Source organism: Mustela nivalis (assembly GCF_964662115.1).
Source record: "Mustela nivalis genome assembly, chromosome: 1".
NCBI classification, from domain to species: domain Eukaryota; kingdom Metazoa; phylum Chordata; class Mammalia; order Carnivora; family Mustelidae; genus Mustela; species Mustela nivalis.
The window spans coordinates 206,355,951-206,424,631 of record NC_139020.1 but is presented as its reverse complement, the minus strand read 5'-3'; the positions used below and the strand labels follow the sequence as shown (position 1 = coordinate 206,424,631).

The 68,681-nt window shown below is 52.5% G+C and overlaps 2 protein-coding genes and 3 long non-coding RNA genes across 20 annotated transcripts in view; 2 read left to right on the top strand and 3 right to left on the bottom strand.

Moving 5' to 3' along the window:
- LOC309853402 overlaps nt 1–5,354 on the top strand; it is a 5,931-nt gene extending 577 nt beyond the window's left edge. The window contains exons 2-3 of the long non-coding RNA XR_014305657.1: nt 3,671–3,752; nt 4,824–5,354. This is a non-coding gene — a long non-coding RNA (uncharacterized lncRNA). The remainder of the gene's footprint in view (nt 1–3,670; nt 3,753–4,823) is intronic.
- A 24,643-nt stretch (nt 5,355–29,997) lies between these two features.
- Nucleotides 29,998–35,325, bottom strand: LOC309853394. Its single transcript, XR_014305650.1, has 2 exons — nt 35,237–35,325; nt 29,998–33,655 (listed from the first exon to the last, which is right to left on the bottom strand). It is a non-coding gene; the product is annotated as an uncharacterized lncRNA (long non-coding RNA).
- On the top strand, nt 32,095–50,905 carry ADGRE5 (adhesion G protein-coupled receptor E5). Of its 12 annotated transcripts, none has more exons than XM_082708561.1 (21): nt 32,574–32,683; nt 35,658–35,862; nt 39,043–39,093; nt 39,298–39,417; nt 39,944–40,099; nt 43,334–43,465; nt 44,029–44,175; nt 44,664–44,810; nt 44,898–44,944; nt 45,077–45,154; nt 46,063–46,240; nt 46,322–46,435; nt 46,661–46,884; nt 47,444–47,620; nt 48,665–48,865; nt 49,136–49,362; nt 49,459–49,525; nt 49,646–49,737; nt 49,826–49,994; nt 50,083–50,181; nt 50,266–50,905. In XM_082708561.1, exons 2-21 carry the CDS (start codon nt 35,820–35,822, stop codon nt 50,293–50,295), a joined length of 2,499 nt encoding a protein of 832 aa, XP_082564687.1. In that variant the 5' UTR covers nt 32,574–32,683; nt 35,658–35,819; the 3' UTR covers nt 50,296–50,905. The 12 variants fall into 12 exon arrangements, with proteins under 12 accessions (XP_082564688.1, XP_082564687.1, XP_082564689.1 ...); XM_082708563.1 differs by having other exon boundaries at nt 32,580–32,683; nt 47,441–47,620; XM_082708560.1 differs by lacking the exon at nt 32,574–32,683 and adding an exon at nt 35,090–35,183 and having other exon boundaries at nt 47,441–47,620.
- An 89-nt stretch (nt 50,906–50,994) lies between these two features.
- On the bottom strand, nt 50,995–59,231 carry DDX39A (DExD-box helicase 39A). Of its 5 annotated transcripts, none has more exons than XM_082709905.1 (11): nt 59,088–59,231; nt 54,991–55,199; nt 54,729–54,856; nt 53,800–53,892; nt 53,245–53,428; nt 52,432–52,550; nt 51,973–52,104; nt 51,766–51,875; nt 51,517–51,661; nt 51,228–51,375; nt 50,995–51,143 (listed from the first exon to the last, which is right to left on the bottom strand). In XM_082709905.1, the coding sequence occupies exons 2-11, from the start codon at nt 55,196–55,198 to the stop codon at nt 51,127–51,129; spliced, it is 1,284 nt and encodes a 427-aa protein (XP_082566031.1). In that variant the 5' UTR covers nt 55,199; nt 59,088–59,231; the 3' UTR covers nt 50,995–51,126. The 5 variants fall into 5 exon arrangements, with proteins under 5 accessions (XP_082566031.1, XP_082566032.1, XP_082566029.1 ...); XM_082709906.1 differs by having other exon boundaries at nt 54,991–55,202; nt 59,088–59,210; XM_082709903.1 differs by lacking the exon at nt 59,088–59,231 and adding an exon at nt 57,545–57,671 and having other exon boundaries at nt 54,991–55,202.
- A 5,574-nt stretch (nt 59,232–64,805) lies between these two features.
- LOC309853357 overlaps nt 64,806–68,681 on the bottom strand; it is a 6,103-nt gene continuing 2,227 nt past the window's right edge. The window contains exon 3 of the long non-coding RNA XR_014305617.1: nt 64,806–68,681. This exon is cut by the window's right edge and continues 515 nt beyond it. This is a non-coding gene — a long non-coding RNA (uncharacterized lncRNA).

Below are 68,681 nucleotides of genomic sequence, written 5' to 3'. Positions count from 1 at the left end.
ATAGCAGACACCCCGGCTCCGTCCCGCCTGCCGGGCAGCCCGGCCCCTTCCCGCCAGCCCAGCCCCCGGGAGGAGACCCGGGCCGGGCGGAGCCTGCTCCGCAGCCCCTCGCCTGGCGCTGGTGCCCCTCCCCGAGGCCCCCACTTCTCAGCCACGGAGACTGGCCCTCGTCCCCGGAGGCTGGAGGGGGGCCATGGGCCAGCGAGCCAGCCGCTCAGGGGTCTGCCTTGGGATGAACCTGCCGGTGCCCCCCATTCCCCACTCTGAAACTCCTAAAGAACAGCAGCAGAGGTCTTTCCTCGTTGCCAGGGGCGAATAAATCTTTGCCTTAGAACCACCTCTTTGGGGCCATTCAGGCTTGGATTCGTTTGTTCATTCATTCATTCACCAAATATCTAGGGAGCCTTTAATCCCCCGCCCTCCTGGAGTGAACATCCTAGACTAGCGCAGAACAACAAAAATAGAAGAAGCCACAAATGAAGGCACACAGGTCGTTTAAAATTTCTTGGTATCCACACTTTAAAAAGTAGAAAATAAGTAGATGCAATTAATTGTAATCCTATATTTTATGTAACCCACTATGGCCAAAATATTCCCCATTCGACATGCACTTCAATATAAAAAATGATTAATGAGATATTTTACATCCTTTTCTCTGTGCTGAGTCTTTGAAATCTGGGATGTTTTCATTTGGAGCATATCTGAATTTGGTCATTTTAATTTTTTTTTAAATATTTTATTTATTTGACAGAGAGAGGGATCACAAGTAGGCAGAGAGAGAAGGGGAAGCAGGCTCTCCGCTCAGCAGAGAGCCTGATGCAGGGCTCGATCCCAGGACCCTGGGATCACAACTTGAGCCGAAGGCAGAGGCTTTAACCCACTGAGCCACCCAGGGGCCCATGAATTTGGTCATTTTTAAACACTCAAAAGTTACACTGTAGCCAGTGGTGACCATATGGGCTGTCATAGGCCAGGAGGATGGCAGGGGACAGGTGAGAGGGATGGAGGGGCACAGGGACACAGTGAGGCCTTCGGGTTTCTCTCTAGTGAGACGGGGTCATCTGGAAAGTTTTGAGCAGGGCAGAAGCATGATCTGACTGTTAAATAAAAAAAAAAAAAATCCTTGGGACACCTGGGTGGCTCAGTTGGTTAAGCAGCTGCCTTCGGCTCAGGTCATGATCCCGGCGTCCTGGGATCGAGTCCCACATCGGGCTCCTTGCTCAGCGGGGAGCCTGCTTCTCCCTCTGCCTCTGCCTGCCATTCTGTCTGCCTGTGCTCTCTCTCTCTGATAAATAAATAAAATCTTAAAAAAAAAATCCTTTTGGCTGTTGTGTTAAAATAAGTGGCAAGAAGTCAGGGACTTACCTTGAAATGCACTAAAATATGGTCCATCCAGACCGGGGAGGATTATTTATCGCTAAAAAGGAAGGGGCGGGGGCTCCTGGGTGGCTCAGTGGGTTAAGCCGCTGCCTTCAGCTCAGGTCATGATCTCAGGGTTCTGGGATCAAGCCCCGCATCGGGCTCTCTGCTCTGCAGGGAGCCTGCTTCCTCCTCTCTCTCTCTGCCTGCCTCTCTGCCTGCTTGTGATCTCTGTCAAATGAATAAATAAAATCTTAAAAAAAAAAAAAAAAAAAAAGGAAGGGGCCATCAAACCGTGAAAAAAACGGGAGGAACCTTAAAGGTGCACTGCTAAGTGAAAGAAGTCAATCTGAAAAGGCTCTGGGTACTGTATGATTCCCACCAGATGACATTCTGGAAAAGGCAACACTATGGAGACCGGAAGATCAGTGGTTAGTGGGGGCTGGGAGGGATGAACAGGTGGAGCAGGAAGGATATTTAGGGCAGTGAAAAATACCCCAAATGAGATGATAATGGTGGATACACGGCATTCTTTATTGGTCCAAACCCACAGAATGTACAACGTGGAGAGAGAAGGAATGTCCGTTCGCTGTGGACTGGGAGTGGCTACGACGCATCAGGGCGGGGCCATCAGTTGTCAACAATGCACCCTCTGGTGGTGTTGGTGATCTGCCGGAGGGGGGAGGGCGTGGCTTCGTGGGGACAGAGGGTGTAGGGGAAATCTCTGTAGCTTCCCCACAAGTTTGCTGTGAACCTCAATCCGCTCGAAAAAAAAATTAATTCTTATTTCGCAAAAAAACTGTAATGAGGTGGGTGGGTAGATGGTGGAAGGCAGATGATAACAAATCAAGGCAAGCGTCACCTGCAGACTCAAGGTGGTGGGCGTGCACGTGGTTGCTCACCGGACAGTCCTTTCCACTTTTCTCTGCGTTGGACAACAGTGATGCTAAATTGTGGAAGAACAGACTGCGTTCATGTCCTGGGACAGCGATGACAGATGATGCCACAGTTCTGGCGGCCTGCAGTCTGAAAGGTGCCCTCGGGGCTGCATCCCCTAGAAGCCTGCAGGGACGGATCCTCCCAGGCCTTTTCCAGCTCCTGGGGGCTCTGGTGCTCCCTGGCTTCTGGCCCCATCACCCCAGTCTCTGCCTCGTCTTCATGTGGGCTTCTTCCCTTCTCTCTTCTCTCTGTCTCTGATGAGAACACTCGTCAGTGGATTTATAATCCAAGTTGTTCTTATATGCTCCCTATCTTCATTACTTCTGCAAAGACCCTAGTTCCAAGTAAGACCAAATTCACACGTTCCAAGGATTAGTACTTGGACATATCCATTTTGAGGCACAATTCGACCCACAATATAGGCCATGTTTCATGCATCAGCTGTGGGACTCTAGCACGTGGCACAGCCTCTCTGAGCCCCTCTCATGGCACACAGTAGGTGCTCAAGAAACAGAAACTATTGTTTCCATCATCCCCAGGGCCTCTCCTGGCAAACTGTCCACTTGTAAGCAGCCTCCAGAGACCCAGAGGACACGCTGGAGCATCGGGCACACGGTCTGATGCCATCTGGGGGAGAGGGCAGTGTCCTGGTTGATGGCCCAGGCTCTGGCCTCAGAAGAACGAGGGTTTAAATCCTGGTCTTGCCACCTGAAAAACACAGTGACCTTGGGCAGGTGCCTTTGAACCTCTGAGCTTCAATTTCCTCATTTGTAACAGGATGGTGGTGTCTCATTCATTTATTCGGCAAATGTTTACTGAGTACCTACTATATGCCAGGAGTGTGAAGGTTGGGGACACAGTGGTAAACAAGAAGGGGTGAGGTCTGTCCTCAGTGGGGAGATAAGAAATCTGCTACAATGAGAAATGTGTTACTTAGATAATTTAAATGAGCTGATGAGTTGGTGTAAACAGATTAGTAGAGAGGGCTTCTTGGAGGAGGTGACATTAACTGGAGTCTAAATGACAAGAAGGAGGGGTGTCTGGGTGGTTCAGTCATTCGAGCATCTGCCTTCAGCTCAGGTCATGATCTCGGGGTCCTGGAATCAAGTCCTGTGTCACTCCCTGCTTGGTAGGGATTCTGCTTGTCCCTCTCCCTCTCCCACTCCCCCTGTTTATGCTCTTTCTCTCAAAATGATGAATAAAATCTTTAAAAATAAATAAGTAAATGGCAAGAAGGAGCTGGCCATGTGAGAACCATCAGGAAGGACATTCCAGACAGAGGGAGAGCAGTCCTGCCTCCAAGGGGAGGGGGATGGGCTCATTCACTTTTTCATTCAACAAACATGTGTTCGGCACTGTGCGCCTTCCACAGACCCAGCCGTGAGTGAAGAACAAAGAGATGACAGGTCCCGGCCCACAGTGAAATGTTCAGTGAATGTCAGCAATTATTGATGGTGAGTAAATCTGGGGATCTCTCCCAATTCCTTCCTTCTTAGCAGCTTCCCTGAGGGACACCCCTGCCCAGGACCTTCCCTCCATAGTGAAGTTGGCTTTCTTGTTTTCACTCTGGTTGTGAGATGACACATACCAAGGGGGGAAATCAAGGCCAGTACAAAGAGAGAGAAACGCCTGAATTTTCACCTCTTCGAAGAAAGTATAGTTAGCTTGAAGGACATCTTTCTGGATGTTTTTCTGGGCATTCAGGCGTGCGCGTGCACACACAGGCCCTACAAATTCCTCTATATGCACATGTGCTTGCCATCATGCAGCTGCAATACACACGCCACACCCATAAATACATAGATAGATGCAAACACACATGTGTTCACATCCACAGATACTCATTTACACGTGCACATGTGCGTGCAAGCACACGTACAAACTCGTGTGTACAGAGGATCGGGATTAGGATGAAGTGAGTGAGGCTGGTTTTTGAAGTCAGGGCCAGATACTGGCTGTATTTAAAAATTTGGCATTTTGTGCCCATGGATTTTTCCATTATTTTGATCTTTTAAAAACACTGCATTCAAATATTTATCTTGATGACTGAGTTTTTTGACACCCCCCGAGGTTTTGCTCCGGAGGTGACTGACCCGCTTGCCTCTCCCTCATCCCAGCCCTCATCCCAACCCACAGGCACACATGTGCCTATCTGTATGCACACGCGAGCACACTTAGGAGTGTGTGAAATGCACGCACATGTGTGGGCACACACACGTGCACATAAGTTCACACATACACGTCAAAACCCACTAACACGGGGCGCCTGGGTGGCTCAGTGGATTAAGCCGCTGCCTTCCGCTCAGGTCATGATCTCAATGTCCTGGGATCGAGTCCTGCATTGGGCTCTCTGCTCAGCGGGGAGCCTGCTTCCCCTTCTCTCTCTGCCTAACTCTCTGCCTACTTGTGATCTCTCTCTGTCAAATAAACAAATAAAATCTTAAAAAAAAAAAAACCACTAACAGGTGTGAAGTCAAATAACACTTTTCCCACGCTCCCAAACCCTTTTCCTTGTCACTACCCAGCAGTCCAGCAATATCCACCAAAGCCTTGAAGAGAAGAAATATTGTGCTTATGAGAACAACCTGCCTTTCAAAATGGAACAGAAGAGAATAGAAAATGTCAAAACTCAGTGCACAGAGACAGGATAAATATTACTCCATGAAATCTTTACTTCAGTTCTGAACCTAAGGAAGACTACATTACAATGAGAAAAATTAATGCCCTGATTCATGGTAAAAATGCTTTTGAAAGTACGTGGCTCTATGTGATGTTTGAAACTTGCGTTCTTTTTGTTTTTCGTTCTTTTTTTCAAGTCCCATGTTAATTACGGCATATCTAAAAATTGAACTTAGCTGGGTCCCTGAATATCCGTTTGGAAGAAATTCAACAAAGTCACTTGCTATTTGAAAGCCTCTGTGCAGGCTTTATACGGAGTAAATATAAATTCGTAAAATGTTTGAACAACCGATATTTTCATGTGTATCTGAAACATAGCACCTACATTTAAAGATGTCTTATGCAAACCTTAAGTATCATATCATATATTAAAGATTCATCATATATTAAATATATGGCCATTATTTCGTTCTGAGATTCTTCTTTTCTGTCCATATATCACAGGTCACTCAGTGTCAATGAATCTATGTTGGCTCACTTTGGTGTTCTGCTCTGTATTTAGCTGACCCCCTGGGCAAGGATACCTTCACTGTTTCCCAGCTTTCTATAAGGGTTTTTGTCTATTGTGATAGTAGAAAGCCCCTACTATGTGCTTGGAGAGGTGCTAAATGAGCATTTCACACACGGTATCTCACGGAGTCCTCGTGATATGCCCAATGTGCAGGTGAGAAAATGGAGATTCTGTGACATTAATTCATGTATCTGAGGGCACATAGCTTACAGATGGTGGAGCCAGGACTGGAACCCCAGCCATATGATTATGGGGCTCTTAACCACCCTGCATTACGCTTTATAGATCTGTACATATTCCCAGAGATGGAGTTGTTGGGTCAGAGAGTTCACACAGTTAAATGTTTAATACAAAGATCTGGAACCGGCCTCTATGAAGGTTGTATCAGTTTGCACTCCCACGAGAGCTCACAGGTGTGTATCCCCAAAATTTCACACACGCTGTTAAGCTCGATAAGTAAAAACGAGTCTTTTTTTTTAAGATTCTATTTGTTTATTTGAGAGATAGTGAGAGAGAGCATGAACAGATGGGTGGGGAGAGGGAGAAGTAGGGAGCCTGATGTGGGACTCAATCCTAGGACCCTGGGATCATGACCTGAGCTGAAGGCAGACACTTAACTGGCTGAGCCACCCAGGTGCCCCTAAAAATGGATCTTTGGGTGATAAATGGTCGTATTGCGCATCCTTGCAAGAAGTTTGGTGACTGGGGCACCTAGGTGGCTCAGTGGGTTAAAGCCTATGCCTTCGGCCCAGGTCATGATCCCAGGGTCCTGGGATCGAGCCCCACGTCCAGCTCTCTGCTTGGCCGGGAGCCTGCTTCCTCCTCTCTCTCTGTCTGCCTCTCTGCCTACTTGTGATCTCTATCTGTCAAATGAATAAATAAAAAATCTAAAAAAAAAAAAAAAGAAGTTCAGTGACTTTCTATAAATCCATTGTGAGCCTTCTATTTACGCTCTGCCAATCTCACATGTGGGATATTTGTCTTTTTCTTATTGGTTCATAAGTGCTCTTTGTATATTAAGGTTCTTAACACTTTATCTGCCCTATATATGGCCAAGAATCTAATCTTCCTTGACCTAGGATCACTTTGAAGGGCCAGACAAGTCTGCTTTCTTGCCCACCTGGCCTCAATGAATGTTTGTGTTCTGATGTGTCTTTGTTGCAGACTGCGTATTATTGGTATTTCCAGAAGTGAAAACGGAGATCCCAAAGTTTTTTTTTTTTTTTTAATTTTATTTATTTATTTGACAGACAAAGATCACAAGTAGGCAGAGAGGCAGCAGGTTGGGGGTGGGGGGTGGGGGAAACAGGCTCCCTGCTGAGCAGAGAGCCCAATGTGGGGCTCCATCCCAGGACCCTGAGATCATGACCTGAGCCAAAGGCAGAAGCCCAACCCACTGAGCCACCCAGGCGCCCTGACTCTGAAGTTTTATAACTTCAGTCTTATCCAAATCTTATCCAAGTCTTATCCAACTCTTCATTTGAACAACACCTCAGCTTTCTGGGGCATGGAAGTTGAGGCCTAGGAGTCAGGAGGGTTTTGGTCCCAGTTCTGCAGCCCACTACAATGACTGACAGCTTCTCTCTCCTCCAGGGTCCGAGGTGTTGCAAATCCAGTCACCCCAATGGCCCACCCAACCACGCCCACCTCCTCTAGTAGAGGAGAAGCAGCAGATGGAGAGGAATGGGTGGTACTTCAAGCATCGTCAGGGAAACTGTATGAGGGGTCCCTGGCCTCAAAGGCTGGCAAGCCCTGGTTCCCCCAGCACTTACTTGGCTAAAGAAAGAAAAACCCTGGCTACTTGGGGCTACTTTTGTCACCGTCTTTTTAATATACTCTTCTATATGGTTTCTTTGCGCCTCAGTTTTATCATCTGCAAAATGGGGATAATTTTAATGATAATGTGAGTTAGCCTCTGTAAAGGGACTGGCACATAGTAGGTGCTCAATAAACAACATCAGTGCTTCAGCGTCACTGCTGTATTGTTATTGAGCATCAGGTGTGGGATGGAAAGGCAGAGCCCCTGTGGGCACCTAGAGCCAGCCCTGGGGCAGGTGGGGCCCAGTAAGCCATCTTTACCTCGTGCCATCTGGGCGGACTCTCAGGGGAGAAACAGGCCCCACCAATGCCCCTCGTCATCTCGGAGTCCCTACTCCAGCCCCTCCAAGACCCAGAAAAGCCCCCTGGGAAAGTGGCACCGTGGGGACCTGGGGACTGAGCTGCCCAGCACAATTACCGTTTTCATCCTCATTAAACCACATTTTCATTCTAATTAGAGTTTCACTGCCTCCCAGAGAGAAGGGCCGATTACTTTTCAGCATCATTACCAGCCTCCTCTCCCACCCTCCGTCCCTCCCTTCCCTGCCCAGGTGCCTGTTCCACACCGGCCAGCCTCTCTCTCTCTCTCTCTCACTCTCTCTTCTCCCCCTCTCCCTCCCTTCTGATGTCTCTTTGTGGACTAGAGAGAAGCACTGACGGATGGATGTTTACTTATTAGTCTCCTGCTTTGTGCGCAGCTTGGTGTTAGGGACCTTCACCTACAACATTGTCACTTTACCTTTGCCCTGCTCTAATTGACTCTTTCTCTTCAACAGATTCCCCCTCGGCAAACATGCCCTGTGATTTATTTGTCCTGTGTATCATCTATCACTGATTTCCCAGAATGCCAGCACCCACCCGTATCCCGGTGGCACTCCTGGGTCTGCTGACCCCTTCATCCAACTGCCAGCCCCAGAAGTCGGACCATTCCCAGGGCCGGCAGAAAGTTCTGGAAAGCAACCGCCCCCCCTGCTGGAGCAGCCCTTGCCCAGTGACCAATGGGAAGTGCTGGATAAATAAGGCTCCCCCACCCCCTGGTGGGAAAGCTCTGAGGGGTGTGTTCAACCTGCTGTCTCAGCGGCCCTAGCAGGACTGAGCCCCACTTGCTAGCAGTGGACACTCTCTTGTGAAAACACCCTCACTGACTGCTCTCCCTTCCCTTCCCAGTTCTTCTCTCCCCTACCCATGCTCTCTGGACTCCCCTCTCACCAGACTCCTCTGCATCCAGGATCTCTGCCCTCTCTACCCACCCCCCAAGGTTCAAGGAAGTCCAGGAGAGTTCCTTCCCCACACAGCACCCAAAGGATGGGTCCCGAATACTTCCGCAGCTCTCTTTAGAACAGAAGCACCATTTCATCCAGGCTGCAGCCTCACTGGGCAGCTCTGACCCACATTTGAAACAAACTCTTGGGGTGCTCTCTTTCAGAGTGGAGGTAAACTTCCTGGCACTTTTGAGGGGGGCCCTTGGCAGTGTCTATGAAAACGGGCAGTGTTCCCACCCGCCGCCAGCAGTTCGCCTTCTGGGAACAAGAGCTCTCGAGCGTGGAGGTGGGAGCTAGGATGTTTTTGGCAGGCTGGTTTGCGACCATGCAAAGCGAGAAACAGCCCATGTGTCCATTGACAAAGGATGAGGAAATCAGCTACGGTGCTGTGGGACACCACATGACTTCAGAAAAAAAGAAGACAGATGCCTGTCTTGGGTTTTTAGGGCTGACAAAAACAAAGTACCATAAACTGGTAACTGAAAACAAAAGGAACGGATTCTCCCATATTCTGGAGGCCAGAAGTCCGCTATCATGCATGGGCAGGGCTGGCTTCTCCTGGAGGCTCAGAGGGAGGGTCCCTCCTGGCCTCCAGTGGCCTCCCACAGCCGGTGGCATTCTTTGGTGTGTGACTGCCTCTCTCTGATCTCTGCCTCTATCTTCCCGTGGCCTTCTCTAGGTTCTTGTCCCCTCTTCCAATAAGGACATCAGTCGTACTAGATCCAGGGCCCACCCTAACCCAGGATGACCTAACTTCAACTTAACTAAGTATACCTACAAAGACCCTAGTTCCAAGTAAGGTCACATTCCCAGGGACTGGGGCTTAGGACCTGCACATATTTTTCGAGGAGACACAACTCAGCCCCCACCCCCCCACACCCTGGCAACACCACCCTGGGACTAATCCTAAGTGTGGTCTGATTCCTTTTCTGCGATCAGACTTGGCCTGAATGGGGAGGCACCCCCTCCCGCCCCAACCCAACACCTCCATGCTTTAGCGCAATCATGGCGGTGTCTTCTCTCCCTGTTTTAGCTTATAATGTGTTCAGCACTGCCCTAATCATTTTAGGGGTATTATTTTATTCAATTTTTGCAAGAATCTTACGAAGTCCACATTGCGTTAGCCCCATCTTACAGATGGGGAGACTGATGCCTAGGTACATGGAATCCCTATTTCCAGGCCACTTGGCTGATAAGCAGCGGAGCTGGCCGCAGTGGCCTATTTCACAGCTGTGGCTACTGGTTAGGACTTGCGCGGTGGCAGTGTGGGCCTGCCATGAAACACACACACACACACAGTGGGTGCCCGGCGGGGATCGGAGCTGAACCTGTGGCCTTTCGGGGAACTGCAGGCTCCATCTCTGGGCACATGGGGTGAGGGTCTCCTCCAGCCCAGCTGCTGTTCTGCAGCCACAGGCCCCCACAGGGCCCGAGTCTCCGCCTCTGGGGTTTGGGCCCGGGAGACTAAGGCTGTCTGCTGGTGCCATCGACGGGCCCTGCTCTCGGAGTATGGTGGACCCCAACAGCCAATGGCAGGGGCCCTCACCCACCTCAAGGCCCACCTCCGGCTCCAGCTGCCACATACCAGGGACCCAAGTCAGCCTCTGGGTCCTTCAGAGCCTGGAGATCTACAGGCAGCTCCCTCACCCCTCAGGGGTTATTAATTAATGCTAATTAATATCTGTGTTCACAGAGCCAGCCAGGCCCCTGGGCCTGGAGCATCCGAGAACGGAAAATATGAGAAAGCTGGCGTCCTGCCAAGAAAGATGGATTATTCAGACTGGCCTGGGCTGGCGGGTGGAGAAGGGCTCCTAGCCACTAGAAAGGGCCACAGAGACACAAGCAAGGACCAAGCAGTTCTGGGGAGCTTCTAAAGACGTTGCCCCTTGAGGGACACTTGGGTGGCCCAGTCGGTAGAGCGTTCAACTCTTGGTTTCGGCTCAGGTCAGGACCTCAGGGTCGTGAGATGGAGCCTGTGTGAGGCTCTGCCCTCGGCATGGTATCTGCTTCAGCTTCTCTCTCCCTCTCCCTCTGCTTCTCCCTACCCCGCTCCCTGGCTTGTTCTCCTGTGCTCTCTCTCTCTCTCTCTCAAATAAATAAGTACGTAAATAAATAAAATCTTTAAAAAAAAAAAAAGTGGTTGTCATTTGAAAGAACAAAGAGACGAGCCTTGGAGACCCATGAGCTCTGGGTCCCACCCCCGAGCCTCAGTTTCCATAAACGGGAAGAGACTTCCTTTTCTTGAAGGTGACAGGGAGGGGACCCATCCAGCGTTTCTGCGTGTAAAACGCTTTGCACATAAAACTTCCTTTCCTTTGAACTCGCGCAGCCAGGTGCCTTAGTTCCCCTTCTCGGGCACATGAGGAGGGGGGCAGGGCACCTCGCTGCTGCTGCTACCTCTGGGTGGGCACCCAGGGCAGGGCACCCCAGGCCCAATCTCAGGGAACACACGGAGAGATCATTTCCAGACGGCCTGATTAAGAACGCCATTGCTAGCATGGCGACGAGACAGTTCTGGCCCCTGATTAAAAACAGAAGTTTCCCCCACGTTTGCGGAGACGGAGCAGAAGGGAAAACAAAGACGCGCACACTCGCGCCAGATAAATACAGACGCAAACACATGCGCGGCAGATAAACACACACTGGCACACCAAATATACACACAGCCGGCTGTGGAAGTCGGGATGGGCTGGCACAGCCCAGAGACCCCCCCAGGAGCAGCCAGCCCCAGGAAAGGGGAAGGAACCCCGCCCAACCCGCACAGATGTTGCCAAGCCCCAACTGCATCTGGGCTCTGACCACTGCCCCGCACATGGACACATGGCCGGGAGCCAGAAGCGCAGGAATGAGCGGTCCCGGGAGCAGCTCACGACAGAAGGGACTTGGTGGGAAAAGGCCCCTGCTCCTTCTCCCGGCAGGTGCACAGCCCACGCAGTCTCCCAGGGGCCCTGAGCCCCCTTGGTTCTCCCCTTCCCCAAGTTCCCTGCCAGGGTCTCCTGCTGTAGTCAGCTTGGGCTGCTGTCGTAATGGACACAGACTGGGTGGCCCATGAACAACACACATGTGCTTCTCTCAGTTCGGGAGGCTGGGAAGTGCAAGACGATGGCGGTGTTGTGGTGAGAGCCCTCTGCTGCACTCATGTAGCTGCCTTCTCGCTGCGACCTCACAGGACAGAAAGAGGGCAAAGGAGCTCTGTGGGGTCTCTTTTATAAGGGCACTAATTCTACTCATGGGAACACCACGCTCACAACCTAATCACCTCCCCAAGGTACCACCTCCTAAAAACACCACATTGGGAGTTGCGTTTCACCATATGCACTTGGTGGCAAATGCACAAATACCTATTTTATCTCCCAAATAAACCATATGCCCTCCCCCAACCCCGATCTTTGTGTCAGGCTACGCTTCGGTGGGGAGCCAAACCAAGACAGCGCAGAGAAGCACACATGCACCAGCAGGTACACAGCAGTGGCGCTTTGCCCCTCATCGGACGCGTGACAAGTTCTGCAGACATTTCTAGTTGTCACAGTTGAGGAGGGGCAATGCTACCAGCTCCTGGCGGAAAATCCCTGCAGTGCCCTGAACAGCCCCCGGCCCCCAGGCAAAAAATGATCTGGCCTGCAATGCCAAGTACTGAGGTTGAGAAACCCTGGGCCATGGGAGCCCAGTGGATCCTACACCTTGGCACATCCATGACCCCCACGTGGAAAGAGCCACATGCACACACATGAGCCAAAGGCAGACACGCACAGGCAGCCTCAGACCAGAGAGAGGCACTGTGGGTCAGGCCCTCACACTGGAGGAACAGCGGTAACATTCCAGCCTGGTATGTCTCCCACCAGGATGTGGAGACCACCCAGAGGGGACCTGTCCTTCTGGAGGCAGCCTGGAAGCCAGGTTCTGCTCCAAGGGCTTTTCCATGAGACTAACTCATTCAGTCCTCACAGCAGTCCAAGGTGGGAGGGGGGGGGGTTCGATGACAATTATGCACATTTTACAGATGAGGAAACTGAGACCCAGAGAGGGGAAGTGTGTGTCCAGTGACCCAGCTGGAAATCTGGGTGCCCCCTGCAGTGTGTGTAGACAGAGAAAGCAGGCTGGAAGGGGACACCCCCCCCACCCCCCCACACCCCCCACGCCCCACCCCCCCGCCTCACCATCACGTGGGGGCTGAGGTGAGGAGGGTCAGGGAAGACTTTTGCTTTCCAAAGGGATTCTCATATCACTTTGGGTAACTAAGAAATCCATTTTTCAATGTTTTTTTTAAACCAGCTGACCCTGGAGTTGGACATACCTGGGACTCCAAGCCCTGCCTCACCATTTCCCAGCTCTGTGAACCTGGGCGAGCCATGTAGCCTCCCAGAGCCTCAGTTTCCCCATGTGCAAAATGGGGGTCCGCCCACTCACTATTCCACAAGTGTGCTTCAAGGGCCTCCTGAGGACCAAGCACTCTGCCCACCTCTGGCCTTTAAAGGATTAAGGCGGGACGGACGCAGAGTAAGCGTTCCACCCGCACCCCCTTCTCCCACATGGGGCTGCTTAATTAGTTTTGCGGGGGACAGGAGCATGCGCGGGGCGAACCTTCAGCTCCCCCCTCCCCCACCTCTCAGCACATCATCCCCGCGCCTCTCAGGCCCCAGGAGTTGGGCCCCCGGAGCAGCGTCCCAGGGTTTCGAGTCCGAATTCGGGGTCAGAGCCAGGCGAGTGGGCTAAATCGGGAGGTGCCTCCCCCACCCCCAGACGCTGGGATTTTCCCACCTCTGCTTCCCGCCGCTGCAGCGCGGGGAGCGAGCGCCACCTGTGGGCCACCAGCGGGAGATGCGTGCGACTCTGGGAAAGTGGGTCGCCTCTTGGGTTTCTCCACTGGACTCACAGGGTACCCATGGCAGCCGAGAGGTACTGGAAACAGCCACCACCCTTTGAAATTCTCCTCTACATCCCGCTTTTCCCAGGGGCTGTTCCAACACTTAATCTTGTCTCCCATTCAACCCCCTACCACCAGCAATAAACATTTATTGAGCACCTACTACTGTGTACGGGGCTTCAGGGAAACAGAAGGAACAGAAAGCTCTGTGCCCTTCTGGAGCTTACCAGGGGGGGATGGGAAACCGAAGAGGAAGGGGACAATAACTTATGAGATCATTGCTGGTTAAGTGTTTTAAAGGAGGAACTAAACAGAGGGATGTAACCAGTGGTCGTGGAGGGGGAGCCCGCTCTGCATAAAGTGAGTGGGAAGATTCTCGGGGGTCACAATGTTTGCACTGAGCCCTGAGAGGGATCTGGTCCCCGCCATGCCAACAAAGGGGCAAGGCTGTCCAGTGGAGGACATGGCAAGTGCAAAGACCCTGGGGCAGAAAGGAGTTTGGAGTGCTGGACAAGAAAGGATGACAGGGTGGCCAGAGCTGAGAGATGACGGAGAGGTGGGGTAGGATGTCAAGGCCCCTTTTGGAGACAAATTTGACCATGCCCTACCGAGCACGGAATAAATGTCACTCTGAGCCGCAAGCAGTCCACCACCATCCAGCCCCACACGGATACCCTCCTGCCACTCCCGCCCCATCTACAATGCCAGTCCAGGACCAGGTGCCAGTCCACGTGCCACACCTCACTCTCCTGGGTCTTAGCCTCTGACAATCTTCATTCCAATTGCATCACCAAGGGGGCACTGCAGGGGATATGGGGTGTGGGGAGTAGCTTAGAGCTTGGGGGCATCAGAGTGGGCCTCAAACGTCTCCTTGGGGATGCCAGGAGCTAGACTGTTGGGATAGAGGCAAAGCGTGGACCTGCAAGTCTCAGCTGCCCCATGCCAGGCACTTTGTGGACACTGGGGATGGGGGTTGGCTCTTCTGACAAAGCCTCCACCTCATCCCCTGGCTGCCTCAATGGGAGAGCTAGGAACCACAGAGCCAGCCTGGCTCCTGGGACCCAGGCCTCTCGGCTGAGGTGAGTACCCCCACTAGAGGGCCTCCACTGTCCTCTCTGAGCTCCCAGGACTCCCCTCCCAACCTCCCTGTGGCCAGCCTATGTCCCTGGCATCCTCAACCCCTTTTGAGGCTGGAGTTTTGGTCTCAGCTTCCCTCAGCCAGAGAGTCAAGTCTCAAGGGCTGTCCCCAGCCCCACACCCCAGATTCCAGCCCAGCCCAACCCCCCTACCTTTGTGCCCTCCTGTTGCCTGACAACCCCAAAAAGGGGGAAAGCACAGGGGGAAAGCTCGGGTTCCATGCATGCTGTTCTCCGGGTCCCTGACTTGGGAGCCACGAGGGAAGCGATGGGTCTCAGCCCCATGAGGGGAACAGGCTCCATCTCCAGTCCTCCAGTCCCCGCTGGCTTCAGCTTTGGGGGCTGCCTTGCTCTTGGGGGAGGGGGCGGAGCCTCCTGGAGCTTCTAATTATGGTTTCAGAGGCACAGACTTAATTACTGCCTTTCGAAGGGTTAATTACCCCTAATCGGTTGGGAATCAGGCAATTCTCGAGCCTTCTGAGAACCAAAATATTTCCCCTCCCAGAAGCTGCCAGCCCCCCATCCTCCCACCACTGCTGTCTCCAACCCCAACTTTGGATTGTCTCCATTTCTGTGTATGGAGGTATGTGGTGAGCTGGGCAGAGCTGGGAAAACCCAAAACCAGCAGTCTGCCCTCAGAGAACCCACTTGCTGGGCCTGACATAGACAAGAGCTGAATTCAGAGAAGGGGAAGGTCCAGGGCCGGGCAAAACTGGGAAGACTTCCTAGAGGAGGAGGCTGAGGGCTGGTCTTAAGGGCCCCCAGGGACCCCTGTGAGCCTGCAGGGCTCCTGAGATTCTGTCTTACATGGGGAGCTACAATTCCTGGAGAGGCCGGAGTTGATGGCTCCAGCTCTGGGTGGCCTGTTTGGACCCTCAGTTTTCTCCTCTGTTAAATGAGGGCAAAGGCACAGTGAACGAGGCATGAAGAGTGAACAGAATTACACGCATCAAAAATGGCTGCCCTCCTGGAGAAAACCCTGGTGGGTACTGAGGTAACAGCCATCAGAGGGAGCTCACCCAGCCCCACTAGCCACCCCGTTCCTCCCCATGCCCTCTGCCAGGCCCTTTGTCCTTGCAGTTCCCTCAGCATGGCTGACTTTCCTCCTGATGGTGCTGTCTGGGAAACCCTGGTCCTAAATAGTCATCTCCTCCAGGGAGCCCTCCCTGACTATGCTGCTTCCCCAGGAATCACTCCCTTTCCTAGAAATTCTCCAGCCTATCATGCTTTTATCCCTCTGAAACATGGCGTTGTTTATACCTTGGCTGGGTGTCCTGGAGCTCGGTTTCCTCATCTGTAAAATGGGCATGATATCTATAGTCCCCTCGAGTCTTGGCCGCTGACTGGTGACCCTAGAGGCCAGGATGCACTGGGACTCTCTGCAGGTCACAGGACAGACTCAGGGGATTCTGAGCAAAGTGAAGGACCAGTGAGCTGGAGCAGGGCAGTTAGGTGAGGCTCCTGGGACCAGGCAGTCAGAAGAGGTTAGAGAGAAGGCAGGCCTGGGAACAGTGGTCAGGCTGTTATCCCCATTTCACAGAGGTGAAGTCACTTATCAAGGGCAAACAGCCTTCTGGCGGGACAGCCAGGATTCACAGCCGCATTTGGCAGAGTTCCGCACACACGGGATGGCAGAGGGGTGGCTTGGGGAGGCAAAGGAGAGGAGTGGTGCAGGAGGGCTGTTTGGAGAAAAGGTGAAGCGTTAGTTTTGACTCCGCTGTGTTTTGGAGGTGGGGTTCAGGCCAAGGTGGGGATAAGGATTAAATCAGAGACAGAAGGGGGGGGTGCCTGGGTGGCTCAGTGGGTTAAGCTGCTGCCTTCAGCTCAGGTCATGATCTCAGGGTCCTGGGATCGAGTCCTGCATCGGCCTCTGTGCTCAGCAGGGAGCCTGCTTCCTCCTCTCTCTCTGCCTGCCTGTCTGCCTACTTGTGATCTCTCTCTGTCAAATAAATAAATAAAATCTTAAAAAAAAAATCAGAGACAGAAGGAAAAAGAGGGAGGGGAGGAGGGAGGAAGACAGGGAGGGAGGGAGGAATGGGAGAGAGATTGGGAGGGAGAGGAAGGGAAAGGGGTGGAAAAAGAGAAAAGGAAGGAAGGATGCATTGATTGCTCAGGACTATTTCAGTCGCCAGTGAAAACCCAAACCCAAACTAGCTTAAGAAATATCTAAGGAATGTTGGCTGCAGGAATAGCTGAATCCAGGCTCTCAGACAAAGTAATCTCCCCCTCTTAACTAAGCTTGCCCCTGGAGAGCTTTACGCTCATGCAGTGACTTCTAGTGGGATTAAAATGGCCTCAGCAACCCCTGGTTTATCTTTTGGCAGCCAAAAAATTAAAAAAAAAAAAATGAGAAAGACACTTTTCCAAAAGCGCTTGCAAAATCCGATGGCAGCCTCTCACTGGACAGACTGGGGTCGCATGTCATTCAGAAAGCAATCACTGTGGCCAGAAAGGATGGAAGGTGCTCATTGGCCAGGCCTGGGTCATGTGATCGCTCTTGGTGCTGGGGGTGGGTGCAGCCCCAATTAGCCTTAAGTGGGAGAAAGTGGAAGAGAAGGAGAGGGCTCATTCCACACAAGTTTACTGATCCCCTACTGTGTTCCTGGCATTGGCCTGGTGCTGGGGATACAGCAGTGAACAAGGCAGAAGAACCCCTGCCCTCATGGGGTTCACAGCCCAGGAAAATACGTGAATGGCAGTGATATCGGAAGGCGATGTGTGCTATGAGGAAAGTTCAAGCAGATAAAAGGGAGGAAGGGAGCTGAGACTTTAAATAGCAGGTGTTATCTTAGCAAAGACTTGAGACAGAAGGAGTGAAAATATCTGGGAAAGGGTATTCCAGGCTGAGGGAACCAGGACCACCCGTTGGGAGACGTACGGGTGAGGCAAGGGGCTGGGAAGACAGACCACTCCTGGGCTTCTCTCCCCCGGAGCCAGGGAGCCCCCAGGCCCACCCCAATCCAGGACATGCTTGGGCAGGGCCCCTAGGAATGTTTGCTTTCTGCCCTCTCCAAGCTGGTGGGAACAGGGGTGGCTGGGGTCACAGGAAGGCACAACGTAGCCTGAGATTTTGGAGAGGCGGGAAGCTGGGTCATGGAGAGGTTGACTCTAGGAGGGGAAGGCCTAGGAGACAGGAACTGCCCCCTCCAAAAAGGCCCAGGGGTCTGTTGGCCCCGCGGATACCTTGCTCTGTTTGGGCATCAACGCTCCTGTGTAAGCCCCGAGCCAGTGGACGGGGCCAGGGTGGAGTGGCAGGCCCTATGGTCAGGCTTTGTCAGGACTGCCCAGAACTGCCGATGGAAGTGCCGATAAGGGCCCCAGAGGTTGGATTTCCGCCCTGAGAGGGTTGGGCAACATCCTGTTTGGGCAGGCTCCTATAGGTTTCTCTCCTGTAACCCGCGCCCGGCCTGGTGGGAGAGGTCCAGGCAGGGGAACAGGAGCCAACTGTTAATTCTGTGAGAAACAGAAATCACCGGGCTTCGAGACACTTGCAAGAAGAACAAGTCCAACAACCTGGGCCCCGCTTCATGTCTTACACAAAAGCAACTCTGACAACTAAATGTAAACCTCTAGTTGCAACTCTGGCAACTAAACGTAAAACCGAAAACGATAAAATGGGAGGAGAAATCTTGGGGACTGTGGCTCAGGCGAAGATTCCTCAGGCGTGTCACCAAAAGCATGGTCCGTGCAACAGAACGTTGGTGAACTGGACTTCATCAAACTGAAAATGTGTGCCCTCCAGAAGACATACGGGGAATGAAAAGACAAGCCACAGCCTAAGGGGGGAAATCCGTGCAGACTGTACATCTGATGAAGGGCTTGTGTCTGGAGTATATAAAGAGATCTTGCACCCAGTACGAAGATTCAGCATTCGTTCCTGTTCAAAACTAATCAAGTAGAACTAGAAGAGAACTATACTCTGATATGTTACTTACAAAAAAAGAAAGGAGGAAGAAAGGAAGAAAAGAAAAGAAAAGAAAAATAAGGAAAAGAGGGGCACCTGGGTGGCTCAGTGGGTTAAGCCTCTGCCTTCGGCTCAGGTCATGATCCCAGGGTCCTGGGATCGAGCCCCACATCGGGCTCTCTGCTCCGCGGGGAGCCTGCTTCCTTCTCTCTCTCACTCTCTGCCTGCCTCTCTGCCTACTTGTGATCTCTGTCTGTCAAATAAATAAATAAAATCTTTAAAAAAAAAAAAAAGAAAAGAAAAGAAAAAGGAAAGAAAAGAAAGACCCACAGCAAATGTGAAATGCAGTTGTGAAACAGTAGATCTCCCCCAGAGATCAAGAAAAGAAAAAGATAGCTGTTGTCACTGCTTCTTCTCAACATTGCACTAGAGGCTTCCAGCCAGGGCAACAAAAAAAGAAAAGACAAGAGAACATGTAAGGATCAAAACGTAATAAATAAAACCTTCACCCTTTGTGAGTGAAGAAATAACGTAATTGGCAGATGACCGATGACCAAATGGGATTAAGTGAATTTAGCAAGATCCTGGATACAAGGTCAATATACAAAAAGGAATTCTATTTCTCTGTACCAGCAACAAGCAGTTGAAAAATAAGTTTCTGAAAACCCAACAAGAAAAACCAGAGGCCCAATTTGAAAACGGGCAAAGGATTTGAACAGTGCCTTCAGCAAAGAGGATCTCCGGCTAGCACACAAGGATAGACAAAGGTCCTGGACATCACCCACCGGGAAAGAAATGTGGAGTAAAACCACAAGGAGATGCACCGCACACATCTTTTGGAGCAGCTAAAATAAGAGAGGCTGATGATACCTGGTGTTGGGGAGGATGTGGAAGATGAAACTAACAGCCACTCCGGACAGCTTTAGGAAACTATCTGACAGTTTCCTAAAAAGTTAAAAAGACACCGACCATATAATCGAGAAATGAAAGTGTATGTGTACCCAAGCATTCCCAACTGAATTATTCACGGTGGCTAAAAGGTGATGACAACTCAAATGTCAATTAACAGATGAATGGATAAGCAAAATAGGGTCCTGCCACAGAGTCAGGCTCCCTGCTCAGCGAGGAGTCTGCTTCTCCCTCTCTCTCTGTCCCTTCCTCTGACCAGCTCGTGGTCTCTGTCTCTCAAATCAATAAAATCTTTTTAAAAAACAAAACAAAACAAAACAAAACAAAAAAAACATACGGCTTTAAAAAAGGTCAGACACGAAATACTACAAATTGTATGATTCCATTAATGTGAAATTTCTAGAAGAGGCAAAGCTATAGGGAGACAAAGCAGATCAGTGGTTGCCTGGGGCGGGGAGGAGAGGGGAGAGGAACTACAATGGGGACAGGGAACTTTGGGGTTATGGAACTGTCTCAGTTGCTGGATTTTGGTCATGGCTGCACAACGCAGCAAATTTACTAGAACTCATTTAACTGTATGCATACAGTGGGCAAATTACATGCTAAGTAAATTAAACCTTGATAAAGCGATTAAAAAGTTGCTCCAAGGTTGCCTGGGTGGCTCAGTGGGTTAAAGCCTCTGCCTTCAGCTCAGGTCATGATCCCAGGGTCCTGGGATCGAGCCCCATGTCCTCCGGCTTTCTGCTCAGCGGGGAGCCTGCTTTCTCTTCTCTTTCTCTCTGCCTGCCTCTCTGCTTACTTGTGATCTGTCAAATAAATAAATAAATAAATCTTTAAAAAAAAAAAAAAGTTGCTCCAAACATCTGCAGATGGGATTGTCACCGTTCAGTTGATTAAACCCACAGGTGCCTTGGGTTCTAGGCCCTACTCTGCACCCTGGGGACGCGGGTAGGGAACATACCAGACAATAAGCCCTCGGACGGTGGTGTGGTGTGAAAAATAAAGGAGGCATGGAGAGAGTACAGTTTAAAGTTGGGGATCAGGGATGGCTTTCAGGGAAGTGGTGTCTGAATAAAGACCTGAAGGAAGTGAGGGGAGAACCATGTGGCGGTCTAGGGGAGGAGGGCAGCAAGCAGGGACAACTGTGAGTGCTCCCCTGCAGCGGGGGAGCTTGCCAGGAACAATGAGGAAGCCCGTGGCCTGGAGGGAATAGTGAGGAGGAGAGCCAGCGGGAGGAGGGAGGCCAGGGAGGGGACGGGGCAGAGCGTGCAGAACCTTGTGGGTCACAGGGAGGGCTTTGGCTTTTGCTCGAAGTGAAGTGGGAGCCATGGAGGGTTCCTGAGTTGAGAAGGGATGGATCGGACTCAGGTGTTCAAGGGCGCCCTCTGGTCACTGTTAGAGGAACAGCCTTGTGGGCGGGGGGGAGTGTGGGAGCTAGAAGACCAGGACAGAAGTGATCCAAGACTGTACTGATCCAAGTGGGATACAGTGGGGCCCTCGAGGCAGTGAAAAGCTGGTGGATTCTGGCTGGATTCTGAAAGTAGAGCCTCAAGGTTTGCTGGTGCAGGAGACAGAGAGAGACAGAGACAGAGATGGAAAGAGACGTGGACTATTCCAAGTATATTGTGCAGAGTGTCTGGGCCCTTAAGGAAAGAAACAGAGGCTCCGAGAGGTAGAAGGAGGTGCCCCGGCCACTCGTGAGCCCCTCATGGCACCTGAGGCATGGCCCTAATTTGAGAGTTCAGGGCGTGCGGGTACCACATGGGGCCGAGGCTGCTCCAAGCCAGGCACCTCCTCCTGCTGCCTCCCAAGTCTGATTCCAGTACCCCTCTGGCTGTTCTCTTCCTTTTAGTCTTGGTTTCCAGAACTTCTCCTCCCTGGGGAATCCAGTGCATGTGCTTCTGATTCCTTTGTCCTGAACTCATATGGCATGAGCACCCCCGAAAGCCTTATGTGGAAGAGTCTAGAGGCAGGGGCTGTGGGGGGAGGATGGGGGGGGCAGCACATTCCTCCTGGGGGGCCAAGGCTGCATCTGGCAGCGTCTCCAGGGTGTCCGGCACCAAAGATGCCTCCTCCCAGGCCAAGCCAGACCGGCAGCCGCCCAGCACAGACTTTCTTTGGGGCCTGGCCGGCACCCGCCCACAACCCCGGCTCCAGCTGCCTTGACCCCCCCAGACCTCCCACACATTTCCTCCTAGGAGCCATGACCGTGGGATTCAGTTTTTCCCACCCTTTCCCTCTATACCCAGCCTGCCTCTCCCATGGGCCTCCTCCCTGGTGGCCACAGCAGGCCCTGCTCCCCAGGCAGCTCCCCTGGCAGGGCCTGGGTGTGGCCAGAGAGCCATAGGGGAGGCTTCTGACTGCCCCCGACTCCCGCCCCAGCACCTCTCCCATTCTGGGGCTTCTGTGCTCCTCCTCCTCCTCCCCAGCATCTGGACTGTTTCTGGTCCCCTCCTGCCTCTCTATGTCAAAGGAGTCAGAAGGGTCTCCCTATGCTTAGAAGCTAAAACGTATCAAGACCTTGGTAGGCCTTGGTAGTCCTGCCCACTCACCTCCCAAGGAGGAGTAAGTGCTTCTGTTCCCATTTTACAGGCAGGAAGACTGGAGCACAGAGAGGGGGTGTTGGTTCCTCAGGACCACACAGGACCACACTGCCAGAAAGTGGCAGAGCCAGGACCGGACCCCTGACCACTCTTTTCTTCCGCCTCTCATGAGAGTGCCAGACGCGGTCCTGGCCTTCTGGAGCCCTCCATCCAGAGAAGAGAGACAGGAAATAGTAACTGAGCTAGAACACACCACCCAGTGACAAGGGTGATGAAGATTCAAAGAGGATGGCTGGCGGCTGGGGGACTTGAGCCTGGGGTCGCCAAGACCACCGTTGGGGTGAATGATTCCCTAGGATTCACAGAAATCAGAAAAGCTGTGATACTTATGGTCACAATTTATTACAGGGAAAGAATACAGTTAAAATCAGCAAACGGGTGGCGGGGGCGCCTGGGTGGCTTGGTGGGTTAATCATCTGACTTCTTTTTTTTAAGATATTTTTTTAAATTTATTCATTTGACGGAGAGATAGTGAGAGAAGGAAGCAGGGGGAGTGGGGGAAGGACAAGCAGGCTTCCTGCTGCCGGGCTTGAGCCCAGGGCTCTGGGATCATGACCTGAACCAAAGGCAGCCTCCCAGGCGCCCCAGCATCTGACTCTTTTTTTTTTTTTAAATGTTAAAGATTTCATTTATTTATTCATGAGAGACAGAGAAAGAGAGAGGCAGAGGGAGAAACAGGCTCCCTACCAAGCAGGGAGCCCGATGTGGGACTCAATCCCAGGACCCTGGGATCATGACCTGAGCCAAAGGCAGATGCTTACACATCTGAGCCACCCAGGTACCCCAGCACCTGACTCTTGATTTCAGCTCAGGTCATAATCTCAGGGTCATAAGATCGAGCCCCATGTCACGTTCCATGCTGGGTATGGAGTCTAGTTAAGATTTTTCTCTCTCCCCGGGTGCCTGGGTGGCTCAGTGGGTTAAAGCCTCTACCTTCGGCTCATGTCATGATCCCAGGGTCCTGGGATGGGGCTCTCTGCTCAGCAGGGAGCCTGCTTCCCTTCCTCTCTCTGCCTGCCTGTGATCTCTGTCTGTCAAATAAATAAATAAAATCTTAAAAAAAAAAAAAAAAGATTTTCTCTCTCCCTCTGCCCTTCCCCCATTCTAAATAAATAAATAAAATATTTTTAAAAATAAAATAAAATAGGGGCACCTGGGTGGTCCAGTTAGTTAAGCATCTGCCTTCAACTCAGATGATGATCCCAGAGTCCTAGGATCGAGCCCCACATCAGACACCCTGTTCAATGGAGAGCCTACTTCTACCTCTCCCTCTGCTGCTCCCCCTGCTTGTGCTCTCTGTCAAATAAATAAAGAAAATCTTTTTAAAAAATCAAATCAGATCAGATCAGATCAAGTCAAATCAAATCAAACAGCAAATGACCAAGGTGCATGGGGCAGGATCGAGGAGAGACCAGGCACAAGCTTCCAGGTGTCCCCTCCCCATGGAGCCATGCAGACAGCCTCCAATTCTCCCAGCAGCAGTGTGTGACACAGAGCATTATTGCCAACCAGGGAAACTCACCTTGGTGACCAGGGATTTTCTGGGAATTGGCCACACAGGCAGGCTGACTACTCCTGTGGCTGACCTCGGGCTCTGTCCCTCTAGAGGTCAAGCCGGTACTGCATGGTGACCCAAGGCCCTCACCATAAATCATATTGTGAACACAGACTATCTGACATGGCTAAGGTCATAGGTACACAGACACTCCTAACAGGCAGGACACTCCAGGAATTTAAAGATGACCTTCCAGAAGCAGGCTAAGGGCTGGTCCTGCAGACAGAATGTGCAGGATTTGAAAACTCCAAACTTGCACAGTTAACTCTGTACTGAGCAGGGCTAAATGCTTTGGTGAACCAGGAATGCATCTTTAAGGATTTCATGTTGAAACTCAAGCAGAAGGAAGTGGGTCCCGACCTGATTAAGCCTTCAGATGAGACCGCAGCCCTAGCTGACACCTGGTGAGAGAACCTGAAGGAGAAGGCATGCCGATGTCTGAAAGCAGAGAATTCAAGGCAGAGGGAACAAAAGGTGCAAAGATCCCATGAGGGGACTGAGCTTTCAAGAGGAAGAGGAAGATCAACCCAGCCCAGGATGAGAGAAAGAGGTAGGACCAGAGGGACCATCTGGGGCCAGGGTAGAGGGCCTTCTGGATGATGGAAAGAGAGGAGCTGAGCAGGGCACCCCCATTTGGGGCCTGAACAACTCAGTTGGTGGTTGAGCCATACACTAAGAAGGGACAGCCTCCAAGATGACCCCCATGATCCCTGCCTCCTGGTAGATGCACCCTATAGAATCCCCTCCCCCTGAGTGTGAGCAGGACCTTGTGACTCACTTCTCACAACAGAATGACACAAAGGTGATAAGATGTCACTTCCAAGATTAGGTTACTAAAGACTGAGACTTCCCCATTGCTCCCACTGTTTGCCTGTCCACGTGCCTCTCTCTCTCTTGCTTGTCCCAATGAAGGCAGCTGTCATGTTGTAAGCTGCCCTATGGAGAGGGCCATGTAGTGAACTTGTCTTATTTTATTAAGATTTTATTTATGAAAGAGAGACCCAGAGAGGGCATACAAGTATGAGCAGGAGGAAGAGCAGAGGGAGAAGGAGAAGCAGACTCCCCACTGAGCAGGAAGCCTGACATGGGGCTAGATCCTGGAACTCCAGGATCAAGACCTGAGCCTGCCTGAGCCACCCACGTGCCCCTCTACGTGGTGAGTTTAGAGCCACCTCCTCAACAGCCAGTGAGGAACTAAACCCTGCCAATAACCTATGAGTGAGCTTGGGAGTGGCTCTTCCCCTCACCAAGCCTTTAGATGACACTGCACACAGCTAACACTTGGATGGCACCCTAAGAGGGACCCTAAAGCAGAGAACTCAGAGAAGCAAGACCCAATTCCTGATCCACAGAAACAGTTTCCTGTTATTTTAAACCCCTACATTTGGACTAATCTGTTACACAGCAACAGATCACTAACACACCAGGTTTGGCCAGAGGCCAGGAGGAGACTCAGGTGCTACAGTGTTTGCCATGTGGAAAACAATTATAGTGGACATTTGTCTTGAGTTGACTTCCCTCAGTTGCAGAGCCTGAGACAAGGATTTGAGTGCAGGTACTTTATGAGAAGTGGATCCTAGAAAGCATGAGTGGGGGAGCTGGGAAGCAAGATAGGGAAGGGCAGGCAACAAATACAGAATCTGAATGAATGCATCGCTACTGCAGGCACCTGGGACTCAGGCCGCTTGGGGACCTCTGAGACACCGTGAAGAACATACACCTCCATTATCCCACAGGAGGGGCAAGGGACTCACCAAAGGTCCTGACTCACCAAAAGTGATGGAGGTTTATCCTCAGGGATGTCAGTTCCCTAGCTGTCATGTAGCCATCCCCCATTCCCCAACCTCCAGGACTGGTTCATCTTCCCAATCTGAACCACTGTCCCCATGAAACAGGGACTCCCCACCATTCTACCTTCCGTCTCTGTGGGCTTGACCACTCTAGAAACACTCATAGAAACAGAATCCTATAGTGTTCGTTTTCTCTGACTGGCTTATTTCACTCACCATATTATCCTCCGTGTTCATCCAAGTTGGAGCCTGGGCCAGAATTTCCAAAAAATTTTAAGTGGTGGAAAACATATAGCCTAAAACTAATCATCATACCCATTTTTACCTGTACTGTTCAGCAGCATTAAGCCTATTCATGTTGTTGTGAAACCAAGTCCCAGAACCTTTTCATCTTGCATAACTGAAACTCGCTACCCACTAAACAACAAGGGCCCGTTCGCCCCTCTCCCTGGGCCCCTGGCAGCCTTCTACTTTCTGTTTCTGTGAATGTGACTAATTCCATTACCTCATGTACATGAGATCAGACAGTGCTTGTCTTTCTGTGACCGGCTTTTTGCATTCAGTGTAATGTCCTCAAGGTTCGTCCACATTACAGCTTGTGTCAGAGTTTCCTTCCTTTTTAAGACTGAATAATATTCCATTGCGTGAAAATCTACCACATTCGGTTTATTCCTTTGTCCATTGATAGAAACTTGAGTTGCTTCCACTTTTTGGCTATTGTGAGTAATAATAGCTTCTATGAACTTGGGTGTACAAATACCTTTCTGAGACCTTCCTTTCAAGTCTTTTGGGTGTATATACCCAGAAAAGGAATTGCTGGATCATGGGCTGAAAATCTGTTTAACTTTTTAACCAGACTGTTTTCCACAGCAGCTGCACCGTTTTACATGCCCAGTAACAGTGCGCAAGGGCTCCAATTTCTCCACATCCTGGCCAACGCTTTTTTTTTTTTTAACAAGAGCCATTTGAGATACTACAGCTAGTATCTTGCTGTGATTTTGATTTGATTTGATTTGCATTTCCCTGTTGATTAGTGATGTTGACCATCTTTTTCTGTGCCTGTTGGCCATTTGTCTGGGGATTTTAAAGCCTCTGTTTCACAGAAACCTCGGGATGTGGGAGGCAGTCTCCTTGCCAGTGTCAGGGCCGGCTGGCCTCATAGGCATCCGAGCAGCGTACAGGGAGAGTCCCCAGGGCTGACTCCTTGAGCTGAGCAAAAACTGGAATATGAGAGGCAAGTGCTGCTGAACTCCTCACTCAGCAGGCACCAAGACCCACACCAGGGGCCACGAAAACCCCTTACCCCCAGATATGGGGGTGGCTGATGTGAAATGTTCTCAGAAAAGCCCCTCCTCAGACCACTCAGAAGAAAATGATGCTCTCTGGGGCGCCTGGGTGGCTCAGTGGGTTGGGCCGCTGCCTTCGGCTCGGGTCATGATCTGGGGGTCCCGGGATCGAGTCCTGCATCGGGCTCTCTGCTCAGCAGGGAGCCTGCTTCCTCCTCTCTCTCTCTCTCTGCCTGCCTCTCTGCCTACTTGTGATCTGTGTCTGTCAAATAAATAAATAAATAATCTTTAAAAAAAAAAAAAAAGAAAAAGAAAGAAAGAAAATGATGCTCTCTGTCCAGAGGGGCCCTCTCTTCCTGGCTCCCCGTAGTACCAAAGAGGACCCTTTTGGTCCAGGTGGCTTTCCACCCACTCATGGAACCCAGGCGAGCCTCCCCATCCTCACCTCCTGCACCGGGGCACTGGTTGTTGGCTCACAACCGTCCTCCGTCCATTCCTCTCTCCATGAGCCGCAGATTGTTTCTTCAACCACCTTGCTTTTCTTTTTCTTTTAATTCTTAAATGAATTTATTTTGAAGGAAACTTTTTGGCCAGGGCTACTGAAGGAGACCTGAGCCATTGCCAGAAGTGGAAAACAGCAGAAAAAAAAAAAAGCCTTGCATTGGTAGGGGCGGAGGTGGGGGATATTAAATCTGATTAATGCTGCTGCCTGTGGAAGGTGCGGGGCTAGGACTAGGATGGGGACAGGGAGGCACCCACGGGCAAAATTTAGGCAGTCACTCGCTCTCAGGGCTGTGCCTGCACTCCCAGGAAACCGAGAGCTGTGGCCTCACCCTCTAGTTCCGCTGTGGAGCAAAAAGACTGCTCTTTTTGTAAAAGAGAGAAAGAGAGGGGGCCGGGGACGGTGGGAGGGACAAGGGAAGAAAATGACAAGAAGATGGGACACATGGGTCACTCAGTCAGGTAAGCCTCAGACTTCTGATTTCAGCTCCGGTCATGATCTCAGGGTCCTACCATCAAGCCCCCAGTCAGTTCTGCACTGGGCATGGAGTCTGCTGAAGATTTTCCCTCTCCCTCTGCCTCTGCCCTTCCCTCTCTCTCTCTCTTTCTCCTTCTCTCTCTAAAAAAAAGAAAAAAGGAAAAAGAAAGAAAGAAAAAGACAAAAAGGAAAATAAACAAAAATGGAAAGAGGTTACCGCGATGTTTAAAGGTGTCAAAGATACAGCTGCGATAAACACAGATGTTGACATCTATCTGTGCAACCATTACTGAGCAGGTGCTGTTGAAGGTACAGGGACACAGCCATGTGAGCAGCGAGTGAACAATAGAAACAACAAGTGGAAGGTCCATGTCCCCCAGGTCCTCAGCCTCCCCAGACATGAGGGCACAGGAGAGAAGCCCCGTGGAGTTGGTGGTACTGTACTGGCTTGTCACGCCATGCTGGGAATTAAGTATTTTGAATATCACTTCTGACGTCATCGCTTGCTGCGCACAAAATCACCCCATTGTCTCCCCCTCACTCACTGTCTTCAGCCACACAGGTCTCCTTGCTGTTCCACAGCAGGCATGCTCCTGCCTCAGGGACTTTGCACAGACTGTTCCTTCTGCTGGGAACGCTCTTCCCCAGGTGGCTTTGTGGCTTCTCCTTCCTCATCTCCTTCAGTCTCTCCTCAAATGTCGCCTTCTTGGTGAGGCCTTTCCCAACTGACCTTTTTCGTGTGGCAACCCCCAGCACCCCCTCCTTCTTTCGCCTGCCTGCTCTTCTTTTCCTAATGTCTTTCACGGCATGCTCAGCTGTCACATTCATCGGTTTCTCTGGGGCTGGGATGTCAGCCTCACAGGGCAGAGGTTTAGGCCAGGCTTCTTCACACCTACACCCCCAGTGCCTGTCACACCGTGTTTGTTGAGTGAATGCGTGACAGTCAGATCTGTAAAAGGAGGAGAGTCGTGTCTGATTCCTCTCAGGGCAGGAACAAGATGAACTAGGTATGGTCTCGAAGGCACAGAGGAGAGACTGTGACAGGAGAGATGCCCAGGGTACTGGTGGGGGACACTGCCATGACCTGCTTAGGGTTATTTTTTTTTTTTTTTTTACATTTAGGTGAAACTCACATCCATAAAACTAACCATCCAAGAGCGAACAATCCAGTGGCATTTGACATATTTGCAAAGTTGTGCAACCCCTCCCTCCGTCCATGTCGTGGTGTGTTCCAGAACTTCCTTCCTGTTCTGTGGCTAATATTCCATTGCATGGATGTGGCCCATACTGTTGATTCATTCACCCACTGATGGACACTAGGGTTGTTTCCCCTAGTTTGTTGGAGTCCCTGCCTTCAGCTCTTTGGGGCATCTATCTGAGAGTTGCTAATAGAATGCTGGGGGTGGGGGGTTATTCTTTCTGAAGCCCCTGGCTCCCAAAATACATCACTTCTTTCTGGGACTGGTCATGACCATCAGCACCAGCACCATGGCCCAGGACCCCAGAGACCAGTGGCGTAGGGCGCACCGATGGGGACACTGAGGCATAGTGTGAAGTTGATGCGGACAGTCAGCCTGAATTCTCTTCCTTCCTCGCCCTGCTCCACTTCCTGGGACTCCATCGCAGGGTCCCTGGAGACAGAGACTGCCCTCACTGGGCATTGTCTGCCCGTAGCCGTCCACTCCCCAAAAACCCTTGCAGAGTGGGGAAGAGACTGAGAGCTCTGTGAGGAAGAGGCAGAAAGGCCCCTGAGTGTTGCCCAGCGTTTCCAGCTCAGGGCTGCAGGGCTTCCTGTCGGTCGGAGTCCCGCCCACACCACCCACTGCAACCTGCACACCCCCTGCTCCAGTCCCCAGCTGGGCCTCTCCCTACACTGCTTTCCATTTCTCTTCCCTTCCTCTAAACGATTCTCATTAAAGCCTTCAAACATTTGAAAATTTCCAGAAGACATTTACAAGGCCTCTGGTTCCCAGAATCAATGACCATCCGTCTACCCATGACCTGCTTTAACTTACTTTGTTCATTAACTTTATTTTACTTCCCTAAGGCAGACCCATGATGCCCTCTGCCCACCATGAACCAGGACAGGACCCTGCTTCCTCCTTCCATCACCCAGGGTTCTCTTTCTTATTCCCTTCCCCACGGGCTTTCTGAAAGTATGTTTACATATGTTTGTATTCTGAAATCTTAACTTGTTTCATTTTCTCTGTGTGTGAGCTTTACAATGAGGGTGGCTTTTGTGTGGGGCTTTTGGCACTTCTTTTTTCCTCAGGATTCTACTACAATCAAATCATCGTGTCATATGCTTTAAGCCTATCACTATTTTGTCAATTACGCCTCAGGAGAGCAAAAAAAAAAAAAAAAAAAAATTTCTACCGTGAACCCCCGTCAAATAAATGAAGATTTTTGCACTTCACTCTTTCTTTTAAAAATTTTATTTTTAGGGGCACCTTGGTGGCTCAGTCAGTTAAGTGTCGGACTCTTGATCTCAGCTCTGGGCTTGATCCCAGGGTCATGAGATCAAGCCCTGTGTTGGGCTCCACGCTGGGTGTGAAGCCTACTTCAAAAGAAAAAAAAAGATTTTATTTTTTAAGCAATCTCTACACCTAATGTGGGGCTCAAACCCACAACCCCCAACATCAAGACTTGTTATGCTCCATCAACTGAGTCAGCCAGGCGCCCCTCTGTTTTTTAAATTAAGAAAGGAGCATGTTGCCAAGAGGCAGCCCAGCTGGGGGCACACCCCTGGCATTCTTTTTCTCTGACTGTATGATATTCCAATCCCGTGAGCCCATAGCTGAGGAAGCGCTAAGCTTTCCTTCAAGTCTCAGGGGCCATCGAGTTAAAGTGGTGCTTTATTTTTTTATTTTTATTTTTATTTTTATTTTTTAGGGCGCTACTTTAAGGAATCATTGACTTTGCTGGTTTTAAGCAACTTGTTCCTCGTGTCCCCCTTACTTCCCTAAATCTTGGCCACTGCTGGGAGGGGGTGACACTTTGGGGTCCCGCTGTCCGTGAGAAGCCCTCTGGGCTCCAGAGCCACCCTCTGCCCCAGCTGGCTCAGCAGCTGCTTATAAACTGGCTATTTATAGCCCCACCCCAACCCCCAGCCTTGTCACCACCCCCCACACGGGCCACCAGTGAGGTCAGCCCTGATGGGGAAGGGGAAGTGGGTTGCTAGGAGCTGGGGTTTGTTTGGGGTTCAGGGCTGTCCCTGCAACTTCCTGGGGGCCTTTATTTCCTAGAAGCTGAGAACATTGTGGTGACACCTCGGTCCACTTTCCCTACCCCGGTAGCTCTTGGCGTGAAAGAAGTGGAGGAATGGGACATTGGGGGCACCAGGCACAGATGTGTGTCCTCCTCCTGGGCCTGGAACGCGCCTGCACCTCTTTCGGGCAGTTTCCCTGTGCTGTGGCTCTGAGCAACTCCACTGTGCCTCTCTCTGTGTACCCCCCTTCAGACAGACAAACTGCACCCCCAGGACCCCCCTCCACAGCCTCAGCCCCGGGAGACAGGCATAAGCCCTCTCGAGGGCCCAGGCCAGGGAGGCACACGTGCGGTGCCCTCCACTCCCACTGCACCCCGGGCCGAGGCCCCAAATAGCTCGGCAACTATATTTAGAAGTTTGCTCAGCAGTGCCAGGGAACTATAAATACGGCAGCTCAGCACTGCCTGCTAACTCCCCAGGCTGGGCTGGGCAGTGTGGGTGGCAGGGGGTTAGGAGGGTGCCAGCTGGGGCTAGGCATGTCCTTAGGGGGACCCTGGGGGCCCAGCCTGGGGGCGTGGGGTGGAATCCAGGTGTCCAGCCTGCAGGAGGAGACAAAGGGTCCATTGTCAGGCCTGGCCTGGGTTGGGGGTCAGGGTCGGCCAGCGACCTCCCACTTTCTTCCCTGGCTTCCTGGGGCTTCCTGGCTCAGGGACAGCTGTCTGGACTCACAATAGCTGTGCCGCCCTCCTGGAGCCGCAGCTGGGCTCATCCGTGTGGGGGCTGGCCCGGCCCCTTCCTCTGCCATTGTCTCCCAGGCAGGGGGCTTCCTGTTAGTCCCCCTCCAGCCAGAGACCCCATCTGACCCCCCACTTCAGCAAGGGCTAGCGTGGGTGCTGGGCATAGGTAGGCAGCACAAGAGGCTGGGAGGCAGGACCCTGAGGTCTCCTTGTCTCCCTCCCCACCGCAGCAAAGAGAAGGGGCGTACCCTAAGAGCTACAGCTGCTGTTCACTGAGCGTCCCCTCCTAGCTACACCCTTGCAATCTGTGCTCTCTTTTATGACCCTTGCCTGTGCTTGGCAAGGTGCCAGCCATTTCACAGCTGAGGAAACTGAGGCCCAGGGACATCACCTGCCCAAGACCCTATGGTCCCAGAGGGGGAGAGATGGGGCTTGCTGGGGTCCTCTGATCTGAGATGGGCATGCCCTGTGACTCCAAGTCCCTTCATGGTGCTGTGCCTCCGCTAGCCCGCCCCACGAACGGAAATCGCAGCACCTGCCTTCTAGGGCTGTGGGTAAGATCAGGGAGCTCAGTCTCTGTAGTGTGCTTAGAAGGGGGCCTGGTGAGCAGTAGGTGCTGGATGAGCACTGCCTTCCACCAGGATGATTTGTTACTGCTGTAGCTACAATCATCAAAACATAGAATAGAATACAGTATAAATAGTATTATTAGTAGTAGCAGTAATAATAGTAGTGATTGAATAATCCTGGCTCAGCCACTTCTTAGGTGAGGAGCCTCCTGCCAGTGGCCCAGCACTCCAGGTGCCAGTTTCCCCTCGGATACATAGGGACCCATCATGTCCCTGCCTCCCTGCTGTGGCACAGAGGTCACAAGATTGTCTGGGGAGTTGGGGGTGGCGTTGCCAAATAGGTCGGCGGGGCTGGAACTTAAGGACAGAGGGAAGGAGAAGGAACAGTGTGCCACCCCAGCAAGGGCCAGATCAGGAAGCCTGAAGGGGGTTTCCTTCAGCAGGGGGCAGCGACAGGGGTGTGTTGAGGGGGTGGGTACGAAGTATGGAGACTTACTGGGTGCAGGCTCTGTGCCACGGACTGCAGAGACGCGAATGGACCGGAGTGGAGGGGGTGTGGGCAGACAGTAAGCGAGGTAAGTAGGTAGAGTCCGTGATGGGAGGCGGCGAGAATACGGAGAATCGAGAACATTGGGAGGAGCTGGGGTGCTGAGGATGGGGGAGGATTGTATGTGGACTCGAGGGGTGGGTCAGGAAACTGAACCAAAACATGAAGGGGAGGACTGAGGGAACCAGATGGTTATCGGAGGTAAGAATGTTCCAGGCAGAGGCAACAGCTTGTGCAAAAGCCCTGAGGTCAGAATGTGCCTGGTGTTTTCCACAAGGAAAGCAGCAGCCAAGTGAGCACGGAAAGAGCAAGAGGAGGTGAGGGCACAGAGGTGACAGGGCAGAACACACAGGGTCTTATGGGCTGTGGGAGGACTGGGGGTTTTACCCGTGAGCTGGGAGCCCTGGAGGGCTCTTGAGCTGAGGAGGGGTGTGACCTGACTCAGGTGTTCACAGGTGTCCTCAGGGTCACTGTGAGAGGCACAGAGTGTGGGGGCAGGAGCCAGAACACCAAGGCTGGAGATGACAGCCCTAGACCAGCGTGGGGGGCCAATGAGAAGGAGAGGTGGGGAGATTCTGGGTTATCTGAGGGCAGGGCCCCAGGACTTGCTGACAGGCCAGATTGCGGTGGTGATGCTAAGGTTATCTTTCTTTGTGCCTCTCCCCATCCTGGACCCAACATCTCTGAGCCTTTCCTCCTGTTACCCTGTTCCTTCCTCACCCTGAGGCCAGTGGGCAGGCATTTTAATCCCATTCACCAGACAGGAAAACAGTCCCAGGGAATTCAGACCTGCTCCAAGGGCCCAAGACACACACCAGGGAAGAAAAAGCCAAAGAATAGATGGCCACCAAGGGTGAGGATAGATGTGGGGACAGTACCCAGGACGGCTCCTCCTACCTCCCCCAAGCTGGACCTCCCCAAGCCCCAGCTTCTCCAGCTACCCACTGTCTGACCTGCAGTCCTGAGGAAAGGGGATGTCCAGCCCTGAGGTTTCCAGATTCTGGAAAAAAAAAAAAAATTCAAAAATCCACTCCAGACCTGATCTGGTCACCCCACCTCCCAGCCTCCTCCTGGGTCCTCCTGCCCCCATGCCCGAACCCCTTGAGTCGCCAGCAAAACCCTTGCCATGCACCACCCAGAACAAAGGGATGGGGATGGGAGGGAAAGGCAGGAAGGGGTTAATTCTGGCAGTGGCTGGGCTCCCTCCACTCATGACCCTTTTTTTCCATGACCGGCAATCTTTCCCCTTCGACCTATCATGTATTTCATATTTTCTTTAATTTTCTACACTCTGCGGCCCTGAAGCCCTTCATTTAAAGGAAACATTAGGGGCGCCCTCAGTCTCTCTCTGCCCACTTGTAATCTGTCTGTCAAATAAAGAAGTAAAATCTTTTTAAAAAATTAAAAAAAAAAAAACCCAAAAGGAAACTATATTGACATCCTAGTTGTAAAACCCTCTCTTTGCCCCAAGAGTTGGTAAATGGAAAAACAAATGATACTTGGGTCCAGGCTGGATACCACCACAGCTCAGCCCCAGGGCCCCAGAGGTGTTCAAAGACACATTAGCACCTCCTCGTAGAGACTTTCTTCTGGACCTTGAGCTGTGGGCAGGAACTGGAGGACTGGGTCCCCGCTCAGCTACTTGTTATCAGCGCCTTGACCTCCCGCTCTGTAAAATCATAGCCCCACCTGCCTCGAGTTCGGCAGAATCAATGGGTTAAGATAGATGCATGGATAATTCTAGGAGAATCACGCCTGGCTCCAATTAAGTGTTGTATAAATAATAGTGTCTTTTAAAAAAAATTATTTGATGGCTCAGGAGACAAGCCAGTCCTGTGATTTATTAGAAAAGGAAACAACTCTCTCATTGATGAGGGAGCAGGAGGCTGCCTGAGGACAGAGCAAAAGCTGGCACCTTGCCCCCCCTCTCCACCCGCTCCCCTCGGTAATATGCGTGACATTCCTCAGGCACCCCTGACCGCCATAAATGAGAAACAAATAGTTAACTTGCAGAGATCACAATCCTGCAAGACAGGAGTCTCCCGACTATCTTGAAGTTAAGGGCTTGCCAAAAGACAACATTGATCAAGCCGTGAGACCTCCCGCGCCCTGGCACCTTGTACGCCCTCTTTAGCATATGAAAACTCCGTTGAAACCTCCCTTTCCCTCACCTTCCCCCAACCTCAGGGTACATAACCTGCCATCCCTCACAACCCGGGGCAGCAGCTCTTCCTGCTCACGGGTCCTGTCCCCGTGCTTTAATAAACCACCATTTTGCACCAAAGATGTCTCAAGAATTCTTTCCTGGTCATCGGCTCCAGACCTCAGCCCACCGAACCTCACCTAGGTTCTAGAACTTCATCATCGTCACGTGATTCTCTGTTGCTGCCCAGGAGCCCCTTCGATGTTAAGTTTCCCACACCGGGGCAGGTTGGCCCAGAAAGGCCAGCGCCAGAAGCATGGTGGCCCATGGCCCCCCAGTTTCTCCTCTTGGTGCCCGCCTGGCCCCCGTGAGGGGCCCCTTCAAGGTACTCCCCTCCCTCCCATTTGGACTCTTGTCTCCGGACCTCAGTTTCCTCACCTGGAAAGCAGGGATGGGGGTTGCTGTTGGCTCAGAGGCCGGCCCTGGAGACTCAGGCAGGCATGCCAAGGCAGGGGACACAGGTTGCCCCCAACACGTGAGCCCCAAGCCGTTTCTGACATAGCCTCCCCAACCTGAACACCCCTGCAAGAAGAGCCAGGCGGCGCCGCGGGCACGACTCCCACCCCGCCCCTGCCTGCACAGCCCCACTTTCCGCTGGGCTCTCGCCAGCCCAGGCTCACGGGGGCCAGAGTTTGTCAGTCGCTCACATGGTGGAACGGGAGGCAGAGGATTTGCGAGCAGAGCAGGTTGTTCCCACGTGAGACTGTGTGTGTGTGTGTGTGTGTGTGTGTGTGTGTGGTGTGAGCCCATGCAACGCCTCTGGGTCTGTGTTTACTGCACTTTTCCTGTTGGCTTCCAGCTGCCCCGCCAGTTCCGGGGAGGGCCCTGGGCCAGCCTCTGTCCTCCCCCCCCCCTTCATAAAGTCCCAGCCAGCCAGCCTCGGGACACCGCGCAGCTGCCCAGCCTGGGGAGACTGGACAGCCCTGCCCATCCTCTGCCTCCCCAGCCGGCAGTTCAGACCATGGGAGGCCCCCGCCGCTGCAGCTTCCTTCTCCTCCTTCAAGGTAAGGATTTGGGGACCCTGCTTGGGAGGGACAAGGGGGCTATGAAAGCACCCCTGGGTGCTCTGGCACTCCCTGCCCTGCAGAGAAATGGAAGGTGTGGCTGGCGGCTCTGGGGCCCCTGCAGGGGAGGAAGCCACATGGCCAGGCGGGCACATGAAGAGAAGGGCTGGCAGAGCGGGGGCACCCCCAGCCTGGGCAAAAACCCCCAATGTGCTCTAGGAGCCCCCATGCCCACTCATATCTCTGGGCTCTGCCCAGAAACACTTTGAGGGCTGCCCCCCTAAGAAGGTGAACTGCGGCATGGGGGAAGGAGAGGAGGCTGGGACCCTGTAGGGAACTGCTTTTAACATAGGGCATGGGAGCTAGGAGACAGGACCGCTTTACTGGGTGGGGGGGTACTCCCAACATGTCCCCCATTGTCTCAGTGACAGGGGCAGCCGCAGAGAACCCCACACTTCCTCCCCCAGACCCAGCCAGGACTCCACTGTGGGTTGAAAGAATTTTGCCTGCTGTGGGTTTGAACTTGATTTTTTACCGCGACTTCCCCCCACCCCACCCCTCCTCCCTACGCGCCCCACCCAGGGTGTCTCTAACGGTTATGGTTATCAGGACAGCTTGTTGCCTGAGCAACCAGGCAACAAAGAGAGTGGAGAAATGACATTTGGGGTGCCACAACCAGAGCTTCCCTGGGCCACAGGGACGGGGGTTCCCTGTGGTGGCCCAGGGTGCCAAGCGTGAGCAGAGCCCCACCCGCAAGCTCCACCCTGGCTTTCCTCGGGAGCAAGGGCAGGAGTCGAAGTGGGTCACAACTCATGGAGGGCCGTGTGTCTCTGGAGCCAAGTCATGGAGCCCCTGAAATCAGTAAAATGGGGAGGGGGGGAACCTGGTCTTCACTTTATAGGGTTAAGTGTTGAGTGAGTTGGACACAAACTATTCCTGGTTCACAGTAAGAATTGAGGAAACAGGATTTTATTTTTTATCTTAATTTGTCTTATTGCCTTCTGGGCTGGACACTGGTGGGTCTGGGGTCTGGGCTAGGGGACCCTTAGCAGGAGGAGCAAGAGGAGGGTGACGCCCCCCCCCCCCCCGCCAGGGTCCCTAAGCCAGAATCGATTGCTCAGGGCTCCACAGGCAATGCAAACCAGATGCGACTCGGAGAGGATGACCAGCAGCTCCTCTCCCAGCTCCTGTTTGGGTGACTTCCAGGGCCCCAGATGGAGAAGGCCTGGCCCAGCAGCCTTGGTTGGAGGGGGGGTGGCGGGGAGGAGATCCCAGCCCGGCCCCAGTGGAGAGGACAGGGCACAAAAGAATCCCCCCAAACACCAGGGTCTGGGGAACTTGAACTCCATTCTGCTTTCCTCAGTGCCCCTTTTCTCACCAGGCTCTTCTGGGCTCCAACCCTCAGTTTGTCCATCCGTAGAGTGGACATGACCAGAGCCCCTGCCTCCTAGGGCAGGTCTGAGCATGACGGTTGCTATTTGGGGTTTTGGGAGCTGGGGACACATCAGTCCGGTTCCCACCCTGCCAGAGAAGGTCCTTTTGTGGTCTGTCCCACAAAGAGGAAGTGGATCTCGGCTAAGGGACGAGTCAAGCCCTGTGGCCAGAGAGGAGGAAGAAAGGGATCCTCATTCAAGGGAAGGGAAGGGCATTCCAACCTCAGTTTACCTTGGCTGGGAGGACCTGTGGGAGGGGGATCTCTGGACCCCCACTGGCCTGAGTGGTATCTGATTTAGACACAGGAACTAAATGTTTGGGGTACCCTCAAGTCTGTATCCCCCATAGGCCCTCAAGCTGTGCTCCCAATAGCCAAGCCCAGAATTCCCCTGGGAGCCCCATCCAGGGGCAATAGAGTGTGAGTCATCCCTTCCCCTTGGCCCAGGAAGTGACTCATGCCCTCCTGCCCTCCCTCCCGGCCCCCAACCTTCCACCCACCACCCTGCTTTGGGTCTCCCCGGATAAGAGGGGTGTCCATAGCTTCGCCAGCCTTCCCAGATTGGCAGAGACTGGACACATCCCCGAGCCCTTCCCACGCCCCCACCTGCTGCTTAGGCACTCTCCTCCCCCACCCCCCGCCGGCTCCCTCTTCCCATTCACCCCCCTCCTTCTAATTGTGTCTCTGTTTCCCGATCTTGCTCTCGATCTATCTCTAAATCTCTTTGTCCAATCTCCGCCATCTTGCTCTCTGTCTGTCCGTGAGTGTCCTGCTTCTCCGTCCATGTCTAGCACTGCCTTAACGTCTGTCTGTTTCTCTCCCTCACACCTCTCTGCTCCCTCCCTCCGCTTTCTCCTCTCTCTGTGTCTCTGGCTCCTTTTCTCTCTCTCTGTTCCTCTCTTTCCCTCTCCTTATTTTCTCTCCATCACTATCTCCGAGCCTCTTTCACTGGTGAACAAGGAGCTTCCTGTCCCTAGAGCCCCTGCTGACTTGAGGAGGACCCCCAAACACATGCCTGGGGTGCAGGGTGCCCCTGAGCAGCAAGGACGGCAGGAGAAGAGCACCCCCACCCCGGTGTGAGCCCACAGTGTCTTCCTGTGTGCGGGGAGCCGGGGGTGAACTGTCACCACTGCATCTCAAGCCAGTTGTTGGGATGACAGATGTTGTGGGTGTGGTACGTGTGCACCTGTGTCCCCGAGCCAGGATCCAGGGGGCCAGAGCACCTTAGATTCCGGGGCATCCGAGAGAGCACTTGCTCCAACCCCTTCACCTTCATGTAAAGCAACGATGATATAAACACTTGGACATACCAGGCAGCATTCACGTGCTTAGATCTCACACACCGCAAGGAAGGGTGGTCCGTCATCATTCCCATTCAATGGATGGGAAAACTGAGATGCTGGGACCTGAGATCACCTGGCTAAGGTCTGGGATTTGAACCAGGGCCACCCACCTCCCATCTGTTTACTCAACTGTTGTCACAGGTCGGCAGGAGCCAAGACCCCCATCGGGCTTGGGCCCCTTCCTCACCCTCCGTCTGAAACCCATCCCCAGGCGATGGTGGCAGACAGGTGGCTGTAAGCGCTGGTGTCCAGGGAGGGCTGCTCGCCCTCTCATTAGTGACGGACAGAGCCCCAGTCTGGGAGGGCTCGGCAACCCTCTTCCCCCAGATGTGTCCACCTCAGTTCTCCATCAGTCCTTCCCTGCTCTGGGCACGCCCCAACACACACCCTCTCTCTCTCTTCCAGTGCTGGGTATCTTCCTGATTCTGTTGGAAGCTGGGTCCCAGAAAACCAGTGGTGAGTCTGCTGAGAGCAAAGTAGTCCACAGCCAGAGCCTGGGGGAGGGTCCCTGCACCCCCACAGCCAAGGCAGGAGGGACACCTGCTACAGGGGGAGGCCGGGCTGCCCCTCCCAGCAACCCCTCCTTTGGAGATGGCCCTGCCCTCCTCCGGAGCACCTGGCTCAGACCTCACCTTCTGACACTGGTAACCTTCCCCACAGACTGTGCTCGCTGGTGCCCTGCGAATTCCACGTGTGTCAATGCCACCGCCTGTCGTTGTTCCCCGGGATTCAGTTCTTCTTCTGGGGTGATCTTCACCAGCCTCTTGGAGAGCTGTGATGGTACAGGGGCTTGGGGTGGTGGAGGGGCACGGAGACGGTGGGGCATAGCCCAGCGCCTGTGAGGGATGTCAGTGGTGGCTGGGTTCTCAGCCTTTGGTCTTGGGATTGTTCTCAAGGGCAGAGAAATAGAAAGGACAAGATAGAAAGGTGGAAAATAAGTAAATAAACATGGCTTCTTGGAGAGAGTGGAGGTCTGGAGTCTGGTTTCACTTAGCCCTTCCAGGATGGGGGAGGAAGATGCAGAGCTGACACCCACGCCCCACCCCCATCTCTGCACTCCCTACTGAACAAACCCAAATCCAGGATGCCAGCCAGAGGACAGAGAAGAGAGCTAAGTGGGCTTCAGGAATGTCTTGCTCCAGCTGCAGCCCAGCCTCTGCAGCATAGCTTAAGCATCTAATCTTTTCCCAAAAAGACACTGATTAAGTATCAGCCCCCATGCTGGGGAGTCAGGTGATGGATAGGGATCTCTTCCTGAAGGAACTCATGTCTTTGGGAGGTGACCCTTTGCCCCATTGTGTTCCAGACATTAATGAGTGTGGACCACTCTCGGCAGTGTCCTGTGGAAAATTTGCAGACTGCCAGAACACAGAGGGGAGCTACTACTGCACATGCATTCCAGGATACGAGCTTGCTTCTGGGGCAAGAATGTTCAAAAATGAGAGTGAGAACACGTGTCAAGGTAAGAACTGCCCCACATCTTCCATCACCCTGTCCATGAGGTTGGAGTTCACCAGAGCCATTCCTGAATCATCCCCAGGGGCAGGGCCCAGGCGAGAGGGTACAGCACCCATGTCTGCATGCCTGTGCCTGAGCCGCCAGCACAGAGAGGCAGGGCAGTGTGAAGGCCAAGGGCCCAAATCCCTGCTTTTCTACTTGATAGCAGTGCATCTGAGACACTGGCCAGGACACTTACTCAGAAGTCACTGTTAATGTACAAGATGTGATAATACTATTGAGATTTTGTGTTTTTTTTTTTTAAAGAGTCCCTATTTTTTACAGATAGAAAAGTAGCTTTGCCTTTTGTTAACTGTGTGACTTTGGACAAGTTCTTTTGCCTCTCTGTGCCTCAGTTTACCCATCTGACGATGGTGCTTACCTCACAGAATTGCTGGGAAGATAGAGGCAGCAAAGCACAGAATCGTGGCTGTCTGATTTTGAATGACCCTCAGTATGATCTAATGTACCCCCTCCAGGATGGGCACCCCTGAGGTCCACCCCAGGGTGGGCACGGAGAGCAGCTGCTCCTATTCACCCCACACCATAGTCACATCTCTTGCTGTGGTCTTGTCCAGTGATGCCATGGTTCGGGCCCAGGAGAAGCCCGGCCTCCACGCATCACCAGGCTTTGTCCCCCTTCCAGGGAGAAGAGCAGGCGGGGGAAGGGGCTTTGGGTATCCGCAGGGGGCAGAGAGGGCCAGCAGTGGGTGGGTGGGGGCAGCCACTCGACCAGAGAGAGGGGGTTAGTGCAGAATAGAGAGAGAGAGAGAGCAGAGGAGGCGAGCAGGCGTGAGAAGTGAGAACGAGGTGCACCTGAGGGTCCAAAGGACTCTGGTGTGGGTCCATAGGCCTACCCTGCTATGGAGAAAAGAGCCCACAGCCTGTTCCCTAGCCCCATCCAGACCTGCATGCAGACGGAAGGCTGCAGAGCCTCACTGGTGGGGGTGAAGGGAGGACCACTTCCCAGGGGGAAGCCTCTGTCCACAGCACTGCTGGTCCCTAGGGGCTTCTGGGTGAATGTTGTGCCCCAAACATGTGGCCTAGCCAGAGGACAGAGCCTTTACATGAAATGGAAAAAGGTCCATCATCTCCAGGTGAACACAGCATTTTTGGGGAATGGAGAGTGGACTGGGTTTCAACTCCCACAGGCCTCCTGGGCCTGACACTTTTGTGCACTGAACAACCTGCACAACTGTATATGGCGATCACAGATCCCACTCAGTGTGCCTGGATGGGGATGCCGCCTACCAACTGTTGTGAGCCCCCAGCACAAATGGGGGCTGTGGTTACTGAGAGGCTGCATTGCTGTATTAGAACAGACCAGGGCTGAGAGAAGGGGATTCTGTCAGGTGGGTAGGCAGGGACACGGACGAACAAGAGACGGGAGAGAGACCACTGTGGACCTCAAGCTGGGCGACAGTGAGAGAACAGTCTGCTGGCTTGGCCCAGGGCCTGCTGCCTGAAGATGGAGCTCTGCCACGGACTCAGACTTTGCCGCAGCTGAGGACACATGTAGCCGTGTCGTGGCCATCAGATCTGCTGCTGGCAGGAGACCCAGGCCCCTCTGTGGGCCCCTTGCTCCACTTTCCCCAGGCATCAGAGGATGTCCTGGGTACCCGCCTGGTGTGCCGAACCTCTCTGAGTCCCAAGGCTCAGAACTCTCCCCAGAGGGTCACTTTCGGATGTCTAGACTGTCCCCCTACATCCTGGGCATCTTATTTGCATGAAACAAGAGGCGAGTGGCATTCAAGACACTTTGCAGGAGGTGGGCTCAGGCGTAGTATCCGTCCTCTTCGCCACCATCAGTAACTGCCTGGGTGAGACCTGCCCCCACTGGAGCCCACATGGACCTACCCAGACCAGGAGCCCCCTCAGACCCTTGGCCACCATGGACCCAGGTACCTCATCAGGAAAGGCGGGAAGATGGAGATTTGCCAGGAGGCACACAGCCTGTCGCCCACCTGCACAGCAGGCCAGCATCCCACCTGGAGAAGGCTCCTCCTGATGCCCGGCCCCTGGCTTCTCAGCCACCCGGCCTGCCTCTTTTTCCCTGCGCCGGGCTCTGTCCCGATCCTTCTCAGGAGCTTTGGTTCAGTCTGGATGACCAGGACCCAGAGGATGTTGTGCCTGGGGTGGACCAGGTGACACCACCCCCCTGCCGCCCCACATACACACATGCACACACACTCGGACAGTCAGGTGAACCAAGAAGCTCCTGTGTGGACCAGGTGACCAGAGAGGCCATCATCCAGGACCACTGCCCCAGGTGTGACCCTCTCCTGAGGAGGTCAACCCAGGTCCCTCAGGAGCACCGGATCCCTCAGGGACAGAAGACGGAGCCTAGTCATTGGAGTCCAGTGTCCGCATCCCTGCATCCTGGTGGGAGGCCAAGGGCCAAGAAGACAGGAACATTTGCCACCTCTCACCCCCAGCACCTGCTCCCTCTCTGGCCACCACCCTCACCTACTGCTGGCCTTGCTCAGGTGCAGGTTCTCATCACTTCCTGCCAGTCCAGGGGATGCCTTCCCAGGAATCAGAGAAACGCATCTTCACTGGCCCAAGGCTGCCTGACTGGACATCAGTGACACAGTCCCCCCCAGCCTGGCGCCCCCTGTCCCGGCAGGCTCTGGCCTGTCTGGCACCATCCTTACTTTCCCTGCCTTGCCCAAAAGCCTCGTCCTTGGAGGGCCTGGCTCTAGGGTGGGTCTTGTCTATCTCCGTGGAGCTGGAATCTCAGAGTGAGCGTGGATGGGAGCACCCTCTGAGGGTCACCAGGACTCCAAGCGAGAACTCAGCCAGTGAGTGGCCATCCTGGGGGAGTTAGGACAAAGGCCATCGCTGGGAGCCATGACAGGTCCCAGTTGTGTTGCAGCATTTCCTCTGTACACGGTTCCTAGGAAGGACCACCTTGGACTTATCCAAGTCCTCAGGCTGGGACACAGGTGGTTATAGGACCCTGCCCCAGCTAGGAGCTGCCCAGAGAGGAGGGAGCCAGAGCTGGCAGACGGGGCGGACTTGGACCACTTCTGGCTACATCTGGAAACAAAACATCTGGGCACCATGCTCGCCCATAGCATGCCTCCATGTGAATTAGAAAAGGCATCCACTCACTGAGGAGGAGAGAGCAGAGGCTTCCAGATGCTTCTATCCAAGGAAACAGCTGCAGGCACCCATCACCCTCTCCTTCCCCCTGCAGATGTGGACGAATGTCAGCAGAAACCCCGCATCTGTAAAAGCCCGAGCATCTGCACCAACACCCAGGGCAGCTACACCTGCGAATGCCCGCCCGGCTTGCAGCTCAAACCGGGCGACCCAAATCTGTGCACAGGTAGAGGCCCTGGCAGACACTGTGAGGCTGCGCTGGAGCTGGGGAGGGGCCAAGGTGGATCCCACAGCCCCAGGAGGAGGGAGAAGGCTCTCAGGTTCCCAAAACACCACGGGTTTGCTCTGCCCAAGGAGTCACCTCCCAGGAAGTTCCCACCACAGAGCAGGAAGGCTGCAGGGCCTTCTGGGCCTGGGGTTCCCTTGTGGAGCCCCCGGCCTCTGTGTACACTTCCTGGCCTCATCCCTCGTCCTCTGTCACATGGGAGCAGAGGGAGTTATCACCTCCAGTTTCCAGAAAGGGAACCTGAGCCAGAACTGGGGAGGGAGCAGGCCAGAGAACTTGGAAAGTTCAGGCCCCATGAGGCAGCCCCTCTTCTGGTTTCAGTCTATAAACCGAGGACCAGGGTCCCTGCCATGCCTGTCTTGCAGGGAAGCCATTGTAAGGTCCACTGAAGTTGAAGGTCACCAGGTGGTAGCAAGTACAATAATGGTAGGGTCCTTGGTGCCAGGCAGTGAGAACGGGTGCAGTGAGTGGAGGGGACACGGACCCTCTGGCTTTGTCCTCAGATGTGAATGAATGCACGTCGGGGCAGAACCCATGCCACAACTCCACCCACTGCCTCAACAACATTGGGGGCTACAAGTGCCGCTGCCGCCCTGGCTGGAAGCCCATTCCTGGGTCCCCCAATGGCCCAAACAACACCGTCTGTGAAGGTACAGAGCTCAGACGCCACTTCCTGGAGACCCACACTCAGCACATCTGATCCCATATTCAGAGGCACCTGAAGGAACCCTGGGTGCTCTGCTGTGCCAGGCATTAATTCGGCAGGGGGCGGGGGTGGCGGGGAGGGGCAGTTCTGGGGAAGGAGCTGGGGTGCCCAGGAGCAGGCTCCTTGGAGTCCCCAGGCAGCAGCTAATTACCACCTGGGACAAAGGTATTTCTATATTCACAACCTGCCCATCTGTACATGGCTTCTCAGCCATCTGGCCTGCCTGTTTCCCTGCACAGGGCTCTGTCCCGACCCTCCCTGGTGGGCTCCCATGTCAGGCTCCTCACACTCCCCATGACCCCTGCATCACTAGGATGTGGGGTCAGCAGGTGATATCACCTCCAGCCAAGGGTGGGGTGGATACTAACACAGGGAAGAGGGGGCAGGACACAGAGGGGAAAGGCGTCCTGACTCTGAACTTTGTGTCCCCAGATGTGGACGAGTGCAGCTCCGAGAAGCCTATGTGCCATGAGTCCACCATCTGCATCAACACCGTGGGCTCGTACAAGTGCCGCTGCCGCCGGGGCTGGGAGCTCAAACCCGGATTCCAGAATAAGCAGCGCAACACCACCTGTGAAGGTACCTGGTCTGACCTGACCCCAGACCCCACCCCCTCCACACACAGACACTCTCGCGCCTAATGAACTGCTGCTCTATCCCCTGCAGAGATGTCCTTCCCCATCTGGACCCCACCCCCTGGAAAAAAGACCCAGGTGAGTGGCCCCAGCAGGGACCAGGAGGCAGAAATCCCTCCTCGAAGTCGGCCCGATCCACCCTCTTTCCCCAAGCTCCCCCACCCACAAATGAGGCTCTCTGACCCCCCTCCCCATGTCCCCTCCCCACAGAGCATGTCCCACTTCTTTGTAAAAGTCCAACATCTGCGCAGAACCTTCAAGCCAGACTTGGCTCCGGACACCATGAAGGTAAGAGCACGAGCTCAGGGGGACCCCTGGACAGCATGGGGGGTGGCTGAGGGATGCTTCCATGGGGGTGGAGACAGCCCAAGCAGGGGTTACACAGATACAGACACATATACACACCCCAAAACGTGTACACACACACACACACACACACACACACACAGAAGGAACACGATGCCCAAAAATGGAGCAGTTAGGAATTTCACCTCTAAGGTTAGACCACAAAGGTTCAAATCCTCCCCATCCCTCCCACCCTACCCCCCCCCCCCATTGCCACCTTCTGCTATGTGACCTGAGGCAAGTGACTCCCCCTCTCTGGGCCTACTCTATAGAGTCAGTTTGAAGGTTTCATGGGAACTAATAGAAGTGAAGTTCAAAGAAAGGGCAGGGCCTGGCACGCGCTGAGAATTCTGTGAAAGCTTTCGCTTCTGTGCTAAGCCCGGTGGAAACGGGTGAGGCCCTGTGTCCTTTTAAATTTTCCAGTAGCTACTTTAAAATAAACAAGCAAAAATACACGAGTGAAATTAGCATGAAGACCGCATTTGATCCAGTGGATTCAAAATATGACCACTGCAACGTGGAACCGTATTCCGGGGTGCTCGAGAGCACCTGTGGCTCGTGGGCAACTCTTCTGGGCAGTGCAGACCTAGACCAGAGCCTGGCAGGAAGCCCGCGCCTGGGACAAGTCAGGCACCACTGTTCCCGTCCATGCATACAAGCCTCTAGTCAACCCCCTCCCTTGTCTTCTGACCACTGCACCATCTCAGTGATTCCGCTGTCACCCCACTGTCCCCCAGGCCACCCCAGCTGGTTCTGCAGTATACCCCTTGGTGGAGGGGGCTGGTGAGGTCAGGGCCCTTTGGCAGCCCCTGCGGGACAGTAACCCACCAGCTGTCACCCATCATTCCCAGGATCTCATCCAGTTAGTGGATACGATGCTGGAGACTCCCAGAGATCTGGAGACCCTGTCCCTGACTGAGAGGCACTCCATGGCCACCAGCTACCTCTTGGGCCTCGAAACAGTCCTGAGAATGCTGGCCAAGGCCATGCCGGGAGCTTCCTTCACCTATGCTTCCCCTTCAGACACAGGTGAGATTTCGCCCTGCCCCGCCCTAGCCGGGAACCCCATCCCACACCCAGAGCCCCCAGTCACTACCCCTCTCTCCTCAGAGCTATCCCTGATGATCCAGGAGCACGGGGATGGGGATGGAAACATCACCATCGGTCAGAGCCATGCACGGATGCTGCTGAACTGGGATGTGGCGGCTGAAGCCAGGGATTCGGGTACCGGCGGGGAATCCGAGGGGATGCCCGCAGGAGGGGGCTGGGACAGCAGGGATGTGGCTGGAGGGGAGGTTCTGAATATCAACAACTGGAAATGGAGTTATTGCTAGGGCCCCCGGGGGCATCACGGTGGGTTGGAGAGCCTGAATCAGAGGTCTTAAGAGACAGGATCGGGAATGGGAGGAGGGAAGGCAGGAGAAGGTAGCCAGCCTGTGTACCCCCCAGGCCCCACCGTGATGGGCATCCTCTCCAGCTGGAACATGCGGAACTTGCTGGCCAACGCCTCCCTGAAGCTGGAGACTGAGAAGAAAGCTGAGCTGAGCAAGATCCACCAAAGTACAGTCCACGGCGCCCAGGCTGAGATCGTGTCGGCAGTCAACTTGGTCTTTCTGAGCAACACAAACACGGAGAAACTTGACTCCCCTGTCACCTTTGCCTTCTCCCACACAGTGAGTCCTCAGGTGGGGAGGAATCAGCCCTACTGCTCACCTCTTAACCAAGGTCCCAGCAGTTCCTATGCAGCCTTCATTCCCCCACTCTGCTCCTTCCTCACACAGACCTCAGGGCTTTGGCCGCCTTGCTGTACCCTGTCTGGGACAGTTTTCTCCCACCTGGCTCAGTCCTTTACCTGGTTCCAGTCTTTGGAACTCCTCTTTTAGGCCTTCCCTGATCTCCTTATTTAAAATTACAATTAGTAGTTATGCCCCGCCTCCCCCGTGCTGTTTCCTTCTTATTTCCATTGCACCTCACCCCTTCTAACATGCTATCTAGTTGACTTGTTAGATTTATTATTTAGATCTGTCTCCCCCACTAGCATGCCAACCCCAAAAGGGCAGGGATTTGTGTCTTTCCCATTCATTGTGTGCCATGCCGGGGGACACAGCAAAGTAGCTGCTCAGTAAATACTTATCAAAGGAAAAGTAGCCCTCCTTGGGCTCAAGCCAAGCCCAGGACCCAAGAATGGGCCCCAGGCTAACCTTTCCAATCATTCCCACCTGCCCACAGCAGGAGGAGACACCTAGGCCACGGCAGGAGCTGATCTGTGCATTCTGGAAGAGTGACAACAGGAGCGGGCACTGGGCCACCACAGGCTGCCGAACTCTGGGCACCAGGAATGGCAGCACCACCTGCCAGTGCAACCACCTGAGCAGCTTTGCCATCCTCATGGCCCACTATGACATAGAGGTGAGCAGCCAGGGGCCACCCTCAACAGCCCACAGCTGGCCAGGCTGGCCTAGGTTAATATAGGCAGCTGGTTCTTTTTTTTTTTTTTAAGATCTTATTTATTTGATGGAGAAAAAGACAGCGAGGGAAGGAACACAAGCAGGGGGAGTGGGAGAGGGAGAAGCAGGCCTCCGGCTGAGTAAAGAACCAGATGCCGGGTTCCATCCCACAACCTGGGATCATGACGTGAAGGCAGCTGGTTCTTGATGATATAGCCCAACTGGCCCTATATGGTCACACAGGCCGGGAGCCCCACCTCATGGCTCCCAGCCCCTTCCCTGCACCACCCCACCCCACCCCCCGCAGACCTCCCCATGGTTCAGCAACTAAACGGTGTAGCCTGGCACTGCAGACCCTGCTCTGGCTGGCACCCCTTCTGACTGTCCATTTCAAATTGTTTTCAGTTGTAAAATATTACTAAACGCTCCTAAGCGAGCACAACTTTCTGTTTGTGGCCTCAGAGATCCACAGGCAAACTGGTCCACACGTTTAATTGGAATGGGCCAGGCAGAGTAGGGGAGGCTGTGGTTGAGGCCAAAGGTCCAGGAAGGACAAAAAGGTGGGTTTCAGTGAGTTAACAATATGGCAGGTGGGGAAGGAGTAAAATTTGAGATGAGGGAGAGGAAGTTCAGAAAGATGGGACAATCAGTATTAGAAAAGAAGGATGTGAAAAAAAAAGAAAAAAGAAAAAAAGAAAAGAAGGATGTGGCCTTGAAGCTTCCCTGGGGACCTTCTCAGAAGTCTGAGTGTTTAGTGGGGAGACCCACCAGGAACCGGGGACCCCTGCTTCCTCCATGGTTGTTGGGGGGAGGGGATGTGATATTTAGGATGAGAGACACAGAGGAGCAAGCTTGCTCAGGTGTTGAGGGCAGAGGATGCGGGGGTTAGGTGAGCAGCTTGATCAGAGACCTGCAAGGCAGACCCCAGATGGGTCTCGGTGGTGGGGCCCATGAGGACAGGAAGTCCTCAGGACGCTGAGCCCCACGCACCCCACCCTGCATGTAGGACCCGAAGTTGGCCTTGATCACCAAGGTGGGGCTGGCGGTGTCACTAGTCTGCCTGCTGTTGTGCATTCTCACCTTCCTGCTGGTGCGGCCCATCCAGAGCTCGCGCACCACCGTGCACCTGCACCTCTGCATCTGCCTCTTTGTGGGCTCCGCCATCTTCCTGGCGGGCATCGAGAACCAGGAAGGAAGCATCCAAAAGGTAAGGTCCGGCGCGGTGGAGGGTCGCCCCCTCACCAGACCGCTGGGTCGGCGAGGCCCGGAACAGGGAGAGCTCCGCCCACTCCCGGGGCTTGGTGAGGATCACAAGCCCGGGAGGCACGCGGCTTGGCCGTAGCGCGCGGTCTGCGCCCGCCTCCCACTCGTCGCCGAGCCCCTCACCCCGCGGCACCGCCCACCTGAGGGAGGGTTCTTCGAGGGCGGACCCAGCCGGCCCCGCCCGCACTGACGTCGCCCCGCCTCCGCCCCGCAGGTGGGGCTGCGCTGCCGCCTGGTGGCGGGACTGCTGCATTACTTCTTCCTGGCCGCTTTCTGCTGGATGAGCCTCGAGGGAGTAGAGCTCTACTTCCTGGTGGTGCGGGTGTTCCAGGGCCAGGGACTGAGCAAGTGGCAGCTCTGCTTGATCGGCTACGGGGTGCCCCTGTTCATCGTGGGTGTCTCCGCGGCCGTCAAAAGTGACGGCTATGGCCGCAACGACTAGTGAGTGCAGGCCAGTGGTTGGGAGGGAGGGCACAGTCTGGGCCACAGTGCCCTGCCCGCTCTGTGGCTCTGACAGCACCCTCCCCTCTCACCCAGTTGCTGGTTGAACCCTGAAGGTGGCTTCCTCTGGAGTTTCGTAGGACCCGTGACCCTCATCGTTCTGGTAAGTGCCCCCACCTCCACAGCCTGAGGCACGTGGCCCCACAAGGAGCCGTAGGAGACCTGTTCTCTCCCTGCAGTTCCAAGGACTCCCCCTAATGTAAATTCTGTGCTGCCCACCCAGTGCAACGCTGTGATCTTCGTGACTACTATCTGGAAGCTCACACAGAAGTTTTCTGAGATCAACCCAGACCTGAAGAAACTAAAAAAGGCCCGGTGAGAGCTGGGGCCAGGAGGGGGCTGGCAGGGAGAGGAGGGTGTGTGTGGGGGGGCCTTCCCCACTGACAGCCTGTTCCCCCTGCAGGGTGCTGACCATCACGGCTATGGCTCAGCTCTTTGTGCTGGGCTGCACCTGGGTCTTCGGCTTATTCCTCTTCAACCCGCAGAGCTGGCCATTGAGCTACACCTTCACCATCCTCAACTGCCTGCAAGGCCTCTTCCTCTTTGTGCTCCACTGCCTGCTCAACAAGAAGGTGGGCTGCAGCTGCTATGGGTGGGGTGCGTGGGACCCCCAGTCCTGGGGCCTGCCCCTTCCCTAACCTGGTACTCTGGGCCCCACAGGTAAGGGAGGAGTATAGAAGGTGGGCCGGCAGGGTCACAGGGAACAAGTACTCGGAGTTCACCACATCCACGACTGGCACCAGCCACAATCAGACCCAGGTAAGGGCTGAGCCCGGGGTCGGGGTGCTGGGCTAGAGCGCCCCCAAACCAGGCTCCCTTCTCATGGTGCCCCTTTCTCACCAGGCCCACAAGCCCTCCGAGTCCGGTATGTGACAGCGCAGGTCTGGCCAGGCCAGTTGGCTCCTGTGGCCTCAGCAGCTTTTGCACGTGCCAAAGACTGTCCCCTCCTCCCTCACCACTCTGCTCCCTCTGCCCTCCTGCCTTGGCTGCCACGTGCATGCTAGAAAGCAGGGGGGCAGCAACTATAATCTGGCACTGACCCCAGGACACCCAGCCAGGTGAGAAAGGACCTGCCAGGCCTGCTTCTGGCTGCCTCTCTGCTCCAGCCCAGCCAGGACGCAACGTGAGGGCAGAAGCTGGCCGAGGGCTGCAGGCTCCTTCCCCGCCACACAGGCCCAGACATACAGGACTCCTGTGCCGGGCCTGGCCTTTCCCCTCATCTGTCCTTGCCACAGAGCAAAAGGCCAAGGTGCTGGGGCTCATGCTGCCCCTTAAGCTAAGACTGAGGCCAGGGGTGGGAGAAGGGCAGGGCCCCTCCTAGCCCCAGTGCCTGACGCTCACGGTACAGAGGCCCATCTGCCCCTGGAGGCAGAAGGCTCTCATTGTTGTGAAGGTTGTGGATATTGTATTGTTTTTGTTTTTTTAATCTGTATAAACCTTTCAATGTTGACACTTAAAAATTAAAGATCACACTGATACCGAAGCTGGCTGTGGGGGATGGCTAAAGCTCACTGGCCAGGCCTACTACATCCGTGAAATGCTAAGAACTGACAGACAGGGTGGGAGCCAGGATTCCATAATAAAACTTTACTCTTACACAAATCTACAGCTTTTAAACAGTAAAAAGGCAGGCCCACTGGCACCTAGAAAGAAGCCTGGAAGCAGCACTCGGGAAACAGGGCAGCTCTGGCCATCAGCGCGTGGTTACCGGCTCTGCTCAACTGTAAGACACAGAGGGGAGGCCAGTGAGATGAGGAACCGGGGTTACTGTCTGGGCCCAGCCCCTTGGCCTGGCCCACACTTACTATATGTGGAGATGTCGATTTCTTCAGGAAGTTCGGCCACGTTCACCTCAAACCTGTCCTGAACGTCATTGAGGATTTTGGCATCATTCTCATCAGATACAAAAGTGATAGCCAGACCTTTGGTCCCAAAGCGACCTGCACGGGCCACCTGCAGGGTGAGAAAAGTGGGAGGTCAGGCCAGAGACCGAGCCTAACCTGGGAGTCTGAGGACAAGCAGGGCCACGTCCCCATGTGCCCCCACCCTGGGAGGGGGGCCTCAAGGAAGGGACACCTCTGTGGAAACACTCACTCGGTGGAGGTAGGTGTCTGAGTCCTCGGGCATGTCGTAGTTGAAGACGATGTTGACTCGCTCAATGTCCATCCCTCGGCCAAACAGATTGGTGGCCACCAGGATCCGCCGCTGGAAGTCTTTGAACTGCTGATAGCGCGACAGACTGGGTATAGGAGGAACAAGAGGCGGCCATCAGACATGGGGTTCCTGCGTGACACTCCCCATGAGGCACCTGCCTAGGAGCCTCTGAGGGCGGCACGCACTCACCGCTCCTCCTGGGCCATGCCCCTGTGGATAGCAATGGCCGGGAAGTTCTGTTCCACAAGGAGCTGGGCCAGGGCCATGCAGCGCTGCACTGACTTCACGAAGATCACCACCTGCAAGGGAGGGAGGCAGGAAAGGCGGTCAGGGTCAGAGGCCCCTGCATCAGCCTCACACAGGCCAAGACCCCCACGAAGGCCCACACCGTGTCACCTGGTTAAACTCCAACACATCCAAGAGATCAAAGAGCTTGCGGTTCTTCTCACTGTCCTTGAGCTTGACATAGTACTGCTGCAGTCCGTGTAGTGTGAGCTTGGTCTCATCATCCACAAACACCTCCATGGGCTGTGCAGGAAGGGGCAGGCGGGGTTTACTTCTGGGCTTCTGGCCTGGCCAGAATCTTCTAGCGAAGGACTCCATGCCGTGAGGCTTCCCGGAGGGCCTGCTGTCCCCCGGTAAACGCCTTTCTCCCAACAGCTGACCTAAGCTCTGGTCTGACTCGGCTCCCAGTCTGACAAAGACACAGGAGGGAAGGCAGGCCCCTGGGCCCCCCAGCATTCTCACGCAGTGAGGGAAGCGTGGGTGTCCTGGAGCAGCAACAGCTCAGAACCAGAAGCCAGCAGGGCCAGAGCTGGCACACGGAGGCCGCGGCCGCTGTCCCGCCCCACTCACGTCTTGCATGAACTTCCTGCAGACAGGCCTGATCTCCTTGCTCAGGGTGGCGCTGAACATCATGCACTGCTTCTCGTGAGGCGTCAGCCGGAAGATCTCCTGCACGTCCCGCCGCATGTCTGCATGGGGAGGGCGACAAGCAGGTGGGCTGAGTGCCTGGCAGACCAGGACCCCCACCCGAGACCAGCCCCAGCTCCTCCCAACCTGTGCCAGGGAGCCGTTAGCGCCATGACGAGGGCGGTGTGAGCCGAGGAGTGGAGGGAGGGGTGAGTCCCAGGTGCCTGAGGGGCTGGACTCGGGGTGAGCACAGGCGCGGGAGGAGCTGCCATCCACTTACACGCTGCCAGAGCGGAGCAGCCGTGCCAGCGCGCCTCGAGCCACGCTTCAGGGAGGGGAGCCTGAGGCAGAGACAGCCGCTGGGGTGAGAACTGCAGCCGCCTCCCGGGACACAAGCCCCATCTCCCACTGGCCCTGGCGGGGCTCACAGGGCAGGCGGGGGCGAGAACTAACTCAGCAGGCGCAAGGGCTGATGTGTACACGGGCCCGGACACGGCTCATTTGGGCCCTGTGGCCCCACTCATCTTGGGCTCAGAAGCAGCAGGGCACTCTGCCCATGCTAGAACTTATCCTAAAATTGTTTATAGAAGACCTGGGCGCCAGCTACCCACCTGACCCCGTCTCTGGAGCAACCTTTGACCTATCCTGTCAGGGCCCACCTGGCTCTGAAGTCTGGGGGTTAGTGGGACTGTGAGGGCGGAGAGGGTGTGGCTGGGTGGGCCTCTGGCAGCTCCCAGACCCAAGCAGGACACTCACCCAGTTGCTCCAGCATCTTGTCACACTCGTCCAGCACGAAGTGTTTCACGTTCTTCAGGTTCAGGCTCCTGTTCCGCACTAGTGCCAGGATTCGGCCTGGTGTCCCCACTACGACATGGGGACAGTTCTTCTTCAGTATTTCTTCATCCTTCTTGATGGAAAGGCCCCCGAAGAACACAGACACCTATGTGGGTGGAGAGAAAGGTGCTTTTGCCTGTCTAAGCACTCCAGGCTGATAGCCACCCAGCCTGTAGCCCTGCCAGCTTCTGTTCCAACAGCCCCCTCATCCCCTGGGCCTAGAACCTGAGGACCAGAAAGGCCTGAGAGCCTGGCCCTTGACCCTGGTGGAAAGCAGCCTCACGGCTGGGACCAGCACAGGCCTCTGGGGGCCATGCATAATTCAGCAGGCTCTTAAGGAGCATAAACCACCGCAAACCTCAAAGGCAGCCTCTGCAGCCAAGCTTGGTAAATGGTAAACACTGGCTGGGCCAGAGCCGGGAGAGCAAGTCTGCAGAGGACCATGCAGCACACCCAGCCCAGGCTGAGGAGGCTCACCTTGACACTGGGCATGTACTTGGAGAAGCGTTCATATTCTTTGCTGATCTGGAAGGCGAGCTCCCGCGTGTGGCACATGACCAGGACTGAAACCTGCAGGGCAGGTAGAAGAGAGACACTCAAGGCAGGGTCCCAAGTCCTGTCCCAGCCAGAGCCCAAGCCTGTGTTCTCTCATGGGGGCCCAGGCCCACCAGGCCCCTATCCCTCCAGGGTGCCTGCCAGACTCACCCCACACCTCCAGCCGCTGAAAGGGCCAGTCTGATGTTCTATCTTTGCCCCACCCTTCACTCCCTATATCCCTTCAGCTAACGGGGTCTGTCTCCCACTGCCAGGATCCACAGTGAGACCTAGCTGGTGAGGTAGCCCATGTTAATGGTTTCCTGAGAGTCTGCTCTCTGGCTGTCCCATGACCACCGACGAAGGACGCTGCTCCTGCCTTTATGCCCATGATGCCAAGTGCTACGACCACACCACAACCTCCCACTGAATCTCCCTTTCCTTCAGTTACTGTAAGGAAACAAGGGATCATGCAATGACACAGCCCAAGAATGTGTGCCCCAGTGTGACAAAAGCACAGCACAGGAATGCACCTCAATTCTCCTCTAGCAAAATTCCTGTGTGAGGAAGTAACTGTCAGCAGCAACTGTAGTAACAAATCCTTATTCAATACAATCTCACCTGAATAAACCTGCACAATCTAGAAATACACATGACAAATTAACACCTGTATCTCTGGCAAGTAAAACCCTGGGCACTTTTCAGTTTCCCCCCTCAGCTTCCATTTCGGGGGGAGGGGGGAGGGGGGAGGGGGGATTCGGTCACAATCTTAAAAGCCCACAAAAAGCACAAAGGATCAAGAAGGCCAAACAAGGGAGCTGTAGCTCCTGATGCCTCAGGCACTGGGCCCCACAGGGAGGGCCCCCACCCACCTGTCCGCTGACTGGCTCAATCTGCTGCAGGGTGGCCAACACGAAGACCGCCGTCTTGCCCATCCCAGACTTGGCCTGGCACAGGACGTCCATGCCCAGGATGGCTTGCGGAATACACTCGTGCTGGACTGAGGGAGAGAGCACGTGTGAGCGACCAGAAACTGGATGCTCCCTGTGTGCAGGCTCCTCGCCAGGTGGCTGAGGAGGCCAAAGTGCGAGTGCTCAGAGGAGGACCCTGGCAGGGAGAACCAGGGAGTCATACCCTCGGATGGATGCTCGAAGCCACAGTCCACTATGGCCCTCAGGAGCTCTGGCTTCAGCAGAAAGTCCCGGAAGCCAGAGCTGTGGATGGAAACATAGGAACCCTTGACGTCTTTCTTGGGGGGAGCAGGAGTGCTCTCCGGAGGAGCCTGGGGCTCTTCATCTTCCTCATAATCCAGAAGCTCATTTTCCACATCCTGTTCCGCCATGCTGCTGAGAAAAGAAGAGGAAGAAGAGCTGAGGGAGGATGAAAAAACCCACCCACTGAGGCTCATCGAGGGAAGCCGCCGAGCAGCTGCAGTCTGTTGACACAGGCCCAAGAAGGGCAAGGCACTGGAGACGTCTTCCAAGCTGGCACAGAAAGGACCCAGAAGATGAAGCTGACGGCCACCACTCTCTGACCCCTTTCCATCATGGCCCCCCAGCCCCCCGACTCCTGCAGAAAGTCCCACCATCTCCACTTGGGCAGCACCCCCAGCCTCAGCCTGTCGTGGTCACACCCTGCCCTCCTGTAAGCCACCTCATCTTGGCCAGGGCCCCTGTTCCCCACACCCACACATGCACACACCCCTCCACCTCCCAGGGCCTCCCTCTGCTCTGAGTGAAATCCCCACACTTCCCTATGGTTCTTACATCCCTCCTTGTTGGCCCTTGCACAACTCGTTCCACACTATCCCTTTTGAACCACCCCCAGCCTTGCCTGGCTGCTCAGACTCACCAAGCCCCTACCCCAAGCTTCTGCGGCACCTTGCCCTCACCAGGAAAACTCTAATGACCCACCTCAGCCCACCTAACCTAAAGGAGCTCCCTCCCCACCATTGCCCAAGAAGTCCACCAGGCCTGCACAGGGTAGGCCCCCTGAGACCAGGAGAGGTGGCTGCCAAGATGCTGGAGAGAGCAGAGTCTGCCCTGCCCCAGCTCCGCCCGCTATTTGTGGTCTGCACAGGGGAATAATTAAGTACTCTCATGAACAGGCCTCCCATTGGGCCCAGGCCAATAAAAAGAGAGCTGAGATGGTAAATAGAATTAATACAAAGGTTGCTTACCTCCTGGCTTTATTTTATCCAATACATGCCCAGCACCTACTGGGTGTAAGCTACAAGGGACCGGGGAGTGAGAATATGATCTTTTGTACTCCCAATCCCACCCTAGCCTCCAAGTCTAGAGGAAGGAAGCGCTGAAGCAGTCACTCACTCTTCTTTCTGAGCTGGATACGGAGGGTCCTGGGCCCACTTTCTGGCCCTCCCTGTCTCATTCTCTCCATGACTTCATCCAGCCCCAGGGTTTTAACCACCTCTGTGAGGGAAACCTCCCAAACTTATGTCTCTATCCACTGCCAGCTCCCTTCAACAGCCTCTGTTACCCAGCTGCCTTGCCTACATCTCCCCTCAGAACCTGAACTCAGAATACCCAGACCAAAACCCACTGTCTCTTCCTGCAGACCTGCTTCTCAAAAAAGCAATTCCATTTTCTCATTGGCTTTCTGTCCCCCTGTCCAGTCAGCCAACAGGTCCCAATAGGGCAATTAGGCCACTTCTTACCGCTGCTACCTCACTGGTCCCAAGTTCCCTTCACTTTTCTTTCTTTTTATATATTTATTTAAATTACTTCTACACCAACGTGGGGCTCAAACTCAGGACCCCAAGATCAAGAGTCACATGCTCTTCTGACTGAGACAGCCAGATGCCCCCTCACCTTTCTTTTTTAAAATTAGAACAGCTTTGGGCGCCTAGGTGGCTCAGTGGGTTGAGCATCTGCCTTTGGCTCAGGTCATGATCTCAGGGTCCTGGGATCAAGTCCCGAGTTCAGCTCTTTGCTTGGCAGGGAGCCTGTTTCCTCCTCTCTCTCTCTGCCTGCCTCCCTGCCTACTTGTGATCTCTCTCTGTCAAATAAATAAAATCTTTTAAAAAATAAATTTTAAAAATACAATTAGAACACCTTTACTGATATATTCACATGCTCTACCAGAAATATGTGCAACAATCACTACAGCCGGAATGCATTACATATTTCAGTTGGTCTTCAAAAAGACCAAACACATTACCTATCATCCTCCCCCTTCCAACCCCTTTGGCCACTGCTAACCTACTTTTTTTTTTCTATGAATTTGTTGTTTCAGACATCCCATAAATGGAATCACAATATGTCACATTCATCCAGCTTCTTTCATTCTGCATGTTTTGACATTGATCCGCTTTGTGGTATGCATCAGTACCTTGCTCCTTGTCATGGCTGAACTTCCCCCCGTAGGGCTACCAGTTCACCCATTGTCAGCTGATGCGTATTTGGGCACCATCGTCTCTTGCCTGGATTTATGCTAATAGTCTCCTCACTGGTCTCCCTGTTTTCCATCCCCCTCCACCTTCTCTCCCCACAACAGCCAGAGGAAGCCTATTAAAGTGATGTCAGAGAATGTCACTCCTCTGCTCAAAACTCTCCACAGGCTCCCACTGTGCTCAGACGAAAACTCAAGTCCTCACCATGACCTACCAGACCCTACACGAACCGACCCCCTCCATGCTCAGACCTCGTCTCCTCCATCACTCTTAACTCACTGGCCTTGCTGCTGTGCCTCAGACCCGCCTCTGCACTTTTGCACTTGCTGTTCTTGCTGCCCACAATGGACATTAATCCCCCTACTTCCTTCAGACCTCTTGCTCCAGAAGGGTACTTCTTGCAGGTCACACCTAAAAAAGCACCCTTTTTAAGGTCATGCCTGATAGCCCTTTTGCCCAGAGCCTAAAACAGATAAGCACTTAACAAGGGCTGAATGAACAGAATTAGAATTGAGGCCTCAAGACAGAGTTTAAGCACTAAAGTATGCATATACCCTTACTAATTCTTGGGGGAAAAAAAAAAAAAAAGTAATCTGAACAGGAAAGGGTTAGTTCCCAGGCAGCAGAGAAAAGAACAGGAGCCAGGAAAGGTCAGTCCCAAAACACCAGGCCCTTGTGAGGAATGGAGAGCAAGACTGGCTGGTAGAAGTAGAGGCAAAGGACAAAGCTGGGAAAGCTGTTCAAGTTGAGGGCGTTCATACTTTATTTGCTAACCTATAGGGAATCGCTGATTAAATTCTTAAGTGACTCAGTTGTCCCAGAGCAATTTATTCCAGAGTAGATGAGTGGGGAATGAGACCAGAAACAGGGAAAACCAGTCACCAAAAGAGGATTAACCAGCGTGGGGGTGTTATGAGGGAAGAAGGTGGAACATTCAGCAGGGCCAGGGTACTCCCTGGGCAGAGAAGAATTAGAGTCACCTACTCTGACCGTCAAACTTGGTGACCAAGAAGAGATGGTGCATTTAAAAGATACAGATCAAAATAAATCGTTTTGTTCTTAGGGAGAGAGATTCAGGGCAGCCTGAGTTTGAGGCACAAATTTTTCTAGAAAGCGGTGAGACAACATGTACAGCTCAAAACAAATTAGAGAGGACGAGGACTGTTGGGGTTTGTCCCACCCAGCGGGGATAGCTGCGACTGCTGAGGCCCCAGGAGCAGATGAACTTGAAAGCTGACGCCGGAAAAGTGACAATTTAGACACACCCACGGGTACCCATTCACTGTCAAAGTGCCCCCAGGGAAGACTTCCATCTCAGTTTGCGTCTGAGACATCTTTTTTGATCTAAATCTCTGGAACCCCGAATCCCCCAAGCACAGAGCAAAAACACAGCAATGTGGGGGTAGGCACGTCCCTCGCACTTGGGGAAGCCTGTCCCGTCTACAAGCTCGGGTTTCCGCCACCGCAACCCCAGACCCTGGCGTCGCCCCCTCCCCAATCCCTCCCCGAACAGCCTAGGCGGTCTTCTCGGACAGAAAGGCTTTCTCTCCAAATCGGGGTCGACCCATGGACCGCCATGACAGCCTACTCCCGGAAGCGGGCATGGTCCTCGCCCGCCAACAGCCACAATCCCCCTTTGCGCATGCGCTGTGGCATTCAACGGCCGAACCCGCGCGGCGGGTGCCCCAACCGCCCCGCCCCGCCTTGTCTCGCGCCCGCTCCTCTTCCTCTTCCCCTTAGCCCCCGGCGTCTCCCATCGCCAGCTCGCCCGCAAGTCCGAAGTCTCTGCACCGCGGCCCCGCGCCCCGGGCCCATCGCTCACCTGGCACCCCGTTCGCCTCCGCGTGCTCCGAGAAGTGCCGTCCGACTCCGGTTACCCGTCTCGCGCCCCAGCACGAGCTGTAGGGCTTCCTGCCTCCTACGTCCGACTGCGGCTCTGCTTAGTGGACTGCTGCCTTTTCATTCAAGAGAGGCGGAAGCGATGATTGGGTCCTGCAGGAGGCGTCTGGAGGCTATTGGTGAAGAGAGGAAACAGGGCGTGCCTTTTGCCTCGGGTTCATTGGTCAATCTGAAAGTAGGCGCCCTGGACTGAGGCCGACGTGAGGCCGTGCGCTGTCACGTGACTGGCGGTTTGCCTTCGGCGGGCGTCTCCATATTTAGTACTGGCAGCTGAAGTCGGGAATGGTTTGTGTTTGGCAAGTGTCTCGCCTTTCTGTTCTGTGGCTTCTATGCCTGGCATGGAATTCAGGACTCTTGAAGTGGGCGTGTGCCCGCGGCCACTTGGTAGTCCAGGGTGGAGGCTCTGAAAGAGTCCTGAAAAGGATTGGGAGGTCGGAATGACTGCAGGGTGAAGACAGTTTGCACCCACCGTGACAGTTCCCATTTGCTGAGAGTCTTGTCCTGGGTCAGACTGTGCTGGTGGTCATGCAGGTTCAGGCCACAAAACCCAAACCAAGATGTTTTAGTCATAAAACTTTTTTTCTTTTTCTTCTTCTTCTTCTTCTTCTTATTTTTACTTTTTCCTTGTATTATATTTTCTCCACCTTACCCACCACCACCCCCACTTCCGGTACTTTACTGAGGTAAAAGTTTATAGTAAAAAGAAAAGGTCCACTGAGTTTTGAAGATTGACAGCCAGTGACGATTGCCCAATGAAGATACAGAACATTTCCAACATCCCAGAAAGTTCTGTTGTGCCCCTCTCAGGTGAACCGCCCTCTTCTCCCTGACCCCTAACCAGGCAAAAACACTATTTGTATTTCTATAATGATGGATTAGTTGTGCTATTGAATTTCATAAAAACAGAAGCATGCAATAGTTTGTCTTTTTTATCTGGCTTCTTTTGCTCAAAAAAATGGTTGTTGTTTTTTAGATTTGTCCATGTGCTGCCTGTATCCATAGTTATTATTCCTTGCTGAGTAGTAGTCCACGCTGTGGTTATACCACAATATAGCCAATATAATTTATCCATTCACCCACTGACGGACATATGGTTATTCCTAGTGTTTGGCCGTTATTAATGAAGCTTGTAGAAGTATTTTCATGAACGTAAGTTCACTTCTCTAGGGCAAATGCCAAGGAATGGAATGGTAGGCTGTAGGTGATGTGTATGTTCAATTTTAGTAGATCGTGACAGTTTTCCTAAGTTGTTCTTCTTTACACTCCCACTGGGCACCCTGTGAAAGTTCCAGTTACCTGGTATCATCAGTCTTTCTCAGCTGTGTTTTGATTTGGGGATTTGGGATGGTGGGGGGAAATGGAGGGGAGGGAGATAAGCTGGTCAAACATAATAATCCTGCCCCAGCAATCCAATCTCCCCCAAGCCCCCGACACAGTTAAACCTTGCTCCACAGTTCTCCAGGGAGATTCTAGCCTTTCTCTTTCATTTAGTGTAGGCTATTTTGGGGTCGATGTTCTAGACAACAGATTCAGAGCTGAAAACCGCCAGAGGTACAACTTCAGTCAAAAAACCCAATAAAATAAAGAGAAACCAGTCAATTGAGAGGGAGGCTTTACATAATAAAGGTAGATATTGTAGGTCCCATAACACTTACTGAGCACCTCCTGTGTACCCAGTTTGAGGGTGAGGCATGCAAAATTTAAGGGGCACCGAAAGCTGTCATCTAAATAAATAATTTTAATGCACTATTTTAAAATCAAAATTAGGGACGCCTGGGTGGCTCAGTGAGTTAAAGCTTCTGCCTTCGGCTCAGGTCATGATCTCAGGGTCCTGGGATTGAGCCCTGCGGGCTCTCTGCTCAGCGGAGAGTCTTCTTCCCTTCCTCTCTCTCTCTGCCTGCCTCTCTGCCTACTTGTGATCTCTGTCAAATAAATAAAATCTTTAAGATAAAATAAAAATTAACTTTCAAAATCTGTGATGTGGCTCAGTGGGTTAAAGCCTCTGCCTTCGGCTCAGGTCATGATCCTGGGGTCCTGGGATCGAGCCCCACATCGGGCTGTCTGCTCAGCAGGGAGCCTGCTTCCTCCTCTCTCTCTGCCTGCTTCTCTGCCTACTTGTGAACTCTGTCTGTCAAATAAATAAATAAAATCTTTAAAAAATAATAATAAATAATAAAATCTGTGATAAACAAAATACCAAAATGTTAAGTAAAAACAGGATCAGTAACAGTGCTGCATGGAGCAAAGCCGTATCAGCGCCTGAGGCAAAAGGGAAAGATCAGGTTTACTGATCGTGTCTTTATCTGGACTTTTTGCATTGATTTTGATTTCAAAAATTATTGCACTAATGCATTCTGTGTCTTGAGTTTTGGGACTCCCTTAAATGTTGTACCTGAAGCAAATGCCTCACTCTCAACCCTAATTCCCACACTGGTGTGCTCAGTCTGAGAAATCTAAGCAAATCAACTGACTAAATCCCCCACCTGGAGCCGATTAGTGCACATACTAGCATATCCATTGTCAAGCGGGTGACCTGAGGCCCAGAGAGGGTTAGCCCAGCCTGAAGATCACACAGCTGGCAGGGATCCAAACCCAAGCCACCTCCCTCCATTAGACTTGGTCACAGCCTACAAAGGTGGAGCTAGAAGTCAAAGGCAGGTAACTTGGAAGCCCAGAGAAAACCTGTCCCTGGGGAGAGAAGAGGTGCCCCACGAAAGCAGAGAAGAGGCAAGCTTGGATAATTAAATAATCTAAAGTGAGTTACAGAGGAGACAAAGCCAGTTAAATCCTGTTGACAGGTGTGAAATTAATAAAGGGAAATCTCACTAAAATAGAGTTGGGAGGCCAGAAGGGGGCGCTCTCACACAATATCACTCCTTGTGAGCCCTTTACAGTCTCACCTGGAAGAAGCCTATACTTTTACTGCCCTAGCCCTAGGAAGATTTTCTTCTGAGCAAGCAACAGCCCATCCAGTGAGAGACAGTCACAACTCAGCCAATGAAAAGCCATTACACTTTGAGGAGCACAAGGCTGACTTAGTGGGTGGAGCATGGAAACCATCTCAGGAAGTGTGAATTTGAGGCCCACACTGGGCATAGAGATAGATAGGTAGTTAGATAGATAGATAGATAGATAGGAGGAAGGAAAGAAGAAGGGAGGGAAGGAAGGGAGGAAGGAAGGAAGGGGGGAAGGTAAAGAAAAGAAAGAGGTGCCTGCGTTGTTCAGTTGGTTAAGCCTCCAACTCTTATCTCAGGGTCTCAGGCTATGCACTGGGCTTGAAGCCTGCTTAAGATTCTCTACCCCCCCCCCCTGCCTCTCTCCTGTAAAACCAACAAACAAAAAAATCCTCTACACTTCAAACTCCCAATTTATTCCGATGGAATTTTGTCTATAATAGCTCCTCCCAACTCTCTCTTTCCACAATGAAAGTGCATTCTTCCACCGTGTTCTCTGGACTTGCCTATGGGTTTGCCATAGCTTGCTTGTTGCACATTACAATTCTCTGCTATTGCCAAGTAAACTGTTTTGCTGGTAAAATAACTGATGGTTCTACTTATTTATTTTTTAAGATTTTAGTTATTTATTTGACAGAAAGAGAGAGAGAGAGAGAATACAAGCTGGGGGAGTAAGAGAGGGAGAAGCAGGCTTCCTGCTGAGCAGGGAACCCAATGCAGGGCTGGATCCCAGGACCCTGGGATCATGACCTGAGCCAAAGGCAGATGCTTAATGACTCGCCACCCAGGCGCCTATAATGGTTTTATTTTTAAGGTTAACAAAATTCTGGGGAAACAGAAAAATACCCCAGCACACCTCCACCCATGCAGCCAGGGGGAGCTTCTACTATTCAGAAACAAAACACCAATTTTAAGGCCAGAGAAGATCAAGTCTTCCTAAAGTACATCCACCATTCAAGGTAAACAAATGTTAACCTTTGTCATATTGGCTTGATTCACTTCAGAATTATTTTAAGATATAAAGTATTTTAAAGCACACCCACTCAAAAGAAAGAAAGAAAAAAGAAAAAGCACTCAAATGGCTAAAAAGAAAAAAAAAAAAAAAACAGACACAACCAAGGGCTAAAGAAGCTCTGGCATGACCAAGAATTCTCATCCACTTGCTAGCAGGCATGTGCAACGGGAAAAATTACTTTGGAAAATGATTTGGCAGTTTGTCATAACCAGGGTTTCTCAATCTTGGCACTACTGGCACTTGGCCTGGAACATTCTTCCCAGTGGGACCATTCTGTGCATTGTAGGATGTGGAACATCATCCCTGGTCTCCAGCCAGTAGATGCCAGTAGTGGTGACAACTAAAAATGTCTCCAGATATTGCTAATGTTCACCAGGTGGTGGGGGCAAAATCACTCCAGATGAGATGGGTTAAATACGATGATGTCATGACTAAGCAATCCTCCTAGGTATGGATCTAACAGTTAATGAAACACTTACTGCCCCCCGAAAGATACGAACAAGGAAAGTTCTTTCCATAATAACCCCAAATGAAATAACCTAAATGTCCATTGTCAAGGGAATGGATAGGGGCACCTGGGTGGCTCAGTCAGTTAAGCATCTGCTCAAGTCATGATCCAAAGGTCCTGGGATGGAACTCCACATTGGGCTTCCTGCTCAGTGGGGAGTCTGCTTCTTCCTCTTCCTTGGCTCCTCCCCCCGGCTCATGCTCTTTCTCCCTCATGTTTTCTGTCTCTCTTTTAAATAAATAAATAAAATATTTTTTAAAACCCCAAACAGGGGCACCTGGGTGGCTCAGTGGGTTAAGCCTCTGCCTTCAGCTCAGGTCATGATCTCAGGGTCCTGGGATGGAGCCCCGCATCAGGCTTTCTGCTCAGCGGGGAGCCTGCTTCCCCCTCTCTCTCTGCCTCCCTCTCTGCCTACTTGTGATCTCTCTCTCTATTAAATTAAAGAAAAAAATCTAAAAACCCCAAACAATAGTGAATGGATAAAGAAACTGTGGTCTGACCCAGTGATTCCTCTTCTGGGTATTTACCCAGAGAAAATGGAAACTAACTTAAAAAGATATATTCATCCCTAAGTCTCCTGCAGTATTATTTATAATAAAAGCCAGGCTATGTAAGCAACCTAAATGTCTATCAATAGATGAATGTATAAAGAAGATGTGATATACATATACAATGGCATATTACTCATCTATTAAGAAAAAGAAAAGTGGGGGCACCTGGGTAGCTCAGTGGGTTAAAGCCTCTGCCTTCGGCTCAGGTCATGGTCCTAGGGTCCTGGGATCGAGCCCCGCGTCGGGCTCTCTGCTCAGCAGGGAGCCTGCTTCCTCCCCTCTCTCTCTGCCTGCCTCTCTGCCTACTTGTGATCTCTGTCTGTCAAATAAATAAATAATATCTTTAAAAAAAAAAAGAAAAAGAAAAAGAAAAGTGACATTTGGAACAACATGGATGGTCCTAGAGGATATTATTCTAAATGAAATAAGTCAGACAAAGACAAATACCATATGATTTCACTTATAGGTGGAGTCTAAAAAAAGAGTCAATCAAACAAAATCAGAAACAGACACAGTAATACAGAGAAGAACCTGGTGATTGCCAGAGGGGCAGGGGCTGGAAGGATGGGCGAGATAAGGGAGGAGATCAAGAAACACAAACTTCCAGTTTTTTTTTTTTTAAAGATTTTATTTGTTTATTTGACAGACAGAGATCACAGCAGACAGAGAGGCAGGCAGAGAGAGAGAGGGAAGCAGGCTCCCTGCTGAGCAGAAAGCCCAATGCGGGACTCGATCCCAGGACCCCGAGATCACGACCCCAGCCGAAGGCAGCGGCTCAACCCACTGAGCCACCCACGCACCCCCAAACTTCCAGTTTTAAAATAAATAAGTCACAGGACGAAAAGTACAGCATATGGAATATAGACAATAATTTGTATGGGAACAGATGGTAACTATTCATCAGTGGGGAGCATTTCATAATGTATATAATTGTCAAGTCACTATATTGTACATCTGAAATTAATATTACATACAACATAATATTTATGTCAACTATATTCAATTAAATACATACACACACTCATACATTCATACATACATACATACATAATCAACTATTAATAAAAGAAGAAACTGTGGTCCATCCATATCCTGGCATGTAAAAAGGAATAAATTATTGATATATACAATATCATGGATGAATCTCAAAAACACATCATGTTCTTGGGCACCTGGCTGGCTCAGTCTGAAAAGCATGACTCTTTTTTTTTTAATTTATTATTATTTTTTAAAGATTTTATTTATTTATTTGACAGAGAGAGATCACAGTAGACAGAGAGGCAGGCAGAGAGAGAGGAAAGCAGGCTCCCCACTGAGCAGCCTGATGCGGGACTCAATCCCAGGACCCCGAGATCATGACCCGAGCCGAAGGCAGCAGCCCAACCCACTGAGCCACCCAGGCGCCCTGAAAAGCATGACTCTTGATCGGGGTCATGAGTTCGAGCCCCAAGTTGGGTGTAAGATTACGAAAAATAAATAAGTAAAATTAATAAAAATCATGTTTTTGTGAATATATTGAAAAATCAGACAGATCGTACACTTAAGAAAGGGAAATTTTATGGTACACGAATTTAATTTCAATAGAAAAAACAAAACATGTTGAGTGAAAGAATCCAGGCATAAAAAACACAGATATTTTTAAAAAAATCATAAAACAGAGGCCCCTGGGTGGCTCAGAGGGTTAAAGCCTCTGCCTTCAGCTCAAGTCATGATCCCAGGGTCCTGGGATCGAGTCCCACATCGGGCTCTCTCCTTGGCGGGGAGCCTGCTTCCTCCTCTCTCTCTCTGCCTGCCTCTCTGCCTACTTGTGATCTCTCTCTGTTGAAAAAATAAATTAAAAAAAATTATAAAACAATCCCATGTGGTACGAAATTCAAGTACAGGCAAAATTAATCTATGATGATAGAATTTCCCTAAGGTTGCCTGGCAAAAGACACAAGTCAAATGCATACAACGGGGAGAAGACGAGACGGTGGCCATAGGCCACATATATGTATGTGCAGACATATATAAAAATTCACAGAGTGGGGGACCTGGGTGGCTCAGTTGGTTAAGCTTCTGACTACTGATTGCAGCTCAGGTCATGATCTAAGTGTCATGGGATGGAACCCTGGGTCGCTCAGTGCAAAGTCCACTTGCCCTCTCCCTCTACTCCTCCCTCTTCTCTCTCTCTTTCTTTCTTAAATAAATAAATAAATAATATATATTTTTTAAATCACAGAGCTTCACACCAAAGGATCTGTGCACTTCACCAGATGTTAAGTTGTGCCTCAATCAAAATAATTAACAATCAAAGATTAAAATTAAGACACACCTTATAGTTAAAATAAAAGTCACCTACGTTCACTTTCCCACTTCCCCTTGACTGCCCCACTGCAGAAACAACAACCTAAATAAAAAGAATGACACTGGGGGGGAAAAAAAGGATGACACTGAACTGACCCTTTGTTCTGCGCTTTACAAGAATTAATTCATTTAAGCTTCCCAGCAGCCCTATGAGGGCAGGTGCCCCTCTATCAGCCCGTTTCACAGATGAAGAAACTGAAGCACAGAGCAGAGAAATAGCTTGCCCAGAATCGCAGAATCGTACTGTTAGTGTGTGTAGTGGGGCCGGAATTTGAACGGAGATGACCTCACTCACCTCACCGTGGGTGCCAGGCACACCAGGAACATGTTTCTCCCTGCCCCCGCCCCTTTTTAAAAAAAAACTTGATACATAGTTTCACTTTCTGTTTTTCAGTAATTGATATAAGCAGTGTCAAATTGTATCATGTCTTTCTTTCTTTCTTTTTAAAAAGATTTTATTTACTTATTTGACAGAGATCACAAGTCAGCCTAGAGGCAGGCAGAGAGAGGAAGGGAAGCAGGCTCCCCGCTGAGCAGAGAGCCTATTGGGGGCACAATGCAGTACTATCCTGGGCATGATCCTAGGACACTGGGATCATGACCTGAGCCAAAGGCAGAGGCTTTAACTCACTGAGCCACCCAGGAGCCCCTGTATCATTTTTTTCTACTTATTTTTTTTTTGTCCCCCTCAACCCAAAGTTTTTGAGTTTAGCTTTGTTGATACATTTAGCCTTTCTAGTATCAGATGAATCTACTCCCATTTCTTTTTCTGACCCCCAGTTGGCTGGTGGGAGACTTGGTTTGCAAAGAGCCTTTTGAGAAAGAATCCTCATTCAGTTTCTCCTCTGCTAAGAATCCGTCAGCAGCACCCATGATCCTCAGGGTCAAGTTCGAACTTCAGGGAGGTGCTGGAGGCCCTCCATCTCCATCATCTGTGGTATCTGGAGACTATCCCTGCTCCAGGTCCATCAGCACTAAACCCTGCAGCCATACCCCATGATACTCTGCTTGTTCAACCACCTGTACATCCCACAGCTATTTATTCCAGCACTTTCCGTGTGCTAGACACTGTTCTAGAAGCTGGGGACTCAGCAGTGAAAAGACAGACAATGATCCCTGTTCTTGGAGAGCTGACATCCTGATTGAGACAGACAAGAAAGAAAATAAAGTAAAGTCTATTAAAATTTGCAAGGAAGAAAAAAATGGAGCAGTGTGAGGGGTAGAGTTTAGTAGAGATGGGGTGGGGCCTGCTTTAGGTGGAGACGCAGTCAGGGAGTACTTCTCTAAGGAAGCATTTGAGCCAAGATGGAAATGAAGTGGAGAAGAAAGAATGCCAAGAGGAGAAGGAAAATATGGCAGGCAGAGGCCCTGGAATAAGGGATGAGGAATAATAGGAATAAGCGTTTTTGAGGGGTGGTGACCATCCGACCAGAGTGGTATGAATGAGGGCCACGGAATGGAGATGAGGCAAAGAATCAGGACATCCCAGGTTCTCCCTCACCTCTTCTAGGACATTGCCCTGCTTTTCCTTCAGTGAGACACCCTATTCATCTTTACCGCCCTTGTAGTTTCCCAATTTGTCCTTAGTGCCAGCCCTTCTGCCTCTCCCACAGTGGGGCAGTTGCCTCCTGGGGCTGTCTTGGGATACCGTTCTTCTGACACCTCACACTGTGTCCGCTCACACATTCTGCAAAGACTGAGTGAGCATAGGCCAAATGTTGAGCAATTTCAGAGAGGAGGGACAGTTAAAATAAAGAAAACAGGGCCATATTTTTAATAAATATGACAGGGTACCAAAAGGTCTGTTGGAGGAGGGGGCATTTAAACAGAGACCTAAATGATCAGAAAAGGCTAGTCTTGGGAGATGTGATGGAAGGACATTCCAGACCAGAAAACAGCCAGTGTAAAGGCCCTGTGGTTGGAAGTAAAGTGAGAATATTTGAGGAACAGAAGGAAGACCAGTGTTGCTGGATGGGGATAAGGGGAGTACAGGGGGATGTGGCTGGACAGGTTGGCACAGGCCTGATAAGACTACCCTGTAGACAGGGCGCCTGGGTGGCACAGTTGGTTCAGCAACTGCCTTCTGCTTAGGTCATGATCCTGGAGTCCTGGGATCAAGTCTCACATTGGGCTCTCTGCTTGG

Excerpts from the sequence above, each read along its gene's own strand:
- ADGRE5 (XM_082708560.1), top strand. The coding sequence starts at position 35,115 with ATGGTGGCCCATGGCCCCCCAGTTTCTCCTCTTGGTGCCCGCCTGGCC. Across the intron at positions 39,094-39,297 it reads TGGGTCCCAGAAAACCAGTG|ACTGTGCTCGCTGGTGCCCT; the intron begins GTGAGTCTGCTG and ends CCTTCCCCACAG. Across the intron at positions 44,945-45,076 it reads CCCCTGGAAAAAAGACCCAG|AGCATGTCCCACTTCTTTGT; the intron begins GTGAGTGGCCCC and ends CCCTCCCCACAG.
- DDX39A (XM_082709905.1), bottom strand. The coding sequence starts at position 55,198 with ATGGCGGAACAGGATGTGGAAAATGAGCTTCTGGATTATGAGGAAGAT. Across the intron at positions 54,857-54,990 it reads CTTCGAGCATCCATCCGAGG|TCCAGCACGAGTGTATTCCG; the intron begins GTATGACTCCCT and ends TCTCTCCCTCAG. Across the intron at positions 53,429-53,799 it reads AGTACATGCCCAGTGTCAAG|GTGTCTGTGTTCTTCGGGGG; the intron begins GTGAGCCTCCTC and ends CCACCCACATAG.